This window comes from Coffea arabica, chromosome 11e (genome assembly GCF_036785885.1).
Source record: "Coffea arabica cultivar ET-39 chromosome 11e, Coffea Arabica ET-39 HiFi, whole genome shotgun sequence".
In the NCBI taxonomy this organism is placed as follows: Eukaryota; Viridiplantae; Streptophyta; class Magnoliopsida; order Gentianales; family Rubiaceae; genus Coffea; species Coffea arabica.
Genome location: NC_092331.1, coordinates 38,376,262 through 38,448,350, shown reverse-complemented (window position 1 = coordinate 38,448,350; position 72,089 = coordinate 38,376,262). Strand labels below are relative to the sequence as shown.

The 72,089-nt window shown below is 38.2% G+C and overlaps 1 protein-coding gene and 2 long non-coding RNA genes across 3 annotated transcripts; all 3 read left to right on the top strand.

The window, feature by feature from the left end:
- The first annotated feature begins 42,614 nt into the window (after positions 1-42,614).
- LOC140021649 (uncharacterized) lies at positions 42,615-49,766 on the top strand. The gene is made up of 2 exons (XR_011825552.1): positions 42,615-43,318; positions 43,421-49,766. It is a non-coding gene; the product is annotated as an uncharacterized lncRNA (long non-coding RNA).
- An 8,451-nt stretch (positions 49,767-58,217) lies between these two features.
- LOC140021796 (uncharacterized) lies at positions 58,218-62,468 on the top strand. The gene is made up of 2 exons (XR_011825778.1): positions 58,218-58,921; positions 59,024-62,468. It is a non-coding gene; the product is annotated as an uncharacterized lncRNA (long non-coding RNA).
- Positions 62,469-66,677: 4,209 nt separating this feature from the next.
- On the top strand, positions 66,678-67,103 carry LOC140021277 (uncharacterized). The gene has a single exon (XM_072072041.1). It carries the CDS (start codon positions 66,678-66,680, stop codon positions 67,101-67,103), a length of 426 nt encoding a protein of 141 aa, XP_071928142.1.
- The last annotated feature ends 4,986 nt before the right edge of the window (positions 67,104-72,089 follow it).

Sequence of the window (72,089 nt, the reverse complement as noted above, 5' to 3'; positions counted from 1 at the left end):
AGTCCTGGCGAGAGTTGGGCAGGCGTCCAGCCGATACCCTTGGGTTCGCCCTTGGGAGAAGTGGGAGCGTCACAAGAAATGGATTGGGCATAATAGAAATTTGATTCTAAGGAATCTAGAGTGACGTGTTAGGGTGTCATTGTGTAAGATTAAACTTACCTAAATTGTAAACTGTGTTTATCCTTATAGGTTATAGACGGGGCCAGTGGAAAGGGTAGAGGTGAGCTGTCTCGAAGGCACTTTCGAGTCATCGATTACGAGGAGAGGCCAAGATGACCGATCCGGCGTTGGAATGTGGCGACCCCACTTCCCCCTAAGGCGAACCAAAGGGTTGGCGGGCCGTCTGCCCAGCTCTCGCCAGGACTCACGCAAGCATTCAAACCCAAAACCTTCCGACGATTAACCTAAGCTATTACAAAAAGGATTCTTCCGAAACAAAACGATTTCTACCACCACATTAACTTCAGAGATAACAGTATATAACTTAGCCAAACGACGGTTCTTAAATACTCCTAGCGACGCTCGCAATAGATAAGGATATACTATACTAATACAAACGTACAAATTGAGTATTAGAATTAGAGATTACACTATTCCAGCTTCAAGTGGCAATCCAAAATGAAAAGTACAATGCTTAGCTTAGAATTCATTACAGACCGAAAATTACATTCAAATAGTTCAAGTACAACCATAGGAAATATAAGCTGCTCAAATACTTTCAAACTTCCCATCCTATAAGGAAAACAAATAAACATGGGGTGAGCTAAAGCTCAGTGGTGCCCCAAAACATGCAGTCACGTAATTCAAACAGCGAGTAATAACTTAAACAAGTTAAACAATTAAGAAAGCGTGTAACAGCACAAGGTAGGATACAGGGGCTCTCAGGAGCCATTTTCCTCGCTTGATCACCATTTATCGTAGTTGACCCTCCGTCAACTCTCACTACCTATAATCCATGTAGATCCACTCATTTTAATCCTAACCCGTCACCATTCATACCCCTGTCCCAGGCCCGAACGTCGACTAAGGACGCAGTATACTCGAGATATACCCGTAGATAATTGGTCGAGGGATTCACCCAACGACGTTTTTTTTTTTTTGTAGTTCGATTCAAGTGCCGCGGGATTCACCCAACGACGTAACTACTTTTAGATTCAGGGATTCACGAGAAAAATGATTCACGCAAGTCACCACTCGAACGGCTAGTGCGATAAAGTACACACTGCTCACTTCGATGGATCAAAAACTCGTTTTGCAATTTATCACATATCGAGTCAAGAAAGCACTTAATTCAGGTAGGAAAAGAACAGGCAGGGACACTCACCAAGAGTGGAGTTCAGATATCAGGTTGGGATTCGAATTCCGCGTCCTCGCGATATCCTAAAAACCAGATTTTGAAACTATAAGTTTCTATTCAGTTTTTAAACTTATTCGTATAAGAATTTATTTAATATAATATTAGTTTACTTCCTCAAGAGATTTTCAAAAATCTAATTAGATTGAAGCTTGACAAAAGTAGTAAAAGTGTTCCTTATTTTTATCCTTAGAGGTGGGTAACTAGTATCCTTTTCTTAAAATAAGTTGACAAATCTCTAAACAATAATGTTAGAAAGTTCCTTTGAACATTCCCTAAAGTTACGGCTTTTGCAAAAATTATCCTTAAAAACTATTTTTCTTAAAATAGGGTTTCTTGCTGAGCAAGTCTCCCAAGCTTTTCACTAAAATTGGTAAAGCTCGTATTTTGGAACTTTTCCTATAGTTAACTATTCCAAGTGCAAAGCTTAAAGAAAGAAAAAGAATTAAAATAAGACTTAGAGTTTCCAAAAACTATTTAACTTATTTACTATAGCGATCAAGGCTAATTTGAGCTAAAGGAATTTATCGAGTTGGAAAGTTTTAGGCAAAACACTAAATATGGAGTTTTATAGTATAATGCTAGCTGGAAAATATTTTTGATTAATTTTGATCACAACTACTCGAGTTCGCAAGGTCGATATAACTTCCACAGCTCCGATTCCTTTTCGAAGACATATTATGGACCAAAATATGGCAAAAATCACATAGCAAATTACTAGGGCTTCGTCAATCATTAGCCCTAGCTTTAGGCAATTGAAATTCTGAATAAAATAAAATGATCAACCAAGGCTTCATCAATCATTAGCACTTGGTTTCAGCAAACCCATCATAAGCAAGTAAAAATAAAAGTAAAGCCCCAAGACATTCCAGCAATTAACTTCCATCATTCAGTAGTACTTTATAAATTCATTCCAATGGCCAAGGGCTTCATCAATCATTAGCCCTGGACAACATCAATCACTCCCAACCACAATTTAGCCAAGAATTTAAACCACAAGTAAGCTAAAATCTCAGTCCAAATCCAACTTTAGTTTCACAAGGAAATCAGACATTCATACCAGGCAGTCTACTTTGAGGAGTCACGAATAGCAGTATACTTGGCGGAAAAATATAAAATTTCTACAGAACAAAGGCCCATGAGTCTATTTTCATACGCCACTGACGGCACCTCAATCGGATTTTCCTACACCAAGATATATGCATTTTCCCTACACTGGTCAGAAGTTCCGAAAATCTGGAAGCTCTTGATCACATGTGGAAAAGCTCCTTTTTCTCTTTTTAAAACCACAAGGCTTTTAGTCTAACCATCCATACGACTCTAGTAGAATTTTAGCACCACATTTTCTAGACAATTTCAACCATTATAAATTCAAAGAAAGTTTCACAATCAAGCTGGAATTTTTAACTCAAACTTTGGCGATCACAAGGAAAATTTCCAGCAGTTGTATATCCATGTTTTTGGTTAAATCTTTCAAAATATCAAATGACTCATTGCCAAATAGCTTTCACAGATTACATGTACATTTTGTCATGCATTTCGAGATCCTAACATCCCAAGGAAAAAAATTCCAGGAACCACTTAAAAAATTCCAAGTTCAAGTTCACAGCGTTTCACAAAGAAATTCCAGCAATAACAATGGTTCTAAACAGAATTTTCTTTGGTTAAAACAGAATTTTTTTTTTTTTTGGGTACTCTATTAGGACATGCAAACACGTAGTTAGCTAGTAAAGGTTTCCAAATTCAAACTACAATTACACACATCTAACACAAATCCAGAAATTATATCAGCTAGTCTCGAATGATCATTCATGAACCAATTTTTCTGCTTTCATTTTATTTTCTTGATTAGCCGAACTACTTGACCCTATGCAAGCTTTAATTAACATGTTGTTAACTAGTTAATCGTATAAATCAACTCATATCATCACCATAAGACAGATTGAGAATTAAATATCAAATTTAAGGTCTCGGAAATTTTCAGCTCATAAGAATTTCCAATTCATCAAACCAGAATTTCTTAGGTTCCTTAATTCATCAATCAACTTCATAGAATTAACATGCAGGGTCCTAGACATCATAAACATTAAGTTCCACTCGGCTAATTACACTTGAGTGCTCAGGTTATCACAAGAAAACAGAATTTCAGTTGCACTTCCAAACCATTCTCTCGGCAGAATCATTCTCAACAAAACAGAATTTTCTAAGCTCCTTAGTTCATCATCCGATATTTTCTTCAGTTAAAGCCTTTTATTTTGCCCTTAATTCTCACATGCACAATTGCTGAGTTAATTAGCTAACATCCAGACCAGAAAATCAGCTCGGCAGCAGCAAAACACATTCATAATTCCAGAATTTGGTGAGACTACACTCGGATGAGTTTGCATGTGAAAAGTCCTATTTCATTTTTATTTCCAAGGTAGTCCAGGCTAATTAAATTCATGCATGACCCTAATCATAATAATCATCCAAGATTCGATTAGTTAATCACCAAAGCATGCTCAAATCATTTCCGGAAAACACATTAGAGCTGCAATTCCAACTCAGCTATTCGGCAGGGACATTTAACCAAAACAGAAAATTTTCTAATAACTTGATTTCATCAACCGATTGTACCACAATACATGCATGCTTCAAGATAGCTCAAACTACCTCTGATTAGTCCTAAAATGATCCAGAATTTTACCTCACCGCAAGCTAATCTTTCACACGAAAATCTGGAAATTTTTTCTTCCTCTCGGCTCTCATGCACGCGGCAGTGATTGTGGTTGTGGTTGTCGGTGGAGCTGGTGGTGTCGCAGCCGTGAAGTTGGGTCCAATGGAGGTGCAGAATGTGTGGAGCTTGCTCTCGGTTTCTCTCTGCCTTCTGTAACGGCCCCACTTCCCCCTAAGGCGAACCAGAGGGTTCAGCGGACCGCCTGCCCAGCTCTCGCCGGGACTCAGTCGATCACTTCAAGCAACCATCGGAAAACAATAAGAATAACATAAAACGGTCCAACTTAAATCAAACTTATATACATAGCCGTCCCAAAAAGCAATACAACTTATGTACAAAGGTTCTCCATTCTCCATACAACCAGCCCACCAAACATTGGGGCGAGAACCATAACAAAAGAAAATCAAGAGCTAGACCCAGCTAGTCTATACAGGCTCTCGTCCTTGCACGGCTTCCCCTGCTAAGGAAAACAAAAGAAACTAAAGGAATGAGTTGGAAAGCTCAGTGAGGTTCCGTACATGTAGGCAACAAGAGAATCAATGCATTCAATACATATATACAACAATTCAAGATACAAGTACCAATAAAGCGATAAACACATTCATTAAAAGGATACGGGCTCACAAGGAGCCATTCGTTCATTCGTTCATTCATTCATTCTCCTTTCATTCCCCTACCTTCAATCATTTTAAAATGCATTTTGTATAAATAAAACCCCTCGTTCATTCATTCGTTCATTCATTTCATTCACCCCGTCCCTGGCTTTTGGCCAGGCTCCACCAACCTACAAGGTAATACTCGAGTATACCGAAACGTTCACCCAAGTCCCTAATCGCCCGACCGAGTCCGCTTCTGGCTCGAGACGACCGGTAACAAGGGGCAATGGCCAGTTCAGCCCAAAAGGCTTATATTCATGCACAATTAACATTTCAATCGCTCAATCATTAAAATTTCACAATCATTTAGGCTAAGTGCGATAAAGTACACACTCGCCTCGAAAACTCGTTGAGCAATCATTGAAAGCATTTATCAATCATTCAATCACATAATCAATCAATAATAACAAGCCAATAAATCAAGAAGCTATAACAAACAAGGAACACTCACCAATAACGCCCACTTCTCAATCACCAATGAAACCTAAAATTAAATAAGATCACATTACAACTCATCGAGCATGATTTAGATGAAAGCAAGAAATACCCGCCTACTTGCGAGTAAACGTATAAAAGACTTTCAAAGTATAAAGAGGCATGTGGATCCGTGGACAAGAATAACCCTAAAGCGACCCAAACCAAAAAGGGTTATAAAATTTGTCACGGAAACACTTAACTCAAAACAATTCAAATTTTCCAGGAAATAAGCTAAGGCAATATTCTTTCGGAATTGTTTGTATGGCTCAATAGCATATATATTCAAGTGGTCAATAAATGACCGAAGCCAATAAAAATCATGTGAAAAGGAGGACACAATACTTTAACTTCCACACTTAAAACCTTGCTTAGAACAATGCACTTATGGACGATAAAACCCGAACTCATACCTCTATAGGTTGGAAAGGCTTAAGGAACATTTGAAGTTTGAAACGGAAGAGGTATCATGTTTTCAAAAGATAAAACGGTTACATTATTTGCCAAAGAACAATATACGAGTTCGAATAGAAACTTAGCCTTCGAGCCCTTAATCAAAGACCCGAAGACACTTTCAAGGAAATACGTTCAATTGATACGAAATACATTTCCAAAACCCACTTGAACTTATTCAATTTACAAGAAAAGAAACGGACGGCATGTCCCTTGTGTTTACCTATTTTCCAGCCATTAATGGCTTCATTATCTTTCTTAAATCAGCCCCAACATGGCATATAGAATAATCCCATCCAAAAGCCATCCACTAGGCTTACAAGTCATATAAATACACAATAAATACAAAAAGCAAGCTAGAAACATTTTCGGATAAAAACAGTTTTGGCATCATTTTGCGGTTTTGGCACCATTGGTGCTATGATTATCGGATGAAGGTGTAAAACCCACCGTTTTGAAGCTGAGAGACAGGGCTACAACAATGTAGAAGGTCACTCAGTCCAGTTTTGAGTGAAAACAGGTCAAAAATACAAGATACGTCATCAACAACCTAAAACAGATTCACCAAAATGCATTCTAGCGGAAACATCATAACTCAGGCTCTACAAGTCCAAATCCAGAAATTCCAAAGGCATATGGTAGCTAAGACATCAAGCTACATTTCATCAGAAGACCTCAAAGGCCAAATCGTGCATTTTCATGGTCGAAAATGGAAGACTACACGAAAACAGAAATCTGGGCGCGAAACAGGTTGCGCAAACAGTCAAGGGTATTTCGGTCACTTCACATGCTACAGTGGTCAGATCAGGCTGAAAATTTACAGGAAACTCTTTTATAGCCTTGGCTACAACTTTCATGTTTTGAGAAAAATCTAATTCGGTGAGGATCAGGGTGAAAAGTCACGGCCAAATTCAGTAAACAGGCAACCCTGTTCGCAGCACCCCTTCCTAGACCAGTCTCAGTATTTTCGACTTATCTCACTCTACACAACTCCGATGAACCTGAAATTTTGTAGGCACTTCAAACACATCAATACCTACAACGTTCATGTTTTGAGCCAAGGCCAATTCGGCCTCTAACTATATGCTACAGTGCCAGACAGAATTGAGGGTAATGAAACCCTAAGTTTTCCAAATTTCCTTCCAAACACAAATTTCTTGCAATTAACCATCATTCACACCAACTAGCCTCATTCTATAACATTTCCATTCATCATACTTGGCCACATAGACAAAATCATATGCAAACAGAAAAATCATAATTAAATAGAAAACTTCACCATCATCAACCCAAATCAAGATATAACTCACAAAATAACATATCCAACCCTTACAATTCACAATTTAACCATTAGCAATGCAAGAGAGAACTTTCTTAATCATCTTACCTCACAACCCAAGAAGACTAGCAATTCCAAGCTCCCCTTTAAAATCACTCCACCCAAAAGCTTTAACCTTCCAAGAAGCTCACTTGTACGGAGGGAATTTAAAATCTATTGGTGAAGTTTCAAGATTGAAGGAAAATCAAAGATGAAGATTGAAGAGTTTTTCTCTCTTTGCTCTCAAAGCTCACGGCTGAACAAGAAGAGAAATGAGATATTTTGGTGCTCAAAAGTGATAAGAAGGAAGAAAAAACGCTGGTCAAACCAGCTGTCCTGTCACAATCCGGCCGGTTTCTGGCCGGATTCCCGGCCGGATTCCTGGCCGGATTTGAGGCAGAGACGAAACACATTTTTTTTTAAAACTTCTCCACAATCCGGCCAACAATCCGGCCAAGAACTGGCAGGATTTCCGGCCGGATTCGGTCCTTCAGCATTTTCGCAAAATTTTCCCTCTTTTCCAAGTTTGATTGCCACGCTCAATTGTACTTCTAACACGTGCACATACATACATATCTCATACATAATTGCACATAACAACAAGGCCTTCCCGTTTTTGAAACGATTAGTGAACAATACTTCAATTAAACAAGCAACGGGAATAAACCAAAACTCTTAGAAAGTATGAAAGGTTTAGGGTTCTCACACCTTCACTCCAGCTTACGGCCAGAACCAAACAGAAAGAAGATTGCAGTTCGCGTTCTTCTTTGTCGATGATAGCGAGACGGAGAGGGAATGTGTTTGTGGAGAGGAAATGAGATTGTGGCTTGAGATATGAAAGGGAGAGAAAGGTGTATGGTGCCGGTTTAGGAGAAGAGGTTGAGTGTTAGCAAAGATTGTGTACTGCAGTGGTGAAGATGCCGGTTGGTCAGCTAGGGTGGTGGTGTGTTGAAGTGGTGAAGGATGGGGTTGGCCGGCTGGGGTGGTGGCTGATCATGCTGTCCGAGGAGTTGTTTGGCTGTGCATGGAATGGTTGTGGTGTAGTGGAGGGTAGTTTAGTCTTTTCACTTCTCCTCCTATTATTCACTTAAGTCCTTAGTTCTAACTTAGCTCCAAAAATTATCCCCAAGTGTGATTTGAACGCCTAATGATTCGCTAATCTTGCAAGGCTTTGGTTATCGAAATTTTATGTCCTAAATATGGTTAGAGTACTTGTATTGATTTTATCTAGAATTTACCGGTTGCATAAACATATAGAGATATCTAGCTACACTTAACCTTATTCGAAATTAGAATTAGCCATATAACAAAATTAAGGAATTATTTTCAAGGAGTAAACTTAATATAACTCAAGAATTATTAACTTAGTGTAGCAAAGCTAAGTGCTTTAATAGTTAGCACCGTTATATTATTTTGCACACGAAAATTATTTTTATTTACTTGTTTAAAACAAATGAAATAGTGTGGTAGATTGGAATAAGAACTACGAATGAAATATGCACTAGTATATAAAAGCGAGTGAAAGTAATACTAGAAAAGATTTAAAGAATACGAATGCTAAATAAAAGTGAAATTGAAGTATGCATTGGTATTTCTGTAAAATTCAAGGTTCTCACATGGAATACCACTAATCGGACTAAACGATGTAGTTGTTGCCAGAATTACTTCTATATTGATCATGTGGTTTTGGCAGTACTAGAGGAGAGGAGGAGGTTTAGGCTTGGCCATGTTAGGGACCAAACTAAGATGGTGAGGATGCAGGCCGACAGGATTCGGGAGTTCCAGGAGGACATATTGATGGAGCAGGAGAGGACGAATGCTCTTAGAGAGCAGTTACAAGTAATTAATGACCGCCTCACTAGGGTGGTCTGAGAGGTTAGAAATCGATCTGGGAGTATCATTGATGAGTGTGAAGCGCTAATCCAGGGAGTGATTGGCACTAATGCACCTGTGGAGGTTCAGGGCGATGGAGCCCCTAGAGAGGGAGATGCATCTAGTTCTACCCACGAGAAAGAGTTCGTTAGCTCGGTTGGGAACTAGTTAGAGTTCCTATGAGCCATATTTTGATCCCATGTGTGGGGTAGTTAGGAAAGCTCCTAGTTGGATGTTTTCATACTTTTGGGTATAGTTTTGTTATATTGTCCTTTTGTTATGACCCCGCTACTTTTTTAATGGGATCTGATTGTTACTGTGTGACATGTATGATAAAGTCATGTTAAATATACTTGACCTTTTTGCTTGTTTATACTCTTACTTTTACTCATGTATTTATGAAATTTTAACTTTTACATTTGCATTCCGACCCTAGACTTGTTAAAAATCGATGGAAGGTAGACGTAGTGGACGAGACCGTAGGCGCGGACCTAGGCAACTCTTAAATGAAGAGGGTAATCGATCCTAACGCCCAAGTAGTTACAACTATCCAACGTATGACTGATCTTTTACCCCAAATAGTGGATCGTCAGGGCCCAAACCCTATTAACCAATCCGAAAACCCTGGGAACCATGTGGAGGGTGAGGATAGAGCTCTCGAACAATTTCAAAAATTCTCCTCACCGAAATTTCTTAAAGGACATGATCCTGATGTGGCCGAGAGGTAGTTGGAGAAAATGATTAATATTTTTGCAGCTTTGCATTAAACTGAGGAGAGATAGGTGACCTTTGCTGTCTTCCAGTTGGAAGGAGCAGCTCGTACTTGGTGGAATATGATATGAATGAAATGAAAAAGAGAACAAACTCAAAGAATTTAGGTAAACTTCATGAGGGAGTTTAATGCAAAGTATTTTTCGTCTTTGATTCAAGAGAAAAGAGAAGATGAGTTTATTAGATTTTGTTAAGGAGTTCAAACTGTAGTTGAGTATGAAACTCAATTTACTAGGCTATCTAAGTTTGTTCCTGAACTAATCGTGACTGAGCAAAGGCGATTTATTCAAGGGTTGAATGTTGAGATTCTAAAGGATTTAGAGGTAACCTAAATCAATACATTTAGTGATGTTGTGGAGAAAGCACAACGGATTGAAAGTGCACGGCTACAAGTTAGAATCTTTCAAGCAAAGAAACAGGGTATGCCTGGTAGTAGTTCAGGATAAGGGGATAAGAATGCACCTCCTAAATTTGGAAAGGGGATTGGTGGAATAAGACTTCTGGGGACGCCAAGAGGAGCCCCGTCACGAGAAAGTCAAGCCGGGAGAGAACAACAGAGAAGTGCCTCACAAGGAGGCTCGACATCAGGTCCCGTTTCCTGTGGATATTGTGGGAAGCCAAATCACACATAGAAAAATTATTGGAGGAAAGAAAGAAAATGCTTGCGCTGTAAAAGTGCCAAGTATTAGATTGCCAATTGTCTAGTTTCTCCTCGAGAAGAGGGTAGAACCCAATAGTCAACCAAAACAAACCCTGGATAGTCAAAAATGGAAGGAATAGACCAAAGGTACCGACTCGGGTGTATGCGCTAGAGCAACATGATTCATCTGAGATTGTAGAAGGTACTATCCCTGTATTCCACCGTTTAGCTAAGATTTTAATAGATTCTAGTGCTATCCATTCCTTTGTCAACCCCAATTTTATGTGTGGAATTGATGTGAGGCATCCTAGATTGTCATATGATCTAGAAGTTAGTACTCCTACGGGTGACCAACGTTTGATCACTAGTATGATTTATAAAAATTGCGAAATTTAGATCAAAGAGAGAAAATTATTGAGGGATTTAATAAGTTTAGCCATTAAGGGATACGATGTTATATTGGATATAGATTGGTTAGCTAAATATGATACTCAACTGGATTGTAAGAGAAAAGTGGTAAAATTTAGCATACCTGGGGAGACAACCTTAAGGCTAGATGTAAGGAATAGATTAACCTCATCTACACTCATTTCGGGTATTCGGGTTAGGAAATTACTGAGTAAAGGAGCGCAAGATTTCCTAACTTTTCTAATAAATACTCCGACTAATAAGTTGAAAGTAGAAGATGTACCGGTGGTGAAGGAATATCCGAATGTGTTCCCTGATGAGTTAGTGACTTTACCTCCGAAAAGAGAGATAGAATTTAAGATTGACTTGTTATCGGGGACATCACATATCTCTAAAACTCCATATCGGATAACACCTACTGAACTTAAGGAATTGAAGTTACAGTTGCAAGATTTATTGGAGCGAGAGTTTATTCGAAAAAGCGGATCTCCATAGGGAGTTTCGGTACTCTTTGTTAAGAAGAAAGACGAAAGTTTAAACTTGTGTATAGACTACCGAGAGTTGAATGATGTGACAATTAAGAATAAATATCCTCTGCCGCATATTGATAAATTGTTTGACCATTTGCAAGGGGCAGTGGTATTTTCGAAGTTAGACCTCCGACAGGGGTACTATCAACTGCGAATTAGGAAGGATGATGTACCAAAAACTACATTTAATTCTAGATATGGACATTTTGAGTTTGCAGTCATTTCTTTTGGATTAACTAATGTCCCTGTCGCATTTATGGATTTGATGCATCGGATTTTAAAACCTTACTTGGATCGATTGGTAATCATGTTTATCGATGACATCCTTGTCTACTCGAAAACTCGAGAGGAGCATGAGCAGCACTTGAGGATTGTATTTCAGATTTTAAGGGAACATAAGTTATATGCTAAGTTTAGCAAATGTGAGTTTTGGTTGGAGAAAATCTCTTTTCTAAGGCATGTAATTTCAAAAGATGGTATCACCATAGATTCGGCGAAAGTAGAAGCAGTAACTGAATGGAAGCGGCCAGAAAATCTCACTGAAATTCGTAACTTCCTAGGATTGGCAGGGTATTATCGTCGATTTATCAAGGATTTCTCAAAACTTGTCAGTCCTTTAACCGATTTGACGAAGAAGCATGGCAATTTTGTGTGGGATACTAGATGTGAAACTAATTTTTAAGAGTTCTAGCTCTACCTAAAGGAAATGACAGTTTCACTGTATATACTGATGTCTCGAGTCAAGGATTGGGGTGCGTATTAATGCAAAATAAGAATGTGATTGCCTTTGCCACTAGGAAGTTAAAACCTCATAAGTAAAATTATCCGACCCATGACTTGGAATGAGCAACTGTTGTATTTGTCCTGAAAAAGTGGAGACATTATTTGTATAGGATAACTTTTGAGGTTTTTACGGACCATAAGAGCCTTAAGTACTTATTTTCTCAAAAGGAGTTGAATATGAGACAGCATCGATGGATGAAATTTTTAGAAGATTATGACTACACGATTAACTACCATCCTGAAAAGGCTAATGTCGTGGCGGATGCTTTAAGTCGAAAGGCTCAAGTGGCTGGATTAATGATTAAGAAATGGAATATGTCAGAAAAAGTTAGTGAGTGAAATCCTCGTCTTGAACACCAGAAGGTGATCTTTGAAAATATTATGGTGAAATCCACTCTACTAGATCGAATGAAAGAGGCTCAGCAAAAAGATTCAGTGGTACAAAAGTGGATGAAAAAGATACAAAAAGAGAAATTGTCTGATTTCATTTTGAGTCTCGAAAGAATTTTGAGATATCAGAACCGAATAGTGGTGCCGAATGATGAAATGTTGAAAAAGAAAATTTTGGAGGAAACTCATCAGTCCAAGTATATGTTCCATTTGGATAGTAGTAAGATGTATCAGGATTTAAGGGAGTTATATTGGTGGGATAACATGAAGGATAAAATTACTCAATATGTTCAAACTTGTCTCGTCTGTCAACAAGTTAAAGTCGAACATCAAAAACCCTCTGGTTTGTTACAACCCCTCGAGATACTCGAATGGAAGTGGAAAAACATCAAGATGGACTTTGTCTCAGGTTTATCGCGAACTCAGAGAGGCCATGATGCCGTTTGGGTAATCATCGACTGGTTAACCAAATCGACCCATTTCTTGCCAGTAAATATGAAATATTCCATGAAAAAGTTGGCTCAACTGTATATGGATGAAATTGTGAGATTGCATGGAATCCCAGTGAGTATAGTCTCAGACAAGGATCCCCGATTCGTGTCTCGATTTTGACAAAAGTTGCAAGAAACCTTAGGGACCAAACTAAATCTTAGTACTACATACCACCCCCAGACAGATGGATAATCGGAAAGAACTATTCAAACCCTCGAGAATATGTTAAGGACGTGTATCTTGGATTTTGGAGGTAGTTGGGGCCAACACATGACATTGATGGAGTTTGCCTATAATAACAGCTACCATTCATCTATTCAAATGGCACCATAAGAAACTCTTTATCAAAAAAAGTGCCGATCATTGGTTTACTGGGATGAAGTGGAGAAAAAGAAGATTTTAAATCCAACAACCGTGTCATTGATGGAGAATGCACACGAAAAGGTCAAACTAATACGCCAAAGACTTCAAACAGTTCAAAGTCGGCAAAAGAGTTACGCGGACAATCGAAAAAAGGATTTGGAGTTCGAAGTATCACGATAGGTAAAGGAAAGAACTTTCAACCAAGATTTGTGGGACCCTTCAAAATTCTCCAATGAGTTGAAAAAGTGGCATGCCGACTCGAACTACTATCGAGTTTATCCAGAATTCATGACATCTTCCATATTTCGATACTAAAGAAGTACCATCCTGATCCGACTTACATCTTACAATCAAAAGAAATTGAAATGGATGAGTCTCTAACTTATGAGGAGAAACCCATGCAGTTGCTCGACTGAAAGGTTGAGGAATTGAGAAACAAGCAAATTCCCTTGGTGAAAATCTTGTGGAGAAATCATGGAGTAGAAGAGGCAACCTGGGAAGTGGAGAAAGAGATATAAAAGAAATACCCTGAGCTGTGTCGCGCCCCATTTTTTTAAAAAAATAAATAAATGGTTTAAAAGTGAATTTTTCGATTTAAAAAATAAATTTTTGATTTAAAAAGTAAATGGGCTTAAATGGGACTTGTAATGCGACGATTTGGGCCCAAATTTATAGTTTAAAAAGGGTTTTTGAAATAAAATCGGAGTCGCCACTTGGTATAGATTTAAGGTGTACCAAGTCACCTAAAAAATGAATTTTTCAAAGGAAAAGGTAGAAAAACCCTTTTTAAACGACTCCTCGTCTACGTAAATCAAAGAAAAAGGTTCGGGAGTCACATTTGAAGAAAGGGAAGGCAAGGATAAAAATTCGAGGCACCCTTTCGACCTAACCAAAGTTAGTTGCGTGATTTAGTCAAAGATTTTCCTAATTTACCCTTAAGATTTATCACATTTGGATGTATCTACATGAATGCAAACCCTAAACCTAGGAGGGTATCCGGGGGTTGAAATGTATCTACAAAGCTTATTTGGTACCAATCACATTAATTGTGACGCCCAATGAAGACTCTTCGAAGAAGTCATGAATAGTGCAAAAATATGAGACTCTAAGAAAAGAAAAAGAAATAAAATAATCATACAAATGTACATGTCTTAAAGGAGTGCATCATGTCGGGTACGGGGGACTAATGTTCGTGACTCAATTTTCCCTTTTAATAGAGAGAATACGAGCGTGCTAAGGCTAGAAAGTCAAACTCGTCCATATCTCATATCCAAGGGGTTTTCCTATCTAATCAAGCAAATGATCTAACCCAATTCTAATGCTTAGATGAAATGCAAGTCTAATGTCATGTTTCATACAAAGGGGTAAGTAATATACATATAAGGGAAAATATGGGGACGGGATATACGTATAAGGAGGGATGTCATGCAAAAAATGATAAAAGACCCTAAAAAGTGAAAAATATGCATGAGATGAAGTGGTTTTATCACACAACCATGATCTAACGCTCGAAGGGCTCCTAAGGGTCTAGCGTTGGATTAGCCCATGCCTACAAATTCTCACTAGCGTTGGACTAGTGAAAAATCGGAACAAAGAGCCACAACTAGCATTGGACTAGTGGGGATTCGAGAAATGGACCACGACTAGCGTTGGACTAGTGTGGTGATGTCACACATTGATTATAACTAAACGAATGATATAAAACATAATAAAGCAAGTACACACATAATATCACATAAACACATAACACATAATTATAATATCTAGATGCAAGGCCCTAAGAAAGCGGATAACACATAGCACATAGACATGCAAAACACACATAAGGCAAATAAAGCCCTAACTATTACATTCGGGAGGGAAGCCTACTACAATCTAAGAGGGGAAACGGAATAAAATAAACAAAATAATAACCTAGCTATTACAACTTCGGCATTCAAGTGCCTTTCAAATGATCGAAATTGAAAATAACTATACAAAATTAAAACAAATAAAGTGGAGAAACAAATAAATCAATAAAATAAAAATATTCAAAAGGCATGCAATTAAGCACATAAATCACATAGACACATAGGGTCAAATAAAGTGAAAATAAGAGATAGAGTGTACCTCCTTTGCAATGGTAATCAAATGAAGGAAAAATAGCTTCAAAACAATAAAAGGGTCAAGGCACCAATTAAATAGTAAAGTATAAACAAAATCACCAAGTCCATCCCAATTGCGACTTAAATGAAATCAAATAATGTATAATTTCCAAGAAGAGTAAATTATTGATCATATTTCAAAAATAGAAAACTACCAAGGACCCAATTGCAAACATTAACCCATCATTCAAGTCCAATTAAAATATTTTGAGAACTTCAAAGATCCAAGAGTAACAATAAGGTCAAGTAATGGTTCAAAACGCAATTACTCAAGGACCTAATTGCAAGAAATTGGAACATAATTGGGCTTTTTAGCATTGCTAGAAGCCAAGAGGAGTAAAGTGAAATTTTCAGAAGTTGTTTTGCATGCAAAATCCATGCAATCACGTAGAAGGCTTTCTGCAAATGAGACAAACAAAACTGCTGCATTCTTCGTTTCACTTGCCAACACCAGATTCAGATTCAATCACATACCTTAACCAAAGTTTTCTTGATCTAACATCCAAAACCTTAAACTAAACAACAAGACATAAATTTGACATCCAAACAAGCAAAGACATAGGAGGAAATCATGCAAACGTTGAAAATACTTCATGCAAGACTACGGACGAAGTGGCTGCAACCAAAAAAAAACTTGCTGCAATTTCCGTCTCCAAATGCAGATTTCTTAATCACAACTTGGATTAGATATTTTTCAAAACCAACCCTACAACTTTAGGCTAAGCAAACTACATAATCACCACCATCGAAACAAGCAGAAAACTTAGAAAGAGATCATGCAAAAATTCTGGAAAAATATACAAGAATGGTTCGGCAATTTGGTTGTTCATTTTTCAGCAATGTATTGGAACATGATTCAAATGTTTTAAGGACACAAACATGCAAAGTCAAACCAATCTTCCACTGCCCCCTTCCCACACAAGACTGACTAACAAAATTAGAAGAGGCTAAAGCCTGGTGAATGGTCACGGAAAAGGCAGACAATAAAGTAGGTGTGGCAACCTTTGCTCTGCTGCAATTTTCTGTTGCAAGTTCGTAGCTCCAACTTACGCGAATGAATGCAGAAATGCAACAGAAACACAAGGAGGGAAACTCGTGGCAAAGATGCACACCACATACCAACCCAAGCAAAAACTTTAACAAACAAAGGAAGGAAGCAAGGTCCGTCCACGCTGCTGCAACAAGCCGAGGGCTTTGAATTCGTTGCAGCAGCTTTGAATCACTTAACTCCAACCAAACAAAACGCAGATTTCACGAACAAATTCCAACAAAACTTTATTTTCTAACACTGGGAATGGACATTTCCTTAGACACAACAAATCATCAAAATGGCATGGGTTCCATGTTTCTGTCTGAATCACTATCGCTACTCTATGAAACAAAGTAGAACCGAAAGGTTATTTGGAACAGACCCATGTAAACACTGTTCATTTTTTTGCAGCAATGTACCAAAACATCATGCCCGTTCTTTGCTTTTAGGAAGAGCAAATAAATTCTAGATAAGACCACCAGCGAAGAACCATCAGACAACCAGAATAAAAATGAAAACAGAAAAGAAAGGAAGCATCTTTATAAGCAAAACGTGAGGGAACCACTACAAACTATCCATACCGTCCACAAGGGAACCAAGTAATGGAGTATGAATCAGCAAGAACTCATTTTCGACTCCTCAGTGGCATGATAAACGAAAGCCAAAGATCTGGACACATTTGTAACCTAACTAAGGGAAAAAGAGTTTACCCTTGCGTTGCGATTCTGACCCTGATGTAAGGTATCCTCCAACAGAGAAATGGAATAGGAAAAAGCTTCGTTTGAACAGCTCCAGAAGATAATGAAACCTTCGATCTACCTTCTCCCTTGCCTCATGATTTTCCCTTTCGTTCTCAGTTTCCCAGAACCCCAGCTTCTGTTTCTCTCTCACTCTCCGTCACCTTTCTCTCGGTTTCTCTCCCTTTTCTCTTAGCCCCCTCACCAGATCCTTTCCTTTTCTTTTTTTTCCAGATTTCCAGCCGTCTCTCCGATGCTCCCCTGCTGTCCTCTCTTTTCCAAGAAAACCCCCCCGTAGCCTTCTGTGTTTTTTCTCTACCCACAGCCGCCAATGAGCCTCTCTCCCAAAACCCCCGCCGCTGTACCTTACCCTTCTTTTCAGTCATTTTTTTTCTCTCTTGAACCCTTAGACCTCTCTTGAAGCTCTCTCCATCTCTCGGCTCTCTCTCACTCCAATCTTAGCCACCCTAGCTCCCCCCTCTTTTTTCCTCTCTCGGCCCTCAACCCCTTTTTCAGCCCCGTTCTTGACCTCTTTTTTTCATCCGCCCCCTTTTTCATTTTTCAGCCCCGGCCCCCCTTGTTTATTTCCTTTTTCTTTTTTTCTAGTTTTTTTTTTCTTTCGAAAATCCCTATCCTACAAGTGTCTAGACACCTCACCATCTAGATAATATGTTGTCTAAGACAAAAAGGGACACTTGTCCCTATTGCATATTCTCCATTTGTCTAGCATGCAAACTTCCACCTATTTCACACATTATTTTGTATTTTTGTATTTTCATTTTTCCCTTTTTTTTGAAATTTAGTATGAAGACAAAAATAAATAAATAATAAAATAAAATAAAATGAACTAGAACAAAATAAAATAAAATAAAATAAACCCTAGAATTGAAACAAATAAAGCAAAATTAAATTAATTAAACCAATAAAGTTAAAAAATCAAAAATTTGGTGTCTACAGTTTGCCACTCTTTGTCTGAGTTTTGGAAAAACTTGAGACAAACAAGTAGAAACCAAATACTTACCTGTGTTATTCGGCTGCGAACGACTCGAACGACTGACGCTTTTGAAATGAGGACTGACCTCTTTAACAAAACTTTAAAATGGGACTGACCCAGACGAGAATTTTAAAACGGGACTGACCCGTACAAAAATTTAAACCATGGGACTGACCCGAACAAAATTTAAAGTCATGGGACTGACTCGAACGAGGAATTTAATCATGGGACTGACCCGAACGAAAATTTAAACATGGGACTGACCCGAACAAGAAATTTAAATCATGGGACTGACCCGAACAAAAATTTAAATGGGACTGACCCGAACAGAAAATTTACAAGGGGACTGACCCCGACATGAAATTAAATCGGGACTGACCCGAAGGGGACTGACCCCAACATGAAATTTAAATCGGGACTCACTCATATTTAGTGTCGATGTAAATGAAATGCTCACTAGTGGGACTGACCCATGTTTAGTGGCAATGAAAATGAAATGCTCACTAATGGGACTGACCCATGCTTAGCGGCAATAAAGAAATGCTGGTATGTATGAAGAAACTGTATAAGATTTGCTTGAAAAATTATCCAAAAATTTGCCCCAGTGTGATGCATTGATCAGTGGGATTAAACCCGAGCCTGCCTTAGTTCATGGTACAAAATCCAAGCCCAACGTGACGTTTGTGATGTTGGTGGCACAAAATCCAGGCCCAACGTGATGTTTGTGAAGTGAAATGAAGTGTTAGTGGGACTGACCCACGTCTAACGAAGATAGACTAAAAACAACACACACGTTACTGAGATAAACTCGATGCTAACGGTGGTTGAATAAAAACGCACACGTTAGTGAGATTGACTCGATACTAACGGTGGTTGAATAAAGAAGCACACGTTAGTGAGATAGACTCGATGCTAACAGTGGTAGAATAAAGAAGCACACGTTAGTGAGATAGACTCGATGCTAATGGTGGTTGAATAAAAAAGTACACGTTAGTGAGATAGACTCGATGCTAACGGTAGTAGAATAAAAATGCACACGTTAATGAGGTAGACTCAATACTAATGGTGGTTGAATAAAAATGCACACGTTAGTAAGATAGACTCGATGCTAACGGTGGTAGAATAAAAAAAGCACACGTTAGTGAGATAGACTCGATGCTAACGGTGGTTGAATAAAAAAGTACACGTTAGTGAGATAGACTCGATGCTAATGGTGGTTGAATAAAAAAGCACATGTTAGTGAGATAAACTCGATGCTAACGGTAGTAGAATAAAAACGCACACGTTAGTGAGATAGACTCGATGCTAACGGTGGTTGAATAAAAAAGTACACGTTAGTGAGATAGACTCGATGCTAACGGTGGTTGAATAAAAAAGCACACGTTAGTGAGATAGACTCGATGCTAACGGTAGTAGAATAAAAATGCACACGTTAGTGAGATAGACTCGATGCTAACGGTGGTTGAATAAAACGCACACATTAGTGAGATAGACTCGATGCTAACGGTGGAGAAATCAGTGAATTAAATGTGGTTGTCAAGAATGGGGAATGGAAGGGTGCGCGGCGGGCGCTGAGATTTCATCAACAAGAAATTGAAATTTGTCAAGGAACAAGAAATTAAATTCAAGTTTGATTTTTTGAGAATCTTTTCAAAAATAATTTGCCCCAGTTTCCACCAATTATTGTGCAACCGATCAATTGATTTGCATTACGGCATGGTTGCTCCTCCTTGAGGCCTTGATTCGTAAGATTCTGACTTACGCTTCTTTGTCGATTTCAGCCATGGATACCTGCACAGGGGGCTTGCCAAAGTACAACATGCACTTTATTTTAAAATATTGCAACTACTACTCATGGAAAGAGCAGTGTGATTGATTTGAAAGTATATTACTTGACTCTTGTGCGAAATCCTCAAATGTAATCATATTTGAACAAAGAGAAATCACACTTTCTAAAACTTAGAAAGTAATCATATATACAATGTGAAGAAATTTAAACGTTGAGTTTGAACTCATGCAGAAATTTCATGATGAATCTCTCAGAGTAACACCAAATTCAAGAAGATTTCTTCCTCACTTTTAGCATCGGTGCTTAGGGTAACGCGTCACCACTTCTTGTTGGCTCATCTTTCAGGACCAATCAAGTGGGCGTTATTTCTGATTTGGAAGTGGCTAAAGGAAATTGGAGGTCAAGATTTGTCTTATTTTTGTGTCCATTCGATATCACATCTCAGTGAAAGCAAATAGTTTGTCACCCTTATTTCTTAAGAAAACTTAGTCAACACATGGGCTTTGTATGCTTGCAACAGAGGGGTAGAAATGATACCAAAACATGCGGAAACAGGTTATAACCTTATGACCAGGAGCGTAACCCTTGCTCTGAACTATCATGAGGGATAAGTCAGCGATGGACTTTATGAGCTTATAATGCGGCTGGAAAACGATAGTTAAAGAAAAAATTTTCCAGGGTATTGCACCGAAGATCGCATTTTTTTCAAAACTGCTCTAATTTTGTACTCAAAGACCTCGGACTTTGTTTGCATTTTCCTCATCATTCACCAGGGACTTCAGCGTCGAATTTTTTTGCATTTTTCTTGCATTTACTTTTCTTGCTTTGCTTTTTGCTTCTTTTTCTTTTCCTTGACCTGGTGGGTTTTCACATGGTGAGTAGTGTCAACCCCATACCCAAGCAATTCAGAAATACAGCTAAAATTTTTTGGCATCAGAAATTTTCTTGACAAGGCCATTGCAAAGAACAAAAGTCAGGACTTTCAGCTTTTGTAATGGGGTCTGGTGGGGTGTTTAGAAAAGTTAAGGCTTGAAGGCAGATATCAAAAGTGGTTTAAGTAATCTGAGATCGCATTGTTGCGCCAACCCTATTTTAGGGTTAAATCAAAATTTGCCCCAGTTCATTCTCCATTGAGGCTTTTTCTTTCATTTTCCTCTTTTCCTTTCTTCTCTTTTCTGGCCTTCGGTCGTTTCATTCACCGAGGTTTTCTTTTCTTTCATTTTCTTTTCTTTCGGCCTTCCTTCAAAAATTAAATTTGCCCCAATTTGGGGTTTTTCTTTCTCCTTCTTTTTCAAAACTCAATTTACCCCAATGTGGGGTTCACGGTTCTCAGGGTTTGCCAAACGAAATAGTTTATTCTGAAGGTTCAAAAGGGATAACTAGAGATAAAATGTTTGATTGGAAAGGAAGATGGCCTGACTTTCGTTCCATTCCTCACATTGACCCTGAAAGGAAACTTTCATTAATGCGAAATTTCTTGCATGTATCTGAATTAATTGATTGAGGAAGACTCTCGTTCATCCATATCTATGAAACATAAGTGATCCGTCGGACAAAACTCTTCCTTTTTCTCTTTTCTTTTCTTTTTCTTTTCAAAATTGAAACCCAGGTAGAATCAAATTTCCCCAATTTGCGGTTTCCTCTTCTTCTTTTTTCCTTTGCAAAATTCCCCAATGTGGGGTGCGATCATAAGTGCATTCGAAAAGAACCACCTATTTTGGCTCAAATGAGGATGCAATGGATAAGCAGTGTTTAGGTTGTAGAAACGATGGCCAAAATATCATTCTTACGCCTCATGACAACCAAGTAAACGAATTGCTCGTTGAGAATCCATTCCCTTTTGATATTTGAAAATTTTCCAATGTAGGGTAATTATCATTAAGGCTCTTATTTGAAATGAAATTATTCTTTTAAAGGCTCAAATGGGAGAGCAAATGATAAAATCTGTATAGATAGAGAAATGAACGCTTGAAGTGTCATTCCCAAATTTTCAAAATAAACAAGAATAATGTACATTTTTGCTTTCACTTAGATGCGAATTGAACCGGATTAGACACAGTGGACACTTTTAAACAAAGATTGCCCCAATTTGCAATTTATCATTGACTGATTTATTGGGGGGCTAAAGAAGTGGGCAAAATAAGAATTGTACAGTGAAGGGACAAAAAAAGGTATTGCATTGGATTTTTCGAGACAGACCAATTAGTTTGAGTGACCTCTTTTAATCTCGAACACTCTTATTGTATAGCTCAGATCACCAATCTAGTGTGAATTTTCAGGCAAGAGGTTGAAAAAATCTCAATTTGAGCTTATTTCTTAAAATTCATCATGAAATCTCTTAATGAGCTCAATAAAGAATGAAATGTACACGAGTATATACAAAACAAAAGCTTCATTATTGCCAATGTTTGAAAAATTTTAAAGCAATACATATGAGAAAAATTCTAAAGAACTCCTGTACACATGTATACACACTTTTCTCTCATAATAGCCCCCTTTTTTGAGCAATGAAATCACTTAAATGTTTTACACGAGCGCTCTCAGATGAATTTTCAAATTTACATTGTAGGGCCTGCCCAAAAATCAAGTAATACTTGTAATTTTCAGGATCTATTAGACAAAATTGCTGCTAAATATAGAAAGAATATTTTTACCTCATTGAAATCTCTTTTATAAATGCAGGGGAGGGGGAAAAATAAAAAGAAAAATACCCCGAGTTAGTAAGCAAGACTATAAAATCGGTATGCATGTCCTATGGGGGAGCCCTTTTTGTGCCAATGGTAGGCCTAGAATGAGGATGCAATCCTCTAAGGTAGGCATCATACAATACCAGATGAATCCGATCAACTAAGGGAGTGAAAAATAATTTAAAATTTTGACCAATTGGAGTGGGAAGGGGACACTTGTCCCAAAAATGAGGACAAAGTCCGAACACATAAAATGATGTGTGAAAAAAAATCTATGCTTAAAAGGATTACATGTCTCAACTAGTTTATTCAATGAACCTTAAACTTAAACCCTAAAAAGGAATAAGAGGGTCAAGAGGATAGGATGAAATTGATGATTTATTCAAAATTGACTAGATTACCTTAAAAAGGGTAAAATGGTCAAATGTATTGAATGAAATTTGATTATTTATTCAAAATTGAATGGATAACCCTGGAAATGAATTAAACTAATCAAATGAATTGAATGAAATCAATTGATCAAACAGATCGAGTGAAATGATGATTTATTCAAAATCGACCGAATTGTCCTAAAAATAGGTAAACTGGTCAAATGGATCGGACGAAATTGATGATTTATTCAAAATCGATAAGATTGCCCTAAGAACTAATCAAATGAATTGAATGAAATTGGTGATCTATTCAAAATCGACTAGATTGCCCTAAAATGGGTAAACTAGCCAAATGAATTCAAAATCGACTAGGTTGCCCTAAAAATGAACAAATTGATAAAATGGACTGGATGAAATTGATGGATAAAATGGTCCAATGGATTGAATGGAATTGATAGCTTATTTAAAAAATCAGTCTATCCATTGGTAGTTTCAAAAATTTATTGCGATGCATTAGTCTATGAGCCTTCTAACATCAAATTTTGTCCTCAATTTATTTATCGTCTCAACAGTGAGGAAATATTGGTGAATTTCTTCAAATTAATGTCCTTTACGCAAGGAATTTTCACCAATTTGATAAAATGGCCAAAAGGTGATTATTAGACGCTCATATTCCAAAGATCGCTCTATGAAAATGATCGGATCCTACCTTACCTTGTGCACTACCCCTTTGGATGGTACAAGAAATATAACCGTGCAAGTCTCATTGGATTAAGTATCCGAGACACAAGGTGGTTTATTCCTAACGTGGTATCCCCTAAATGGCATTCCCTTTCTATGGTTTATGCGTGATGCCAGTTTATTAAAGCAGTAAAATATGCAATTTGAAATGAAACATGACCTAAGGGACCCTTTATTTGCCAGGGTAGGCATAAAATGATATGGCATTATTAATTCATGAACGAAATATACCAAAATTTCTTAAACGTGCAATAGCCTATCTACAAGGGTAGGTTCTAAAAGAAGATCATGCCAGACCTTTTGTCTCTTAATGTTTGTGAATGCAAAAGGCAAGGAACAAGGAAAGTTAGCTCAACACATAACACATTGTGGCAATCAAATAATAATAATAAAATATAGAAAGAAGAAATAAGGTGAGAGGGTTGGAATCCCTCCCCTCGTGCATAGTGTCCCTAGTTCAGGATAAGGTCGACTCTATCCTAGACAATTCTAATATGGATGCATGAGGTTTGGCTCACTAATGCATCTAGACTCGATAAGGTTTCGGCTCCCAAGTCTTCAGACCTAAAGGCGAAGGGTCATCACTCCCAGGGCCTTTGATCGGTGGCTCGAGTGATCCCTTAGGTAGCGCTATGGGCGTAGAGCACACCATCCGCCTACCCAAGGCAATCGATCCTAATCCTACAAGGAGGTGTGGGAAACGCCTACGAAAAAGAAAAAAAATAGGGTAAATAAGACTATGCATGCACGTATGAGGTGCTTTCTTATTGAGGGGAGGGATTGTACCATTAGATGCGGTCGAAGGTTCTAGGGTAACTACCCCCCATCCCAAAATGCAATCGCGAAACAAGTAGAAGTAAACAAATAAATGAACCATCCATTCATCACATACATAGTGTGCGAAGAGCGATTATGCGCGTGATAAATGCAAAATCCCTAAAAAGAGAAAAAGGGCAAAAGGAAAAGAAGAATGCAACCCTAAACATCCAAATGCGATATATGAGAAGGTTAAAAGAAGAAAAAGATTGACTAAATCAAATTTGCTCGGACTCTCTAAGTCCCCAGTGGAGTCGCCAGCTATCACGCCCCATTTTTTTAAAAAAATAAATAAATGGTTTAAAAGTGAATTTTTCGATTTAAAAAATGAATTTTTGATTTAAAAAGTAAATGGGCCTAAATGGGACTTGTAATGCGACGATTTGGGCCCAAATTTATAGTTTAAAAAGGGTTTTTGAAATAAAATCGGAGTCGCCACTAGGTATAGAGTGAAGGTGTACCAAGTCACCTAAAAAATGAATTTTTCAAAGGAAAAGGTAGAAAAATCCTTTTTAAACGACTCCTCGTCTACGTAAATCAAAGAAAAAGGTTCGGGAGTCACATTTGAAGAAAGGGAAGCAAGGATAAAAATCCGAGGCACCCTTTCGACCTAGCCAAGGCTAGTTGCGTGATTTAGTCAAAGATTTTCCTAATTTACCCTTAAGATTTATCACATTTGGATGTATCTACATGAATGCAAACCCTAAACCTAGGAGGGTATCCGGGGGTTGAAATGTATCTTCAAAGCTTATTTGGTACCAATCACATTAATTGTGACGCCCAATGAAGACTCTTCGAAGAAGTCACGAATAGTGCAAAAATATGAAACTCTAAGAAAAGAAAAAGAAATAAAATAATCATACAAATGTACATGTCTTAAAGGAGTGCATTATGTCGGGTACGGGGGACTAATGTTCGTGACTCAATTTTCCCTTTTAATAGAGGGAATACGAGCGTGCTAAGGATAGAAAGCCAAATTCGTCCATATCCCATATCCAAGGGATTTTCCTATCTAATCAAGCAAATGATCTAACCCAATTCTAATGCTTAGATGAAATGCAAGTCTAATGTCATGTTTCATACAAAGGGGTAAGTAATATACATATAAGGGAAAATATGGGGATGGGATATACGTATAAGGAGGGATGTCATGCAAAAAATGATAAAAGACCCTAAAAAGTGAAAAATATGCATGAGATGAAGTGGTTTTATCACACAACCATGATCTAACGCTCGAAGGGCTCCTAAGGGTCTAGCGTTGGACTAGCCCATGTCTACAAATTCTCACTAGCGTTGGACTAATGGAAAATCGGAACAAAGAGCCACAACTAGCATTGGACTAGTGTGGATTCGAGAAATGGACCACGACTAGCGTTGGACTAGTGTGGTGATGTCACACATTGATTATAACTAAACGAATGATATAAAACATAATAAAGCAAGTACACACATAATATCACATAAACACATAACACATAATTATAATATCTAGATGCAAGGCCCTAAGAAAGCGGATAACACATAGCACATAGACATGCAAAACACACATAAGGCAAATAAAGCAAATAAAGCCCTAACTATTACATTCGGGGGGGAAGCCTACTACAATCTAAGAGGGGAAACGGAATAAAATAAACAAAATAATAACCTAGCTGTTACAACTTTGGCATTCAAGTGCCTTTCAAATGATCGAAATTGAAAATAACTATACAAAATTAAAACAAATAAAGTGGAGAAACAAATAAATAAATAAAATGAAAACATTCAAAAGGCATGCAATTAAGCACATAAATCACATAGACACATAGGGTCAAATAAAGTGAAAATAAGAGATAGAGTGTACCTCCTTTGCAATGGTAATCAAATGAAGGAAAAATAGCTTCAAAACAATAAAAGGGTCAAGGCACCAATTAAATAGCAAAGTATAAACAAAATCACCAAGTCCCTCCCAATTGTGACTTAAATGAAATCAAATAATGCATAATTTCCAAGAAGAGTAAATTATTGATCATATTTCAAAAATAGAAAACTACCAAGGACCCAATTGCAAACATTAACCCATCATTCAAGTCCAATTAAAATATTTTGAGAACTTCAAAGATCCAAGAGTAACAATAAGGTCAAGTAATGGTTCAAAACGCAATTACTCTAGGACCTAATTGCAAGAAATTGGAACATAATTGGGCTTTTTAGCATTGCTAGAAGCCAAGAGGAGTAAAGTGAAATTTTCAGAAGTTGTTTTGCATGCAAAATCCATGCAATCACGTAGAAGGCTTTCTACAAATGAGACAAACAAAACTGCTGCATTCTTCGTTTCACTTGCCAACACCAGATTTAGATTCAATCACATACCTTAACCAAAGTTTTCTTGATCTAACATCCAAAACCTTAAACTAAACAACAAGACATAAATTTGACATCCAAACAAGCAAAGACATAGGAGGAAATCATGCAAACGTTGAAAATACTTCATGCAAGACTACGGACGAAGTGGCTGCAACCAAAAAAAAACTTGCTGCAATTTCCGTCTCCAAATGCAGATTTCTTAATCACAACTTGGATTAGATATTTTTCAAAACCAACCCTACAACTTTAGGCTAAGCAAACTACATAATCACCACCATCGAAACAAGCAGAAAACTTAGAAAGAGATCATGCAAAAATTCTGGAAAAATATACAAGAATGGTTCGGTAATTTGGTTGTTCATTTTTCAGCAAAGTATTGGAACATGATTCAAATGTTTTAAGGACTCAAACATGCAAACTCAAACCAATCTTCCACTGCCCCCTTCCCACACAAGACTGACTAACAAAATTAGAAGAGGCTAAAGCCTGGTGAATGATCACGGAAAAGGCAGACAACAAAGTAGGTGCGGCAACCTTTGCTCTGCTGCAATTTTCTGTTGCAAGTTCACAGCTCCAACTTACGCGAATGAATGCAGAAATGCAACAGAAACACAAGGAGGGAAACGCGTGGCAAAGATGCACACCACATACCAACCCAAGCAAAAACTATAACAAACAAAGGAAGAAAGCAAGGTCCGTCCACGCTGCTGCAACAAGCCGAGGGCTTTGAATTCGTTGTAGCAGCTTTGAATCACTTAACTCCAACCAAACAAAACGCATATTTCACGAACAAATTCCAACAAAACTTTATTTTCTAACACTGGGAATGGACATTTCCTTAGACACAACAAATCATCAAAATGGCATGGGTTCCATGTTTCTGTCTGAATCACTATCGCTACTCTATGAAACAAAGTAGAACCGAAAGGTTATTTGGAACAGACCCATGTAAACACTGTTCATTTTTTTGCAGCAATGTACCAAAACATCAAGCCCGTTCTTTGCTTTTAGGAAGAGCAAATAAATTCTAGATAAGACCACCAGCGAAGAACCATCAGACAACCAGAATAAAAATGAAAACAGAAAAGAAAGGAAGCATCTTTATAAGCAAAACGTGAGGGAACCACTACAAACTATCCATACCGTCCACAAGGGAACCAAGTAATGGAGTATGAATCAGCAAGAACTCATTTTCGACTCCTCAGTGGCATGATAAACGAAAGCCAAAGATCTGGACACATTTGTAACCTAACTAAGGGAAAAAGAGTTTACCCTTGCGTTGCGATTCTGACCCTGATGTAAGGTATCCTCCAACAGAGAAATGGAATAGGAAAAAGCTTCGTTTGAACAGCTCCAGAAGATAATGAAACCTTCGATCTACCTTCTCCCTTGCCTCATGATTTTCCCTTTCGTTCTCAGTTTCCCAGAACCCTAGCTTCTGTTTCTCTCTCACTCTCCGTCACCTTTCTCTCGGTTTCTCTCCCTTTTCTCTCAGCCCCCTCACCAGATCCTTTCCTTTTCTTTTTTTCCAGATTTCCAGCCGTCGCTCCGATGCTCCCCTGCCGTCCTCTCCTTTCCAAGAAAACCTCCCACCGCTGTACCTTACCCTTTTTTTCAGTCATTTTTTTTCTCTCTTGAACCCTTAGATCTCTCTTGGAGCTCTCTCCATCTCTCGGCTCTCTCTCACTCCAATCTTAGCCGCCCTAGCTCCCCCCTCTTTTTTCCTCTCTCGGCCCTCAACCCCTTTTTCAGCCTCGTTCTTGACCTCTTTTTTTCATCCGCCCCCTTTTTCATTTTTCAGCCCCGGCCCCCCTTGCTTATTTCCTTTTTCCTTTTTCTAGTTTTTTTTTTGTTTTCTTTCAAAAATCCCTATCTTACAAGTGTCTAGACACCTCACCATCTAGATAATGTATTGTCCAAAACAAAAAGGGACACTTGTCCCTCTTGCATATTCTCCATTTGTCTAGCATGCAAACTTCCACCTATTTCACACATTATTTTGTATTTTTGTATTTTCATTTTTCCCTTTTTTTGAAATTTAGTATGAAGACAAAAATAAATAAATAATAAAATAAAATAAAATGAACTAGAACAAAATAAAATAAAATAAAATAAACCCTAGAATTGAAACAAATAAAGCAAAATTAAATTAATTAAACCAATAAAGTTAAAAAATAAAAAATTTGGTGTCTACAAGCTGTTTGTTAATCAAGGTGAGAAATTTCGAGGACAAAATTCTTTTAAAGGGGAGAAAGTATGAGGACCCGAAAAATTTTCTTATTTTATATTATATTATTTTATGTCTTCGAATACATTTTCTTTACTTTACTTTATTACCTTAATTTCTTAGATATTTTTATAAGTGAGTCAAGTTTTTAAATCATTTTTCCTTGTATAAATTAGTTCATGTTAAGTTCGAAATGCATTGTGAAAGTAGGACCCGCTAATGTGGTAAGTGCGATAAATTTTTGCAAATTAGTAGGAGTTTTGCATAAAGGGATATTATTTTATAAGGTGCTAAGGGATAATTAGAGGTTAGTTAGATAGTTTAGCTTTTGGAAAACAACAAGATGAGGATTAATCTTGGCTAAACACTTGTCTTTAATTAACAAAAAAATTGCCTAAAAATCTTATCACTTTACTCCTCATTTGGCCGAAACTTGGAGAAGAAAAAAAGGGAAGAAAACTTCATCTTCAACCTCAAATTTCTTACTTTAATCTTGAGTTTAACCATTAATCTTGCAAACTACTCCATAAAAGGTGCTATCTAAGGAAGATTAAAGGTTTTAGTGGAGAGATTTTGGAGGAAGAAGCACTCGATTTTCATTTTTCTTGGGGTTCCAAGGTATCTATGGCAAGAAACCCTTTTTACTTCTATTACTTGCATACTAGTGGTTTTAGAGTTGGATTTTGGTAGTTTACATAGAAAATTTCCTGGTTTAAGAGGTGATTAGAAAAATTACAGCTTTTATGGTGAAATTTCAGCTTCTATATGATGCTTGAGCTTGGCCATGATTTGGTAGCTTGGTCATGTGGATTATCTAGCTTTTATATGTTAGTTTGGCTTGTTTAAGAAAAAGTTCTAGCATGTATTTGAAAATTTCAGCTTAGGGTTTCCAAAATTCAGCTTTATTGTGGTTGATATTTGAGCTATGAATTGGCTATTTGGGGATGGTTTTGTACCCTTAATCAAGTGTATTTGATAGCTTATGACTTGTGGTTGTGATTAAGGTTGAATTAAGATGAAATTTGGTGTTGAGTTTGGATGGAAAAGTAAATAAAACAAGGGGAAGCGCTTCTGAAATTTTTACTACCTTTCTTGTGAAATAAGTGATATAAGAGGGATGATTTTGAGTTGGTTTGGACTTAGGTTACATGTGATTTCTTGCATGCACTTTGATGGTAGCGTATAAGCTGAAATTTTGATAAAATCATGTGAAAAGTAAGAGGAAAAGTGATGGTTCCTTCTACTATGCTTTCTAGCTGCATTTGTTTCACTTTAACCTCGAGGTTAGTTGTCTTCTTAGCTATTTTGTTGCCGGAAATTTCAGCCATGAAAATGAGGGACTCTCTGGTTATTCATGCTCTTAGGTCCAAATGTTTTCTTTTCACTCCAAAATCATATCTTCATCTTTGCACTAGTAATTACTCGAACTTTCATTGGTTCACCTAAACTTTCGATTGTAGAATCGTAATATTTTATCTTGGTTGTTCTTAGTATTTGTCGATGATCAAGGACATAATCCGGGGGGAAACTTTTGACATTATTGTTGCTTGAACTGGTGAGTGTACCCACTCGCATGACTTGTTGCTTAATTGATTACTTGTAATTGAAATTTATGACTCAAATGACTGTAATTTTAGTTTATCCTGGATGGGACGAGGGTGTACTGTGACTACCCCACAGCTCCCAATGGCGTACCATAGGGTATAGCGGACCGTCTGCCCAACTCTCACCAGGACTCGCTCACTTAACTTAATCAAAATAAGTTACAACCTCAAGAGTAAATGAAACAACAGTTTCCAAGTTTCGAAAATATATTTACATTCATTTCTATCTCAAACATTCATACAATCCCAAATATGACAAAAGATTTGAGTTTCAGAAACATTCAACCCTAATTCGAGCACTAGCGTGAGCACAATCGTCAAAATACAAAACTAGACAAAGTTAGCTCTGTCATAGATTGATCAAGTAGTCGTTGACACTCCGCCAACTTTCAAGTAAAGTAACCAGTCCAGTAGTGCTCCGCTTAACTCCAATCTCCGTCCATCATTCAAACCCCCTACCAAGCCCGAACTCCAAGATAAACACTAGTGGTAATACTCGAGCATACCAGTTAGTCGAGGAGATAACACTCCACTCGACAACACTAGATACCCAGGGTTTGTTATCTAATCGACCAGACTCTTGCCAGTTCGACTCGATTAACTCGCCACAGGGTTTCTGAAATTCCAGATAGTATTCAAGTCATATACATATATATCAAGTCAATTGCAATCAATGAACAATAATATATCACATTAGGGCAAGTGCGATAAAGTACACCCTTACCCGACCAAACAAATCAAATATTGTCCGATCACATTAGTAAAGCATTTCGATCAAGTATCAAGTTCAATTATGCACTTGGAATCACTCACCAAAGACTTAGTGCTTTTCAAGATCACGCTCAGGTGTAACTTCTCGGATGGAGTCCAAATCTGTGATAAAATATTATTTAACAGTTTGAAATCAACTAGGGTTTGAAACATAGGAGTTTTGCTTAAAGAAAATTAAGTAAATGAAACTCGTTTAAGCGGTATTCATGTTACTTATCAAACTCTAGAAAATTCATGCTTGCTCTTTTAGTTTTGATATAGACGCGATTAAGACTTTTGAATTTGCACTTGGTATGAAAGATTGAGAAAATCGTAGTTATAAGGGCCGCTACTTTCACCTTTTAAAGGGTACGAGTTTTGGCAAAATTTCAACTTATATACCTCTACTAAAGGAAACTTGAATACTATAGACAATCCAAGTTCACTTCAACCTCAAATCGTCGCTCAAGTTTCAAGTTCACTCGCTTATCCTTCGAGCGAAAATTTGGGCAGCATGCCCTTTGTATTTATCCATTTTTCAGCCATTTATGGCTTCATTTTTTTCCCCTCCAATCAGCCCAATTCAAACACACAAGCAAGTATATCATGATAGTCCTTCCACTAGGCTAAATAACATCCAAATATAACTCATTTCTAGCAACTATTCAATCACAACCAATGCTAAAATTTACTTGCCAAAGCTGAAAATTCAACTTTCAACTCTAAAAAGTAACAATCATGCCACTAATTACTTCATAAATTTCATTTCCAAACTCAATAACAACATTTTCTAGTTAAACATCAATAATCAAAGGTGAAAAATAAAAACCCTAGCTGAAATTTTCACTACACCACCAAAAACTAGAAATCATCCATCATATGTCAAGATTAAAAGCTTCTATAGCATATTTAGCTAGATTAAGAAAGATAAAAGGGAGTTCTAGACTTATACCTTACAAAACCTTCTTGAAAGTGAGGAACCAAACAGTTTCTCCCAAAACTTTCACCACACCAAGATGAAGGTTTAATCGGTTTAGTTTTTTCGATTCAACTCAAATAAGGCTTGAATCAAGGCTGGAAATTGAAATTTTCTTCGCTCTTTTCTCTCCTATATGTCTCGGCCACCATGAAGAAAAGAAGAGGAAAGTGAGCCAAATTGGTAGATAAGAAGGAAGAAAGTTAGCTTAGTCAAAGTTCCTTGGATTTCCGACAAGTGTCGCACCAAGATTTAATCTTTTTTTTTTGTTTTCTCCCTTTCTTTAGTCAAGAATTTTGGCTGCTTTAGGGGATACTTTAGGGTTGATTTTGCTGAAATAAAAGCAAAGGAGATTAAGGTAATAAAGTAGTGTTCAAGTGGTGTACTCAATCGGTAGCAAACAGTGCATGTCGGTTCAAGCCTATTTTCCTTAACTCTCTTGTACTTGTGTTTTAACTTGTGATTCACTCACTTATTATTAGCACTTCTAATCACACACTTTCTCCTACCTAATACTCACTTTTATTCACCAAATTTAGTACACACTCCTTACCAATTAATCACACTACCAAAATACGCAAAAACCCTAGTTTACCCTAACTGTAAAACTAAAGGTAAAACTCTCAATTCTATTATTTATTACAACTATTGAGGGAGTAATTTAGTAGTAAAGAAATTATAAATTAACTTATTTAAAAGAAAAGGGAATTTGAAAGAAAATATGAAGAATTTTGCAAGTCCTCACACTCTCTCCCCCTTAAAAGAATTTCGACCTCGAAATTCATACATTTATTCGTAAATAGCTCAGGGTACTTCTCTTGCATGTCTGTTTCTAACTCCCAAGTTGCTTCCTCCACCTCATGGTGTTTCCATAGAACTTTAATCAAGGGAATCTACTTATTTCTCAAGTCTTTCACCTTTCAATCTAGTACTCGAATAGGTTGTTCTCGTAGGTTAAAAACTCGTCAAGTTCAATATCCTCTGGCAGTAAGATATGAGTCGAATCCGGGTGATATTTCTTAAATAACGAAACATGGAAAATATCATGGATTCGCGATAGACTAACGGGTGACTCCAGTCGATAAGCCACATTTCCTATCCATTGAAGTATACCAAAAGGTCCTATGTATTTTGGTTGCAACTTCTTTCCCTTTCCTGCTTTGATCTTTTCTTTTAGTGGAGTAACTCTAAGAAACACCTTATCCCCTACTTCAAACTCCAAATCCTTTCTCCGATGATCGGCATAGCTCTTTTGTCGACTTTGGACCGTTTGAAGTCTCAGACATATCACTTTTACCCTTTCGTAGGTTTTCTCAACCCATGGTATTGTTGCCAGATCTATAATCTTCCTCTCTTCTAATTCATCCCAATGGATCGGTGATCGACATTTTCGTCCATAAAGTACTTCATATGTGGCCATTTGAATAGAAAAGTGATAACTATTGTTATACGCGAACTCAACTAGTGTTAGATATTGGCTCCAACTCCATCCAGAATCTACAATATAGGCTCTTAACATATCCTCAAGAGTTTGAATGGTTCTCTCAGACTGTCCATCGGTTTGAGGATGATAGGCCGTACTATAATTCAATTTAGTTCTTAGAGTCTCTTGCAATTTCTGCCAAAATTGAGATACGAATCTAAGGTCTCTGTCTGATACTATGCTTACTGGTACCTCGTGTAATCTCACAACTTCGTCCATATAGAATTTAGCAAGTTTCTCCAAAGAATATTTCATATTCACTGGTAGGAAATGTGTAGTTTTAGTTAATCGGTCTACTATCACCCAAATCGCATCATGCCCTCTTTGAATTCTTGGCAACCCTGATACAAAATCCATCGTTATGTGCTCCCATTTCCATTCAGGTATTTCTAAAGGCTGTAACAAATCCGACGATTTTTTATGCTCAGCCATCACTTGTTGACATTTAAGACACTTTTGCACAAATTGAGCAATCTCTGCCTTCATATTATTCCACCAATACAGATTTTTGAGATTCTGGTACATTTTGCCACTACCTGCGTGACGGCCCCACCTCCCCCTAAGGCGAACCAGAGGGTTCGGCGGGCCGCCTGCCCAGCTCTCGCCGAGACTCAGTCGTTCACTACAGTCCTCAAATAAATTACAAGAATAAACCTCAAATATTACAATATAAATCTCCAATATACATCAAATTCTCCAATAATTACATGTCAAAAGCGAAGCGGAAACAATTCTCAACTATACATAAAATGATTTCCAAATCTAAATTGTACAAGATATATGCCATCCAGTCACGTGCACAAGTACTACAAGTCCTTGCACAAGTACTACAAGTCCTTCCTTCGCCTTGAGCCCTGTGGAGGGGAATAAAATATTTTTGGGGTGAGTTAGAAGCTCAGCGAGTAACCAGTAAAATCCGAAATCAAATATATTTCACAATGTTGCATTTCGATCATTTCGATGATGTCATGATTCAGAGATCAAATGTACGTTTATTGCTCTCGTGAGCTAGTGAAATCATTGCACTTGAACACCCAACGCTCAAATAGATCATTTAACATTAACATTAACATTAAGAGGGAGCCCCTTCTTGAGCTCCAGATAAACATGAACATGAACCATAAACAAAGTGGGGACGTTGGTGTCCAGCACAAGACTTTCCCAGAACTCATTGAAGCCAAATCATGTCATGAACTCACATGCAAGCACGCATGATATGCAATCGAGTACATAATGCAAGAAACATTTCACAAGTACTTTGGAAATAGTTTAGGGTCACTCACCTCCATGGCTCAGAAATCATCCATCAAATATCATTGCCTTGCTCAAATCCAAGTCTTAAATCACAAACTCAATGCAAACAAGTTCCTTCAAAGTTCGGACAGCACTTCCCCTGAATTTGCTAACTTTTCCATCCATCATGGCTTCATTATTTCCTCATTCCAACCCAAAGGTACACACACACAACAACAAGTTCATCCAATAGCCATTCAGCAAGCTCCAAGTAGTCCTAGCACAAGTCAAGCTAGGGAAAAGTCCGGAAATGAAAGTTAAGCTCAAAACCAGAAAAATAGTTTTGACGTCATTTTGCGGTAATGGTACCAAAGGCGTTACGATTGTCGGATGAAGGTCCAAGATCCACCGTTTCGAAGCTAAAAGACAGGGGTACAACATTGTAGAAGGTCACTCAACCCAGTTTTGAGTGTAACCAGGTCAAAAATACAAGATACTACACCAGAACCGCAAAAACAGATTCACAGAACGCATTCTAGCGAAAACATCATAAATCAGGCTATCCAAGTCCGAATCCAGAAATTCCAAAACCAGCTGAAAGCTAAGAAACAGGGATACATTTCATCAGAAGGCCTCAACAACAAATTCCGAAGCATTCCTAACCAAAACAATCAATTACAGGCGAAATTCTTACATTCGGGTAAAACCAGAACAGCAATAGTAATTTCGACTTTTCTCATTCTACACTACTACGATTGACCTGAAATTTTGCAGGCACCTCTAAAATATTATTCCCTACAACTTTCATGTTTTAAGCCAAGGCCAATTCGACCTCCAACTAGGAGCTATAAATTCGGGCAGAATGTATTCATCATAACCCTAACTTTCCAAAATTTCTTTCAAAACAGAAATTGATTGCAATTAACCACTTTTTCCACCTCATAGAGTCCTTAAACATCATTTCAAATCATCATATATAACCACACAACCATGTTCATATTAAAACAGAAAAATCCCCAAAAATTATAAAACTGCATCAAGTCAACCACAACTCAAGATATAATCCATAAAAGTGCATCTTATACCACCACCAATCATGAATTGAACATCATTAGAGGAAGGAAAGTGGTTCTTCACAACTCACCTTAGCAATACAAGAGATAGAGCAATTAGTCACCTTAGCTTTCCAAACAACTTCACAACCAAGCTCAACTCCACCAAACTAAGAGGTTTTATGGAAGGAATTCAAGATTAAACGGTTAGTTTGTGAGATTGGGCAAGATTGGAGCAAGAAACTTGGAAGCTTTTCTTTCTTTTCTTGTAGGAAGAGGTTCGGCCAAGAAGCTTTGAAATTTGGAGAGTTTTTGGTCAAATTTACTTAAATGGTAAAGTTATGAATAGTAGTCAAACTCAAGACTAAATCTTATGGTGACACTTGTCACCTTTAGGTTTAAAACTTATCTTTTTGTCTCTCCAATACAAATATCTTAACACTTTGTAAAATAATATCACTTAATACAAATTTCCAACAAGTTGTCAAAAATATAATGCATTTACCGCACTTGCGGGTCCCACGTTCAAAATACGCTTTTAATTTCTCAAAAACTAACCGATACTAGAAAAATCATTTTCAAACTATCTTTGCTCATAAACTTTATCTGGGGAATTTTTCTAATAAAGAAAATGTAGAAAAGGCGGGCGATTAAATAAAATAAACACTAGAAAATTAGAAAATTTTCGGGTTCTCACACTCATTCTTTTCGGGGCGTCACAAACTCCCCTCCTTAAAAGAATGTCGTCCTCGACATTCCCTCTTGTACCAATCAAGTCGAGACATCCCGCAAGAATCACTAATATTTCAGACCAAACCCACAGTCCGGCATCCTAAACTTCAAGCCTAGGATACACTACAAAGATCTGAAGCCTAAGCTCTGATACCAACTGTGACGGCCCCACCTCCCCCTAAGGCGAACCAGAGGGTTCGGCGGGCCGCCTGCCCAGCTCTCGCCGGGACTCAGTCGTTCACTACATTCCTCAAACAAATTGCAAGATAAAACTCAAAAACTAACCGATACTAGAAAAATCATCTAAAACCTATATTTACTCAATAAAAATTATCTGGGAAATTTTCTAATAAAGAAAATGTAGAAAAGGCGGGCGATAAATAAAACTCCACTTAAGCTTTCTAATAAATTGTAATACTAGAGGTTTGCTAATCTAGAGTTTGCTAACCATTTCAAACTAATACATAAACTAGGGTTTTCAATCTTAACCGAGATTAGGGTTTCCTCCTTAGCCCTAAAACCCTACTTAACCACACCGAAATAATGAATAACCCTAATATCAACTTACGAACTGATTGGGGCCTCACAACCTGGATGCACCGTGTACCTAGAACGGTGAGATTCCTCCAAAATCTCTTTCTTCAGTTCTTCATCCCTGGGTACAACGACACGATTTCGAAACCTTAAAATCTCATCAGGACCTAGGTTAAAATCAGGTAATTCTCCTTTCTTCACTCTTTCCACCCACTTTTGTACCGTTGGCTCTTTCTTTTGACCCTCTTTAATTCGATCCAACAATGTCAACTTCACCTCAATATTTCCAAAGATAACTTTTTGCAGCTCAAAACGAGGGTTCCATTCACATACATTTTCTAACAGGTTCTACTCTTCCACCATTAAACTTGCCAGTTGAGCCTTCCGACTTAAAGCATCTGCTGCGACATTGGCCTTTCTTGGATGGTAATTAATGGTACAATTATAGTCTTTTAAGAACTCCACCCACCGACGTTGTCTTAGATTTAGCTCCTTCTGAGAAAATAAGTACTTAAGACTTTTATGGTCTATGTGTATCTCAAATGTCACCCCATACAGATAATGCCGCCACTTCTTTAGAGCAAACACAATGGTTGCAAGTTCTAAATCATGCGTTGAATAGTTTTGCTCATGAGATTTTAACTTCCGAGAAGCATAGGCAATTACATTCATATTTTACATTAAAACACACTCTAATCCTTCTCTCGAAGCATCGGTATAAACTATATAGCCATCCTTCTCATTTGGCAAAGCTAACACTGGAGCCATGGTCAATTGCTTCTTAAACTCTTGAAAATCATCTTCACACTTAGCATCCCAAATATATTTTCCTTGTTTCTTTGTCAAATTCGTTAGGGGTTCCGCAATTTTTGAGAAATTCTTTAAAAATCGACGGTAGTACCCCGCTAGACCCAAAAAGCTTCGAACTTCAGTAGGATTCTTCGGCCGTTTCCATTTGGCAACAGTTTTTACTTTAGCCGGATCTACAGTAAGTCCATCTTTTGATATTATATGGCCTAAAAACGTCCCTTTCTCTAGCTAAAATTCACACTTGCTAAACTTAGCAAACAACTGGTGCTCTCTCAGGATTTACAATACTATTCTCAAGTGTTGCTCATGCTCCTCCTTTGTCTTAGAGTACACCAGGATATCATCAATAAATACCATCATGAACCTATCCAAATAAGGTTTAAACACTCGATGCATTAAATTCATAAATGCATCTGGGGCATTGGTTTAACCAAAAGGCATCACTGCAAATTCGAAATGCCCATATCGAGTGTTAAAGGCAGTTTTTGGCACATTCTCCTTCCTAATTCTCAATTGATAATATCCTTGTCGAAGATCTAACTTAGAAAACACCACAACCCCTTGTAGTTGGTCAAATAACTCGTCAATGTAGGGCAAATGATATTTATTCTTAATGGTCACTGCATTCAATCCTCGATAATCAATGCATAACCTCAAACTCTCATCCTTCTTTTTGACAAATAGCACTGGAGCGCTCCAAGGTGACTTGCTCTCATGTATAAATCCCCGTTCTAGCAAGTCTTGTAATTGCAATTTTAATTCCTTAAGTTCTGTGGGCACCATTCGATAAGGGATTTTTGAGATGGGAGTAGTTCCAGGTGCTAGATCAATCCTAAACTCGATTTCTCTCTCGGGTGACAATGACACCAATTCATCGGGGAACACATCTGAATATTCACTTATCACCGGCATATCTTCTAGTTTCACCTTTTCTTTTGGGGTGTTAACTAGGAAAGCTAGATACCCCTATGTCCCATTACTTAGCAATTTTCTAATCCTAATTTCCGAAATAATGGCAGATGAGACTAGAATACCTCTTACGTCTAGTTTTAGAGTTGCCTCACCGGGTATGCAAAACTCGACCACTTTTGTTCGACAATCTACTCAAGTATGATAACGAGCTAACCAATCCATTCCTATAATAACGTCATACCCTTTAATAGCTAGACTTATAAGGTCAACTACCAATTTTCACTCACCAACCCAAATATCGCAGTTTCTATACACCTCGTTGGCAAGTAAAGATTGGTTACCCGTACATGTTTTTACTTCTAAGTCATATGGTAGCCTCTCGATCTTCACATCGATTCCACACATGAAAGTAGGATTGACAAAAGAATGCATAGCACCAGGGTCTATCAAAATTGACAAAAGATTACGTAGCACCAGGGTCTATCAAAATCTTGGCCAAACGATGAAAAACAGGAATCGTACCTTCCACTATCTCTGATGGTTCAGGTATCGCCTGTTGGTCCAAGGCGTACACCTTAACTGGCACCTTTGGCCTAGTCCCTCCTACGGTAGTCAGTTTAGGGTTTGATCGGTCAGCTGGTTGGGCATCTATGAGGACTCATGTTTTTCTTTCTAAAATAGTTATTTTTATGATTATTTATCCTAGTATTAGTTAATTATATTATCGTTATATGAATTCTTTTAAGTTTTGTTTTATTGTTTTATCGCGCGTGAATCAGAAGCTCGCGTACTTCGCGTCAAACAATTAAATGAAGATTTTAGAAACTTATACTAAACTACTAAGAGTGAATAATTATAGTGTTAAAAGAATTACATTGGAGGTTTAGTGCACAAGTGTAACAAACAAGAGAGAAAATGGTGGTATGACACCCGCACGCGACACTATTTGTAGTTGACTTTTGTACAATTTTTGGCCACAAATTCCTCAAGCTTCCAAAGGAAGCTTCACAACACAAAACACTCTCTCTCCTCACTCCATAGTTCGGCCGAAAACAGCAAGGGAAAAGAAGAGAAAAGCTCCACTCCATCTCACTTCATCTTGCTTCCATTTGCTTCACAAATCACCATCCAACTCACATATCACTTAGAGATTAACTTGAGCTTGGAGGAAGGTTTCATCTTGGGGGATTTCTTGGAAGTTTAGTGGTGAAAAATTCTGATTTCTACAAGGGTTAGAGGTAAACCCATCAACTCTTCTAATCTCTCCATTTAATACAAGATTTACGGTTGGATTTGCAAGGGTTTGAACCCTAAGCATGAAACTAGGTAGAGGACTTGAGAAACCCGTTTTATTTTGCTTTAATCTTAGGCTAGCGGACTTGATGAGGCCTTTAGGTAGCTGTCTTGAGGATTAAATGCTTGATTAATGTTGTTTATGTGTTATACGAGATGATCTTGGTTAGAAAGTGAAGGAAGAATCGAAGGAAGAATGGAAGTGCAAGCTGGCCGAATCTGTCCAGTGAATTTCGTGCATGCATTTCAAATTTTTGTTGGTTGTTTGGCTATGGAATTGGTTTATATATGTTGTATATTGTGTATAGAAAGTGTCTACCAAAAATCATTTGATTTGGTTGAGCAAAACTTGAAATTTCGGAATCGGAAGAAATCTGGAAAACGTGTTCGGACTGTCCGAACAGTGTACCTTTGATCGAACATAACTCTTTTGTACAAAATTTGAAATCAAGTGTTGTTTATAGCATTTGAAACTAGACAATTGTAGCTTTCCAACGGTATAAAATTCACCTTCTAGTTTGAACTGAGTGAGCCGTAGTGATTCGGTAAAATTTACTGTCCTGTTCTGATGGTCTGTCCGAGAGGAATGGAGGAGCTACATCTTGTGGCTCTATTTTCTCTCACATGTGGACTGATTTTGAGAACATTTTCTCTGATGAAATGTGGAATTTTGAATCTAGTTTCCAACGCCACCAACCATTCCCAATTTGGACTTGTGTCGAGTGAGATGTGGTCTGATTTTGAAAGTGCAACAAAGCTGGAAATATGGAAATCTTGCTCTTCTTGCTAGCCGAATGGTTAGGTTTGGTTTGGGACGTTTTGTTTAGAAAATTTTGGTGTCAATTACCTACCAATTACGTATTATATGTTCATAGGACCTTGGTTTCAAAAATGAATGGAATTGGGACTGATTTCATGGTGCAAAATGTTTGAAAAGGAAAGAAAAGCAAGAGGACAGATTTGCTTTGAGAATTTCCTAAACTTTGGTAGTTTTGTTAACTACCTTCCCACATGATTTTTTGCGTGAAATTTGATAGAGAAATAGTCCTCATATGGAAGTTTAAGTATACCAAATTTGGTATTATTCTAAGACCATTTCGATACCCAAATGATGTCCCAAAGTTTGCTTTTCAAATCTGAAAAATTTCCTGATCAGTGTTCAAATTCCAGCCGACTTTAGACTACTATATATTGACGCTCAAAACTCCAAATTTAGTTTCGATTGTTGTGTTTGAAACCTTGTTTGGAATTCATATTGTGTTACCAATTTCAAAGGCTAATTCACTTTCTGTGAATTTTGCCGAATTTCCAAATATTGCCGAAAAACATGACTGAAACTGCCTTGCTTGTTCAGATCAGCCACTTTGAGTTGAAAATTGAATGCCTTCCGTTTAAAATCTTGGAAAAGTATTTTCTAGGAACTTTTAGTACTTTGAAACTAGTTTCCAACGGTGTAAAATTTTTTATTTTTGGACTTACCAAACTCAAGATTTGATTTTTCCAAAGATTGTCGTGCAAAGCTGAAATTTCCCGATTTCTTATAAAAATGAGTTTTTGAGAACTCGTTACTCTTTCTTAATATTGATTGATTTTTTTAAACTCGATTTCATGGAGGAAATCAGTTTCCCTTGTATTATTAAACCCTCATTTTTGAATCTCGATTTTCGAGATATTGAGGCCTTTCGAGACATTGTTTTAATTTGAAAACGAACGTACATCCTTCCTTGTTTGGCAAGGAGTTTGTAAGTAATTATGGGTAATAGTCAATTATTATGTTTCCAGGCGCTCAAGAGGATCTTGAATAGAATACCGGAGACGACCATTAAAGAACTTTTGCACTTACTCCCTCATTGTGATTTGGTGAGTGTCAAGTGCATGACTTGTTGCTGTAGACACCAAATTTTTAAGAAATTTTGTTTGCTATTATTTCTATTTTTGATTAATTTCATTTTATTTTTATTTTTATTTTCTAAGTCATTTTATCATTTAATTAAACTTTAATCATTTAATTTTTAATTTCATTTGTTCCGATGTTAGGGTTTTACTTTATTTATTTTATTTTTTTTTTGCACATAAGCCTATTTTTGGAGGATGAGATCTTAGCCCTTCATCTTAGGTTTAGTTCTTCTTTGGGGTGCCTTTAAAATAGAAACAGCCGCAAGAGAGAGTGGGGGGAAGGTTTTTGTCTGGGGGGAGCTACGGCTAAAAAACACAAGAACAGAGGAATAGAAAAGCAATAGGGACGGCGGAGAAAGACAGAAAGAGGAGAGCTGGAGAGGATGTGAAAGATGCAGCTTCGGTGGCAACAAGGAGCTCTATGCTAAGGCCTTTCATGACCTGAACCCGCAGGCCATTTTTGGCAACTAGGAGTCTGTCTAAGCTAGAGAGGGAAGTTGGAAAAACAAAAGAAACAGAGGAAGAATGATCGGGGCTTGTGGCTGAGAAAGGCAGAGTAAAAGGGAGGAAGAGCCAAAGGAAGGCTGAAAAACAAAGGGGGACAATTAGATAGGAGGCTTCGTCGGAGGCTAGAAAAAAAAACAAAAAAGAAAAGAAAGAAGAGAGTCGGACGGACTGAAAAATGGGGGTTGAAGGCAATCGAGAGAATTAGAAACAAGGAGATAAGGAGCGGCGGACTGGGCTTCGGCTAGAAAAAACAGAAACTGAGAGGGAAGAGCTACGACCCAGAAGAGAAACAGGAGGAAGAATCAGGCCACCACCAGTTCGTGTCCGCTGCCGCTGCTGTCCGCCATCGCCATCAACCGCCTGCTCAAGAACCGGAGTCACCACCACCAGAATTCATCGTCCTCGCCTGCGGATCTTTACGAAGCAAGAGCACTGTAAGTCGACCCTTGTTCTTTGAATTTCAGTTCTTTCTCGAGCCTTCAGAGCAGGGTTGCCGTGACTTTGTTCATTGTGATTTTATTGCTGTTTGTTTACAGTTTTAGAAGATACATGCTCTATGTGTCGGATGGTCTGCATTCTTGTGTTTCTGACAAATTTTGGGCTAGTCGCAGCCTTCAATTTGAACAAAAATCAATGATATTTTGATGTTCGTTTGGTGTTCGATGAAATACCCAACTGAATGTTATGCCCGGAAAATGACTTGTCTGCGTTTGTGCATGTGAAGAAACAAATGGACAGCAATTTCAATGTTTTTCAGAACATAATGGTTGATTTCTATGGTAGAAAGAAGAATTTTGATCCTGATATGTCAGCATGCGATACTGTCTCTGTTTTCCGTTTCTGGTTCTGCCTTTTCCCTTTGTATGGATGCGAATTAATGGCCTGAAATTTGTATAAGAGGGAGTTTGTGAGTTGCATCTTGGAGATTTGTCGGAATTGAATTTTCTGGTATTCATTCGTAGACAAAGCAAGATGAAAACAGTCGGATGTTTGAACTTGTTTTGGAGAAGACGATTGCTTGTACAAGTTCTGCGATTTCAGTCCCTCCATTTTCATTTTGTTTGTAATGTAACCCCAGAATTTTGGAACTGCATAGCTTGACCCCAAAATGTTCATAATTCTTTCAATTAGATCCCTAACCCTTAATCTTCCCTCTTGTTCTGATATGACTTAGAAAATTGGAAAGAGTGAACTTGTTTCTTCCTTAATCATCTTTTAATATGCATAAGTAGTCTTTTAGCTTGATTATTTTCTTGTTTTTAGGTCATAATTGTGGCTTAATATTTTTAGTTGATTTGTTTATCTTGTTGGGTTTAGTGGTATGGTTTAGAGTTTGGGTAATAACATTTTTGGGTTTGGCTAATGGGTTGTTGGGTTATTTCGTTGGGTTTTGGTTTGGGCTAGAGAGTCGAGGTCCATCAGTTTTGTGGGCTAAATTTGGGTCCAAGTAATAAAATGGCCCATTCCTTTTGTTTGGAATTTCCGTTGGGCTAGGAGGAGTTTTGGCCCACGAAATGAATAAAATGGCCCAATGGCCTGTTTTGCCAAGAAGCCTGATGACAAAATTTCACTCCAGCCCCTGACTTTCGAGTGCTTTCACTATGGCCCCAACAACTTTCAATTTCATTCAATTGGGTCCTTACTTTAATTGCAAATGAGTCCTTGAGCTTTATTTTTCTTTAATAAATAAATATGCATGTAAACGTGCACGTATTGATTCAATTGAAGTTCGAATGAAAGTTCTACCTGAAGATGATTGTCTGCATTTGCATGTGAAGAAATCAGATAACTCAGTCAGTTCGTTCCCTTGTGATTGAGAGAATTTTGATGTATTGCTGTCTTGCATTTTGCCATTCCTTTTGCCTCCATCGTATGAATTCGAATTAAGTTTAAAAGGGGAATTTTTTGCGGGTTTCATTTGTCTGATTGAAGATGCTTGGAATTGAAACTAAATTTCTGATATTGTTGACCGAAAGAAAGCAGCGATGTTGATCTGATGTTGAATTCATTTGGGGAAGATGAATACTTGCTTAAGTTGGAATTTCAGACTCTATTTTCTTTTTGTTTCGTGATTTAGTCCTGAATTTTTTGAGCTTCATAATTTGCCTCCAACACCTGCATAAGTCCTTCATTAGGTCCCTGCTTTGGTTGCATTTGAATCCCTCGAATTTCCCCTATTTTGATATGGCCTAAACCCTTTTGTAATTAAACCAATTTTGCCCTTTTAGACTTTAATTATCCTTTCATTTTTTAAGTAGTCTTTTGGGTGGATTAATTCTTGATTTTAGATCATAATTGTGGCTTGATAATTTTATTTGATTTGCTAATCTTGTTGGGTTTAGTTTTATGAGTTGGGTTTTTGGGTATTAATATTTGGTTGGGTTTGAAAAGTGGGCGTAATTTCTTTTGTTTGGATTTCTGGTTTGGGCTTAAGAGGTGAAGCCCACTCTTTTGGTTGAATTTGCTTTGCTGGAAAGTGAAGGCAAGCCCATCTGTTTCTTTGATTTTTTTTTCATCGGGCTTAAGGGAGCTTTGGCCCAAACAAACAAATAAAATGGCCCCATGGCCTGGTCCATTAAGAAACCAGAGAACGCATTTGCAGATCAGTCCCTGTACTTTTCTTTAATTTCACTGTGGCCCTGGATATTTTCAACTACTTTCAATTCGGTCCTTACTTTAATTGCAAATAAGTCCTTGAACTTTATTTTTCTTTAATTTTGGCCCCAAAATTTTGTCAATCTTTGCAATCAAGTCCTTTCTTCTCTTGACTTCTTAAATGTGGTTTGTTGACATGATTTAATTGATTCAAAGTCATGTTTATTTTTATCCTTTGTGATTATTTATCAAATAAATTGGTGCCTTGACCCTTTTTATTGTTTTGAAGCTAATATCTCATTTACTCGATTTCCATGGCAAGGAAGGTAACTTCTATATTCTTGAGTTATTTTTCCTACGTGCTCCTACGTGTTATGTGAATATACATGTCTACTTTGCTTTCCTAGCCTTTCTTTAATTTCTTTTATTTATGTCATTTACTTTTGCTTTTTATTTAAGTTATTCTTTATGGGGTATGTGTACACCTCTTGGCTTGTAATAGATAGGGCTTGGAGGAGCATTCGATGAAGACCTGTTGAAGACATGTGCCTAGCTAGCAAATGTAATAGTTAGGGCCTTAATTGCTTTGTGTGACTTGCATGCTTAAGTGCTACGTGTTAACTTGCTTTATTAGGCCCTTGCATCTAGTCGAGCATGCTAAATGTTATGTGCTATGTGTTTATAAGTGTTTGGCATGTCTACTCGCTTTCCATAGCCTGAATGAATGTGATGGGTGAATGTACGTTTCCACTAGTCCAACGCTAGTCGGAATTCATAGAATGGGCTAGTCCAACGCTAGACCCTTAGAGATTTCCCCTCGTTAGTACATGTTTGCATGTCATGCATTCTTTTTAGTTTTATCATTTTGCATGCCCCTCGAAACCCTTTTCCCTCCATTTTAGGATTTTTGCATTTTATGCTAGTTATAGGGTTCATTTGCTTGAAAGTCCCCTTAAATATGGGATATAGACGAGTGTGGCTTTTTCTAAAGCCTTAGCACGCTTGTATCCTCTCTATAAAAGGGCAAATTGAGTCACGATTTAGGTCTCCCCGTACCCAATATGCATGAATTCCCGAGCCTCATGCATTCTCAATCCACTCTATCATCACACTTTCACTTTTGTCTCATTTGCACACAAGCACCTTTTTATCCCTTCACTTGCACACAAACACTTGTAAATACATTTGCACACCTCCACTTACATCCTATTATTTTTATTATTTTTCTCACTTCACATATTCTCACATTGCATACATGCATTCCATTCATTTGCATCCCACTCGCATTATTCGTGACTTCTTCAAAGGATCGTTATTGGGCTTCACAATTAATGTGATTGGCACCACTCAACCTTTGAAGAGAAATTTCCCCCAATACCCCTAGGTCTAGGGTTTGCATCCATGTAGTGCATCCAAATGTAATAAATTCTTTGGTTAAAACAAGAAAATCTTTGATTAAATCACGCAACTAGCCTTGGCTAGGTCGAAGGGGTGCCTTGGATTTTATCCTTGCCTTCCCCTTCGTCAAATGTGACTCCCGAACCTTTTTCGTTGGTTTTCGTGGACTAGGAGTCGTTTAAAAGGGGTTTCTTACTACTTTTTCCTATTTTTCTTTTAAAATTCATTTTTAGGTGACTTGGTACACATTAACCCATTACCAAGTGGCGACTCCGATTTTGATTTCAAAAACCCTTTTTAAACTACATTTTGGGTCAAATCGTCGCATTCTCAAACCCCCATTTAGACCCATTTTTCTTTTAAATCAAAATTCATTTTCCAACCACAAATTGAATAAAAAAAAAACATTTTTTCAAACCATTTATTTATTTATTTATTCAAAAAAATGGGGCGCGACAGTTGGCGACTCCACTGGGGAATTCCTAAGTGGGTCCGAGCATTTGATTTGGCTATTCTTTTCCCTTTTCTACCCTTTTTATGCATAGCATTTGGATATTAGGGTTGCATTTTCCATTTTAGGACTTTTTGCCTCGCGTGCGTATCATGCTATTCCCTCACTCACGTATGTACGATTGGTTGTTTGGATGTATGTTGTACTTGTTTTATCTCGCGTTTTGCATTGCATTTGGGGGGGTGTGTGTCACCTTTAGAGTCTCGCGTTGGTTCTCAACCCTTTCCCTCAAATAGGGAACACTTCATACGTGCACGTTTATTTACTGTTATCCCATTTTATTTTATTTTATTTTCGTGGGCTCTTTCCCACACCGCCTTGTAGGATTAGGAATGGTTTCTCTAGGTATGTGGATGGTGTGCTCTGCGCCCATAGCAGTACCTAGGGGACCGCTCGAGCCACCGACCAAGCGTCTTGGGATTGATGACCCATTCCCTTAGGTCTGAAGGCTTGGGGACCTTTTTAAACCTTATCGAGTCTAGTCGCATTAGTGAGCCCCAACCTCATGCATCCATGTTAGAGTTTTCCTAGGTTAGAGTCAGCCTCACCCTTTTAAGCACATTAGGCACGAGGGAAGGGGTTCCACCCCTTTTACTTGCTTTTATTGTATTTCTTTTCTTAATTGCTCCCAATGTGTTATGTGTACTATCAATTGCACTAACCATTTCTTTGTTTTCTTGGCCTGCATTCATGTGCCATAGCAATAAGAGGGCTCTTTGGCACTCTTTTAGTGACTTACCCACTAGATAACTCACATGTTTAAATTTCAGTCATTACACTTAATTTTCAATAAGTACATTTCATTTTAGACCTTTTCCCCCCGATGCATTATTTATGTCCTTTAGGCCATATTTGTCACATGTTTACATCGCTTTAATAAATGGCATCATGCATAAACTCTAGAAGGGAATGCCATTTAGGGGATCCCACGTTAGGAATAAACCACCTTATGTCTCGGATACTTAATCCAAGGAGACTTGCACGTTTACATTTTGTACCATCCGAAGGGGTAGTGCACGAGATAAGGTAGGATCCGATCATTTTCGAGAGCGATCTTTGGAATATGAGCGTCTAATAATCACCTTTTGGCCATTTTATCAAATTGGTAAAAATCCCTTGCAAAAAGGACATTAACTTGAAGAAATTCACAAATAATTCCTCGCTATTGAGATGATGAATGAACTGAGGCCAAAATTTGATTTTAGAAGGCTCATAGACTAATGCATCAAGCCATTCAGTCCATTGGATCATTTGATTCATCAATTTCATCCAGTCCATTTTATCAATTTGTTCAATTTTAGGGCAATTTAATCGATTTTGAATTCATTTGAATAGTTTACCCATTCTTAGGTCAAATCTAGTCAAATTTGAATAAATCATCCGATCCATTGGACCGATTTGCCTAGTTTTAGGGCAATTTGGTCGGTTTTAAATAAATCATCATTTCGCTCGATCTGTTTGATCATTTGACTTCATTCAATTCATTTGATTGGTTTAATTCATTTTTTGGGTTATCCATTCAATTTTGAATAAATAATCAAATTTCATTCAATGCATTTGACCATTTTACCCTTTTTTTTAAGGTGATTCGGTCAATTTTTGAATAAATCATCAATTTCATCCAACCCAGTCAACTAATTAGGGTTTTAATTTCAAATTAAGAAACCTAGTTGTTTTAAGAAAATCACCCATTGCATTTGGATGAACTAGGGTTTTGATCTGTGTTAGGAGATTTCAGATTCCTTCAATCACAAGCTCGTCAAAGTTAAATTAATTTGTATAAATTCTTGTGCCAATCAAAACCAATCATTCATTCGGAGTTGTCCTCATTTTGTTGGAGAGCTCCCGCCGTTCAATTGGTCCAAAATTTCCAAATCACTTTCTAATCAAATGCCAATAAGTTGATCGGATTCATCAGGTATGGTATAGTGCCTACCCTAGAGGATTGCATTTTCATGCTAGACCTACCCTTGGCATAAAAAGGGTTCCTCCATAGGACATGCATACCGACTTTTTATTCTTACTCACTGACTCTGGGTATTTTTCCTTTTGTTTTTCCCCTCCCCCTGCATTCATAAAAGTAAGTTCAATAAGGTGAAAAATATCTTTTCATATCTGATAACAATTTTAATCTGATAAGATTTGAAAATTACAAGTATTACTTGATTCTCAGGCAGGCCTTACAATGTGAATTCGAAAATTCATTTGAAAGCGCTCGCGCAAAACACCTGAGGGATTTCATTGCTCAAAGAAAAAGGGGCTATTAAGAGGGAAAAGTGTGTATACATGTGTAAAGGAGTTCCTTAGACTGTTTTTCATATGTATTACTTTTTAAAATTTTTCAAACATTGGCAATAATGAAGCTTTTGTTCAGACAATTATTTGTGTACATTTCATTCTTTATTGAGCTCATTAAGAGATTTCATGATGAATTTTGAGAAATAAGACCGAATTGAGAGTTTTTTTCAACCTCCAGCCTGAAAATTCGCAAGTGTATGCATTTTAGAATTCTTGTGTACACTAGATTGGTGATCCGAGCCACACAATAAGAGTGGAAAGGTCACTCAGAAGGCCCATGAGATACCTTTCTCCTTCACTTAACCCCAAAATAAAATCAGTCACATTGATTGATAAATTACAAATTGGGGCAACTTTTGCTTGAAAATGTCCACTGTGTCTAATTGTATTCAATTCACATCTAAGTGAAAGCAAAAAAGTGCATTATTCTTGTTTGTTTTGAAAATTTGGAATGATACTTTGAGCATTCGTTTCTCTACCTATACACATTTTATCATTTGCTCTCTCATTTGAGCCTATAAAAGAATAATTTCGTTTCAAATAAGTGCCTTGGTGATCACTACCATACATTGGGAAAATTTTCAAAAGGGAATGGATTCTCAACGAGCAATTCGTTTACTTGGTTGTCATGAGGCGTAAGAATGATACTTTGGCCATCGTTTCTACAACCTAAACACTGATCATCCCTTGCATCCTCATTTGAGCTAAAAATTGGTGGTTCTTTTCGAGTGCACATATGATCGCACCCCACATTGGGGAAGGAGATTGGGGAATTTTGAAAAAGAAAAAAGAAAAGGGGAAAAGCAAAAATGCTAGAAAAGGAGGGAACCGCAAATTGGGGAAATTTGATTCCACTTGGGTTCCAATTTTGAAAAAAGAAAGAAAAGGAAGAGTTTTGTCCGCGTGGATCGCCTATGTTTCACAAATATGGATGAACATGGGTCTTCCTCAATCAGTTAATTCAGATACATGCCAAAAATTTTCCATTAATGAAAGTTTCCTTTCAGAATTATTGTAAGGAACGGAAAAAAGGTCAGGCCCTCTTCTTTTCCGATCAAGCATCTATCCCTAATTATCCCTTTTGAGCCTTCAGAATGAAATACTTCGTTTGGCAACCCCTGAGAATCGCAAACCCCACACTGGGGCAAGTTTGAGTTGGAAAAGGAAAATTTCAAGAAGTGGAAAAAGTGAAAAGCCACAAAATCAAAAGACAAAGGAAGAAAAGAGAACCTCAGTTCAAAAATAAATTGGGAGAAATTTTGTGAAAGTTTCAAAGAAGGGCAAAAGGCCGAAAAGTCAAAAGAAGAAAGAAAATGAAAGTGAAAAGCCTCAATTGAGCATAAACTGGGGCAAATTCTGATTTAACCCTAAAATAGGGTTGGCCCAACAATGCGATCTCAGATTACTTAAACCACTTTTGAAATCTGCTTTCAAACCTTAACTTTTCTAAGCACCCCACCTGACCCCATTACAAAAGTCGAAAGTCCTGACTTCTGTTCTTTGCAATGGCCCTGTCAAGAAAATTTCTGATGCCGTAAAATTTTAGCTGTATTTCTGAATTGGTTGGGTATGGGGTTGACGCTACTCACTAAGAGAAAACCCACCAGGTCGAGGAGAAGAAAAGGAAAGCAAGAAAAGAAACTGCAAAAAAAAAAAAATCGACTATGAAATCCCTGGTGAATGATGAGAAAAATGCAAACAAAATCTGAGATCTTTGAGTTCAAAATGAGGGCAATTTTGAGAAAAATGCGATTTTCGGTGCAATGTCATTGAAAATTATTTCTTTAGCTATCGTTTTCAAGCCAAATTACAAGCTAATAAAGTCCATCGTTGACTTATTCCTTCATGACAACCCAAAGTGAGGATTATGCTCATAAGATATCCATCGATCACTCATGATCATAAGGGTGCAACCAGTTTTCGCATGTTTAGTTATCGCTTCCATCCATATTGTTGCAAGCCTATAAAGCTCATATGTGGACTACGTTTTCTTAAGAAATAAGGATGATAAACTCTTTGCTTTCACTAAGATGTGGTATAAAAAGGATTACATACAATTTGGGCACAAAATAAGACAAATCTTGACCTTCCATTTCCTTTAGCCATTTCCAAATCAGAAATAACACCCCACTCGATTAGCCCTGAAAAATGAGTCAACAAGAAGTGGTGAGCCGCTACTCTGGGCACCGATGCTAAAAGTGAGGATGAAAATTTGGTGTTATTCTGAGAGATTCATCATGAAATTTCTGCATGAACTCAACGTTCAAATTTCTTCACGTTGTATATGATTACTTTCTAAGTTTTGGAAAGTGCGATTTCTCTTGGTTCAAATAAATGGGGAACCATCTGAACAAATTTTTTGCAATCAAATGGGCCCATACTGGGGCGAAATTCTTATTTGCAAGATTTCGCAAAATAAGCCCACACTGGGGCAAATTTTTTTTTATAGCTCGTTTGAGGATTTCATCAAAGAGTCAAGCAAGACTTTCAAATCAATCACGCTACTCTTTCCATGAGTAGTAGTTGTATTAATTTTTAAAATAATTTAGGTGCGTGTTTTACTTTGGCAAACCCCCTGTGCAGGTATCCATGGCTGAAATCAACGAAGAAGCGTAAATCAAAATCTTATGAATCAAGGCCTCAAGGAGAAGCAACCATGCCGCGATGCCAATCAATTGATCGGTGGCACAATAATTGGTGGAAACTGGGGCAAATCATTTTTGAAAAAGATTTTCTCGAAAAATCAGAAAAATTCAAAAGTCAAAAAATAAAAAATCAAGTTCAAATTCTTGTTTCTTGGAAAATCAAATCTAATTTCTTGTTTTTTGACAAATCAAATTCAATTTCTTGACCAATTGGATGGCAGAACTGAGTTCTATCCCGCTGGCCGCTTATATCACGTTGGGGCTGGGTTTTATCCCGCCAACCTCGGCAGAACTGGGTTCTATCCCGCTGGCCGCTTAAATCACGTTGGAGCTGGGTTTTATCCCGGCCGCTTAAATCACGTTGGAGCTGGGTTTTATCCCGCCAACCTCGGCAGAACTGGGTTCTATCCCGCTGGCCGCTTAAATCACGTTGGAGCTGGGTTTTATCCAGCCAACCTCGGCAGAACTGGGTTCCATCCCGCTGGCCGCTTATATTACGTTGGAGTTGGGTTTTATCCCGCCAACCTCGGCAGAACTGGGTTATATCCCGCTGGCCGCTTATATCACGTTGGGCCTGGACTTGGTGCCGCCAACATCGCAAAGATCACGTTGGGCCTGGATTTTGTGCCGCCAACTCCACAAAGATCACGTTGGGCCTGGACTTGGTGCCGCCAACTCCACAAAGATCACGTTGGGCCTGGACTTGGTGCCACCAACATCACTTTATCACGTTGGGCCTGGATTTTGTGCCGCCAACTTCACAAAAATCACGTTGGACCTGGATTTTGTGCCGCCAACTCCACAAAGATCACGTTGGGCCTGGATTTTGTACCGCCAACTTCACAAAGATCACGTTGGGCTTGGTTTTCGTGCCACCAACTTCAAAAAAGTCACGTTGGGCCTGGATTTTGTGCCGCCAACTTCACAAAAGTCATGTTGGGATTGTTTTTCATTTCAACCACCGTTAGCATCGAGTCTATCTCACTAACGTGTGCGTTTTCATTCAACCACCGTTAGCATCGAGTCTATCTCACTAACGTGTGCGTTTTCATTCCACTACCGTTAGCATCGAGTCTATCTCACTAACGTGTGCGTTTTCATTCAACCACCGTTAGCATTGAGTCTATCTCACTAACGTGTGCGTTTTCATTCAACCACCGTTAGCATCGAGTTTATCTCACTAACGTGTGCGTTCGTATCCTACCACCGAGCAAGTCTTAGATTTAGCTCCTTCTGAGAAAATAAGTACTTAAGACTTTTATGGTCTATGTGTATCTCAAATGTCACCCCATACAGATAATGCCGCCACTTCTTTAGAGCAAACACAATGGTTGCAAGTTCTAAATCATGCGTTGAATAGTTTTGCTCATGAGATTTTAACTTCCGAGAAGCATAGGCAATTACATTCATATTTTACATTAAAACACACTCTAATCCTTCTCTCGAAGCATCGGTATAAACTATATAGCCATCCTTCTCATTTGGCAAAGCTAACACTGGAGCCATGGTCAATTGCTTCTTAAACTCTTGAAAATCATCTTCACACTTAGCATCCCAAATATATTTTCCTTGTTTCTTTGTCAAATTCGTTAGGGGTTCCGCAATTTTTGAGAAATTCTTTAAAAATCGACGGTAGTACCCCGCTAGACCCAAAAAGCTTCGAACTTCAGTAGGATTCTTCGGCCGTTTCCATTTGGCAACAGTTTTTACTTTAGCCGGATCTACAGTAAGTCCATCTTTTGATATTATATGGCCTAAAAACGTCCCTTTCTCTAGCTAAAATTCACACTTGCTAAACTTAGCAAACAACTGATGCTCTCTCAGGATTTACAATACTATTCTCAAGTGTTGCTCATGCTCCTCCTTTGTCTTAGAGTACACCAGGATATCATCAATAAATACCATCATGAACCTATCCAAATAAGGTTTAAACACTCGATGCATTAAATTCATAAATGCATCTGGGGCATTGGTTTAACCAAAAGGCATCACTGCAAATTCGAAATGCCCATATCGAGTGTTAAAGGCAGTTTTTGGCACATTCTCCTTCCTAATTCTCAATTGATAATATCCTTGTCGAAGATCTAACTTAGAAAACACCACAACCCCTTGTAGTTGGTCAAATAACTCGTCAATGTAGGGCAAATGATATTTATTCTTAATGGTCACTGCATTCAATCCTCGATAATCAATGCATAACCTCAAACTCTCATCCTTCTTTTTGACAAATAGCACTGGAGCGCTCCAAGGTGACTTGCTCTCATGTATAAATCCCCGTTCTAGCAAGTCTTGTAATTGCAATTTTAATTCCTTAAGTTCTGTGGGCACCATTCGATAAGGGATTTTTGAGATGGGAGTAGTTCCAGGTGCTAGATCAATCCTAAACTCGATTTCTCTCTCGGGTGACAATGACACCAATTCATCGGGGAACACATCTGAATATTCACTTATCACCGGCATATCTTCTAGTTTCACCTTTTCTTTTGGGGTGTTAACTAGGAAAGCTAGATACCCCTATGTCCCATTACTTAGCAATTTTCTAATCCTAATTTCCGAAATAATGGCAGATGAGACTAGAATACCCCTTACGTCTAGTTTTAGAGTTGCCTCACCGGGTATGCAAAACTCGACCACTTTTGTTCGACAATCTACTCAAGTATGATAACGAGCTAACCAATCCATTCCTATAATAACGTCATACCCTTTAATAGCTAGACTTATAAGGTCAACTACCAATTTTCACTCACCAACCCAAATATCGCAGTTTCTATACACCTCGTTGGCAAGTAAAGATTGGTTACCCGTACATGTTTTTACTTCTAAGTCATATGGTAGCCTCTCGATCTTCACATCGATTCCACACATGAAAGTAGGATTGACAAAAGAATGCATAGCACCAGGGTCTATCAAAATTGACAAAAGATTACGTAGCACCAGGGTCTATCAAAATCTTGGCCAAACGATGAAAAACAGGAATCGTACCTTCCACTATCTCTGATGGTTCAGGTATCGCCTGTTGGTCCAAGGCGTACACCTTAACTGGCACCTTTGGCCTAGTCCCTCCTACGGTAGTCAGTTTAGGGTTTGATCGGTCAGCTGGTTGGGCATCTATGAGGACTCATGTTTTTCTTTCTAAAATAGTTATTTTTATGATTATTTATCCTAGTATTAGTTAATTATATTATCGTTATATGAATTCTTTTAAGTTTTGTTTTATTGTTTTATCGCGCGTGAATCAGAAGCTCGCGTACTTCGCATCAAACAATTAAATGAAGATTTTAGAAACTTATACTAAACTACTAAGAGTGAATAATTATAGTGTTAAAAGAATTACATTGGAGGTTTAGTGCACAAGTGTAACAAACAAGAGAGAAAATGGTGGTATGACACCCGCACGCGACACTATTTGTAGTTGACTTTTGTACAATTTTTGGCCACAAATTCCTCAAGCTTCCAAAGGAAGCTTCACAACACAAAACACTCTCTCTCCTCACTCCATAGTTCGGCCGAAAACAGCAAGGGAAAAGAAGAGAAAAGCTCCACTCCATCTCACTTCATCTTGCTTCCATTTGCTTCACAAATCACCATCCAACTCACATATCACTTGGAGATTAACTTGAGCTTGGAGGAAGGTTTCATCTTGGGGGATTTCTTGGAAGTTTAGTGGTGAAAAATTCTGATTTCTACAAGGGTTAGAGGTAAACCCATCAACTCTTCTAATCTCTCCATTTAATACAAGATTTACGGTTGGATTTGCAAGGGTTTGAACCCTAAGCATGAAACTAGGTAGAGGACTTGAGAAACCCGTTTTATTTTGCTTTAATCTTAGGCTAGCGGACTTGATGAGGCCTTTAGGTAGCTGTCTTGAGGATTAAATGCTTGATTAATGTTGTTTATGTGTTATACGAGATGATCTTGGTTAGAAAGTGAAGGAAGAATCGAAGGAAGAATGGAAGTGCAAGCTGGCCGAATCTGTCCAGTGAATTTCGTGCATGCATTTCAAATTTTTGTTGGTTGTTTGGCTATGGAATTGGTTTATATATGTTGTATATTGTGTATAGAAAGTGTCTACCAAAAATCATTTGATTTGGTTGAGCAAAACTTGAAATTTCGGAATCGGAAGAAATCTGGAAAACGTGTTCGGACTGTCCGAACAGTGTACCTTTGATCGAACATAACTCTTTTGTACAAAATTTGAAATCAAGTGTTGTTTATAGCATTTGAAACTAGACAATTGTAGCTTTCCAACGGTATAAAATTCACCTTCTAGTTTGAACTGAGTGAGCCGTAGTGATTCGGTAAAATTTACTGTCCTGTTCTGATGGTCTGTCCGAGAGGAATGGAGGAGCTACATCTTGTGGCTCTATTTTCTCTCACATGTGGACTGATTTTGAGAACATTTTCTCTGATGAAATGTGGAATTTTGAATCTAGTTTCCAACGCCACCAACCATTCCCAATTTGGACTTGTGTCGAGTGAGATGTGGTCTGATTTTGAAAGTGCAACAAAGCTGGAAATATGGAAATCTTGCTCTTCTTGCTAGCCGAATGGTTAGGTTTGGTTTGGGACGTTTTGTTTAGAAAATTTTGGTGTCAATTACCTACCAATTACGTATTATATGTTCATAGGACCTTGGTTTCAAAAATGAATGGAATTGGGACTGATTTCATGGTGCAAAATGTTTGAAAAGGAAAGAAAAGCAAGAGGACAGATTTGCTTTGAGAATTTCCTAAACTTTGGTAGTTTTGTTAACTACCTTCCCACATGATTTTTTGCGTGAAATTTGATAGAGAAATAGTCCTCATATGGAAGTTTAAGTATACCAAATTTGGTATTATTCTAAGACCATTTCGATACCCAAATGATGTCCCAAAGTTTGCTTTTCAAATCTGAAAAATTTCCTGATCAGTGTTCAAATTCCAGCCGACTTTAGACTACTATATATTGACGCTCAAAACTCCAAATTTAGTTTCGATTGTTGTGTTTGAAACCTTGTTTGGAATTCATATTGTGTTACCAATTTCAAAGGCTAATTCACTTTCTGTGAATTTTGCCGAATTTCCAAATATTGCCGAAAAACATGACTGAAACTGCCTTGCTTGTTCAGATCAGCCACTTTGAGTTGAAAATTGAATGCCTTCCGTTTAAAATCTTGGAAAAGTATTTTCTAGGAACTTTTAGTACTTTGAAACTAGTTTCCAACGGTGTAAAATTTTTTATTTTTGGACTTACCAAACTCAAGATTTGATTTTTCCAAAGATTGTCGTGCAAAGCTGAAATTTCCCGATTTCTTATAAAAATGAGTTTTTGAGAACTCGTTACTCTTTCTTAATATTGATTGATTTTTTTAAACTCGATTTCATGGAGGAAATCAGTTTCCCTTGTATTATTAAACCCTCATTTTTGAATCTCGATTTTCGAGATATTGAGGCCTTTCGAGACATTGTTTTAATTTGAAAACGAACGTACATCCTTCCTTGTTTGGCAAGGAGTTTGTAAGTAATTATGGGTAATAGTCAATTATTATGTTTCCAGGCGCTCAAGAGGATCTTGAATAGAATACCGGAGACGACCATTAAAGAACTTTTGCACTTACTCCCTCATTGTGATTTGGTGAGTGTCAAGTGCATGACTTGTTGCTGTAGACACCAAATTTTTAAGAAATTTTGTTTGCTATTATTTCTATTTTTGATTAATTTCATTTTATTTTTATTTTTATTTTCTAAGTCATTTTATCATTTAATTAAACTTTAATCATTTAATTTTTAATTTCATTTGTTCCGATGTTAGGGTTTTACTTTATTTATTTTATTTTTTTTTTGCACATAAGCCTATTTTTGGAGGATGAGATCTTAGCCCTTCATCTTAGGTTTAGTTCTTCTTTGGGGTGCCTTTAAAATAGAAACAGCCGCAAGAGAGAGTGGGGGGAAGGTTTTTGTCTGGGGGGAGCTACGGCTAAAAAACACAAGAACAGAGGAATAGAAAAGCAATAGGGACGGCGGAGAAAGACAGAAAGAGGAGAGCTGGAGAGGATGTGAAAGATGCAGCTTCGGTGGCAACAAGGAGCTCTATGCTAAGGCCTTTCATGACCTGAACCCGCAGGCCATTTTTGGCAACTAGGAGTCTGTCTAAGCTAGAGAGGGAAGTTGGAAAAACAAAAGAAACAGAGGAAGAATGATCGGGGCTTGTGGCTGAGAAAGGCAGAGTAAAAGGGAGGAAGAGCCAAAGGAAGGCTGAAAAACAAAGGGGGACAATTAGATAGGAGGCTTCGTCGGAGGCTAGAAAAAAAAACAAAAAAGAAAAGAAAGAAGAGAGTCGGACGGACTGAAAAATGGGGGTTGAAGGCAATCGAGAGAATTAGAAACAAGGAGATAAGGAGCGGCGGATTGGGCTTCGGCTAGAAAAAACAGAAACTGAGAGGGAAGAGCTACGACCCAGAAGAGAAACAGGAGGAAGAATCAGGCCACCACCAGTTCGTGTCCGCTGCCGCTGCTGTCCGCCATCGCCATCAACCGCCTGCTCAAGAACCGGAGTCACCACCACCAGAATTCATCGTCCTCGCCTGCGGATCTTTACGAAGCAAGAGCACTGTAAGTCGACCCTTGTTCTTTGAATTTCAGTTCTTTCTCGAGCCTTCAGAGCAGGGTTGCCGTGACTTTGTTCATTGTGATTTTATTGCTGTTTGTTTACAGTTTTAGAAGATACATGCTCTATGTGTCGGATGGTCTGCATTCTTGTGTTTCTGACAAATTTTGGGCTAGTCGCAGCCTTCAATTTGAACAAAAATCAATGATATTTTGATGTTCGTTTGGTGTTCGATGAAATACCCAACTGAATGTTATGCCCGGAAAATGACTTGTCTGCGTTTGTGCATGTGAAGAAACAAATGGACAGCAATTTCAATGTTTTTCAGAACATAATGGTTGATTTCTATGGTAGAAAGAAGAATTTTGATCCTGATATGTCAGCATGCGATACTGTCTCTGTTTTCCGTTTCTGGTTCTGCCTTTTCCCTTTGTATGGATGCGAATTAATGGCCTGAAATTTGTATAAGAGGGAGTTTGTGAGTTGCATCTTGGAGATTTGTCGGAATTGAATTTTCTGGTATTCATTCGTAGACAAAGCAAGATGAAAACAGTCGGATGTTTGAACTTGTTTTGGAGAAGACGATTGCTTGTACAAGTTCTGCGATTTCAGTCCCTCCATTTTCATTTTGTTTGTAATGTAACCCCAGAATTTTGGAACTGCATAGCTTGACCCCAAAATGTTCATAATTCTTTCAATTAGATCCCTAACCCTTAATCTTCCCTCTTGTTCTGATATGACTTAGAAAATTGGAAAGAGTGAACTTGTTTCTTCCTTAATCATCTTTTAATATGCATAAGTAGTCTTTTAGCTTGATTATTTTCTTGTTTTTAGGTCATAATTGTGGCTTAATATTTTTAGTTGATTTGTTTATCTTGTTGGGTTTAGTGGTATGGTTTAGAGTTTGGGTAATAACATTTTTGGGTTTGGCTAATGGGTTGTTGGGTTATTTCGTTGGGTTTTGGTTTGGGCTAGAGAGTCGAGGTCCATCAGTTTTGTGGGCTAAATTTGGGTCCAAGTAATAAAATGGCCCATTCCTTTTGTTTGGAATTTCCGTTGGGCTAGGAGGAGTTTTGGCCCACGAAATGAATAAAATGGCCCAATGGCCTGTTTTGCCAAGAAGCCTGATGACAAAATTTCACTCCAGCCCCTGACTTTCGAGTGCTTTCACTATGGCCCCAACAACTTTCAATTTCATTCAATTGGGTCCTTACTTTAATTGCAAATGAGTCCTTGAGCTTTATTTTTCTTTAATAAATAAATATGCATGTAAACGTGCACGTATTGATTCAATTGAAGTTCGAATGAAAGTTCTACCTGAAGATGATTGTCTGCATTTGCATGTGAAGAAATCAGATAACTCAGTCAGTTCGTTCCCTTGTGATTGAGAGAATTTTGATGTATTGCTGTCTTGCATTTTGCCATTCCTTTTGCCTCCATCGTATGAATTCGAATTAAGTTTAAAAGGGGAATTTTTTGCGGGTTTCATTTGTCTGATTGAAGATGCTTGGAATTGAAACTAAATTTCTGATATTGTTGACCGAAAGAAAGCAGCGATGTTGATCTGATGTTGAATTCATTTGGGGAAGATGAATACTTGCTTAAGTTGGAATTTCAGACTCTATTTTCTTTTTGTTTCGTGATTTAGTCCTGAATTTTTTGAGCTTCATAATTTGCCTCCAACACCTGCATAAGTCCTTCATTAGGTCCCTGCTTTGGTTGCATTTGAATCCCTCGAATTTCCCCTATTTTGATATGGCCTAAACCCTTTTGTAATTAAACCAATTTTGCCCTTTTAGACTTTAATTATCCTTTCATTTTTTAAGTAGTCTTTTGGGTGGATTAATTCTTGATTTTAGATCATAATTGTGGCTTGATAATTTTATTTGATTTGCTAATCTTGTTGGGTTTAGTTTTATGAGTTGGGTTTTTGGGTATTAATATTTGGTTGGGTTTGAAAAGTGGGCGTAATTTCTTTTGTTTGGATTTCTGGTTTGGGCTTAAGAGGTGAAGCCCACTCTTTTGGTTGAATTTGCTTTGCTGGAAAGTGAAGGCAAGCCCATCTGTTTCTTTGATTTTTTTTTCATCGGGCTTAAGGGAGCTTTGGCCCAAACAAACAAATAAAATGGCCCCATGGCCTGGTCCATTAAGAAACCAGAGAACGTATTTGCAGATCAGTCCCTGTACTTTTCTTTAATTTCACTGTGGCCCTGGATATTTTCAACTACTTTCAATTCGGTCCTTACTTTAATTGCAAATAAGTCCTTGAACTTTATTTTTCTTTAATTTTGGCCCCAAAATTTTGTCAATCTTTGCAATCAAGTCCTTTCTTCTCTTGACTTCTTAAATGTGGTTTGTTGACATGATTTAATTGATTCAAAGTCATGTTTATTTTTATCCTTTGTGATTATTTATCAAATAAATTGGTGCCTTGACCCTTTTTATTGTTTTGAAGCTAATATCTCATTTACTCGATTTCCATGGCAAGGGAGGTAACTTCTATATTCTTGAGTTATTTTTCCTACGTGCTCCTACGTGTTATGTGAATATACATGTCTACTTTGCTTTCCTAGCCTTTCTTTAATTTCTTTTATTTATGTCATTTACTTTTGCTTTTTATTTAAGTTATTCTTTATGGGGTATGTGTACACCTCTTGGCTTGTAATAGATAGGGCTTGGAGGAGCATTCGATGAAGACCTGTTGAAGACATGTGCCTAGCTAGCAAATGTAATAGTTAGGGCCTTAATTGCTTTGTGTGACTTGCATGCTTAAGTGCTACGTGTTAACTTGCTTTATTAGGCCCTTGCATCTAGTCGAGCATGCTAAATGTTATGTGCTATGTGTTTATAAGTGTTTGGCATGTCTACTCGCTTTCCATAGCCTGAATGAATGTGATGGGTGAATGTACGTTTCCACTAGTCCAACGCTAGTCGGAATTCATAGAATGGGCTAGTCCAACGCTAGACCCTTAGAGATTTCCCCTCGTTAGTACATGTTTGCATGTCATGCATTCTTTTTAGTTTTATCATTTTGCATGCCCCTCGAAACCCTTTTCCCTCCATTTTAGGATTTTTGCATTTTATGCTAGTTATAGGGTTCATTTGCTTGAAAGTCCCCTTAAATATGGGATATAGACGAGTGTGGCTTTTTCTAAAGCCTTAGCACGCTTGTATCCTCTCTATAAAAGGGCAAATTGAGTCACGATTTAGGTCTCCCCGTACCCAATATGCATGAATTCCCGAGGCTCATGCATTCTCAATCCACTCTATCATCACACTTTCACTTTTGTCTCATTTGCACACAAGCACCTTTTTATCCCTTCACTTGCACACAAACACTTGTAAATACATTTGCACACCTCCACTTACATCCTATTATTTTTATTATTTTTCTCACTTCACATATTCTCACATTGCATACATGCATTCCATTCATTTGCATCCCACTCGCATTATTCGTGACTTCTTCAAAGGATCGTTATTGGGCTTCACAATTAATGTGATTGGCACCACTCAACCTTTGAAGAGAAATTTCCCCCAATACCCCTAGGTCTAGGGTTTGCATCCATGTAGTGCATCCAAATGTAATAAATTCTTTGGTTAAAACAAGAAAATCTTTGATTAAATCACGCAACTAGCCTTGGTTAGGTCGAAGGGGTGCCTTGGATTTTATCCTTGCCTTCCCCTTCGTCAAATGTGACTCCCGAACCTTTTTCGTTGGTTTTCGTGGACTAGGAGTCGTTTAAAAGGGGTTTCTTACTACTTTTTCCTATTTTTCTTTTAAAATTCATTTTTAGGTGACTTGGTACACCTTAACCCATTACCAAGTGGCGACTCCGATTTTGATTTCAAAAACCCTTTTTAAACTACATTTTGGGTCAAATCGTCGCATTCTCAAACCCCCATTTAGACCCATTTTTCTTTTAAATCAAAATTCATTTTCCAACCACAAATTGAATAAAAAAAAAAACATTTTTTCAAACCATTTATTTATTTATTTATTCAAAAAAATGGGGCGCGACAGTTGCAATTATGTGAATTGCTTCTTATGGATTGAATGATTGATAATTGTTGAGGCGAGTGTGTATGTTATCGCACTCGTTCTCTTTCAACTGATTATATAACTAAATTGCTCATGACTGAATTGTAATTGATTGACTGGATGTCGTTTGGAGTGAATCTCCTCGACCTACAACTGAACTGGGGGACGCCCAAATCTCAATTGGCCGACCTTGCGACTCGAGCCAGCAAGGGCTTGGTTGAGAAGTTCGGTGAACCATGAGATAACTGTAAGCTTGATCCATTAAGAGATCTTGCTTGGCCTACTCGAGTAGTAGTACCTTTTTTAGAAGTGCAGGCCCGGGGCGGTTGAAATGGTGGACGGAACTGTGAAGAAAATGGAGTTCTACGGACTTAATGCCGACCCGGTTGATGGAATGTCATCGCGGGGAGGTATTTGATCGAGTCTTGGCATAGCAAGTGGAACCTAGCTCCTGAGAGCTCCTGTATCCTCATTGAATGTGTTTAATTGAAAATTGTGAATTGCTTGAATATTACAGTTTCATTTCTCGCTTAAATGCTATTGCTACTTGAACTATGTGTTTGCATGTTTTCTTGGCCTCATTGAGCATTAGCTCATACTATTAGATTTGTTTTCCTTAGCAGGGACGGTGATAGCATCATGGTACGTGGGCACGCCAACAATGGCTCGAGTGAACGAGGGGTTGAGGATCACATAAAAGCTTCAAGCGGACCCATTACTAGGGCTCGCGCAAAGAAACTTCGTGAGCAACTCAATGTACTTATTCAGGCCATACACAAGTCCTTTGAAGGATTCATACACTCAAGTGAAGGTGGCCGCGGTCCGGTAATGAGCATTGAAGCTACACCTGAGGATTAAGGTTTTTGCCAAACCCTAGCTTCCGTTTTAGCATCACAGTTAGTTATTTCCACATTAGTTGATTAGATTGAATAATTGGCTAAGTGCATGTTGCACGTAGAATCGCCAAGGGTAGGATTGCTATTTTGTTCATTATTATTTGCTAGAGTGGGCTGCCTAGGAAGGAAAGCCCACGTGAGGCCCAACCCATCGAGGGTTGAGTCCGTAGCTTCCGTTTCCGTTGTCGCCCCTTATTAGGGCCCATATCCACTGCACCCTTAGTCCTTTTTCTTACTAGATTAGGTTTTCACTTGTAGCCTATATAAGGCACCATATTACGTCAATGAAGGGTAGACACTTTTATCATAAAAATACTTGAGAGAATTTTCTCTATAGCTTTCGAGCAACCCTTGAACAACTTAGAGTTATACTCTAGTGTTCTTGTTCGGCTTATCAATTCAAGAATCGCACTTGAATTGTGGCGCCTTCTACACTTGCCTGAGGTTCGCTAATTCGTTTGATTACAGGTTGAAATAATATCAACAAATTCGTAGTCACGGGGATTAGAGGGGTCGTAGGGTTTCCGCTGCTACCGTCTTGTTCGTCGATCACAAATCCAACAAGCGATCTTGGGTCATGAATCTCCTTCTCCAACGAGATTCGTATCAGCTGGCATCAGAGCTAGCTTGTTAGTAACATCGTTTTATCCCTTTGTTTGTGTCTTAATTCGCGTTTTGAGTTTCCGTCTAGTTCGTTAAAATCCTGTCTGCAAGCTGCCGTGTTGTTACAATTCTGGTCAGCATGTTTTGGAATCTGTCTCTGGTGTCGTTATAACTTATGGAATTTCTGGAGTCAATTGTGTTGTGTCTGGTTTAGTTGTGTGTCGAATCCATCGTTGTCCATAAAAAAAAAAAAAAATTCCAGTCGCTAGCTTTTCTTTACCTTGGCTGTCCGCAAGTTTTTTTCCATCCCTGTCCACGTTGTTTTCTTTCGGTCACTAGTTGGCTCTAGTTTCTGTCCAGCTTCTGGTTTAATGCGTGTGGGGCCTTGTGTTGTTTGAATCGTGTACAAACAACCCAAAAAAAAAAGGAGAGGTCAGTAGCTTTTTTTTTTTGTTTTCCCTTGCTTGTTCCGTAGCTGTCCGCAATTTCCAGGTTGTGTGCATCGTGTCTTGCGTTAGTTCCAGATTTGTGTCACCACGTTTTGTGCCTAGCAATTATTTATTGTTGTCCAGGCTCTTTTTCTTTGCTGGTTATTGTGTCCTGCCCAGAAAACAGAAGGAAAAAGAAAAAAAAAAGGAAAGAGAGTAACATACCTTATTGTGTCGTTGCTGGGATATACCTTGTGGGGACTGCCGAACTTATTTGCTTTGAACCTTGAGCTTTTGTGTGTGCCTTGCTAATCTTGGATACCAAAGCATAAGTTGGGAAGTTCTTGAGCATCTTGATCTAAACTCTTGAAGCTCTTGGTTCCACCAACTCTGATTTGGCAATTCTTGAATTACAAAGCCACGGGATTCTTGAAACTTGAAGGGACTTTCGATCTTGTTTGCAAATCTGGAACTTGATCTGAAGCTTCAAATACCTGGAACTGAACCTGAGTTCTTGGAACGCAACTTAGTGAGCCACAAAAAGAAAGAAAGAAACAAAAAAAAAAGGAAGATAGTATCGGCTCTAGTAGTTTCCTAATTGGAAACCAATTCCCAACCTTGCCACTATTACCAATTCCAATTCTCCTTGGAATAGCGGCTACCAAGAAACATTGGCCAGACTCCCAACCATTCTCAAAGCCTTCAACCGACATCACCAGCTCACCTCACACCGCAATTCAGTTCCCAAATTGTGAGCCAACCGATCTACAAACCAATTCCCTAAACAAGATCAACCGCCCACTAGCTCTTGTTCCCCACTTCGGTTACCACACTTGTGAACCGTTATCAATTACCATCAAGGAATACCACCTCCCTACTCCCTAAGCATTCCAAACAGCACCAATACCCCATAAAACCCCCAATCCGAACCCAAGGCAGTAGCAAGACCAGATTCCAGCACGCCAACGTCCATAGTGTCTCATCTAGGTTTCGTAAAATTCAGCTTTGAGTCGTTCATTGAGTCGTTCATTTTCTCCGTTCGACTAACACACATTTGGTAACCTTGGTTGGTAAGCTGACCGAGGAATCCAACACAAGCGAAAGAACCAACTTCCTTGTCGGTTAGGACCGTTGAGCATCGCTCGTAATTTTTTGTAGCTTTTGTGTCCAGTCTTTTTCTAATTTTTACTCTTGAATATATTCTACTACTCCATTCTTAGTGTCCTAATTTTGTTTTCCAAGAAAATTTCCACTCTTACGAACCTCAAATTCTAGCGTGAACTTGATTTTTACGCTGACTGTGAGCACTTGAGGAATTCTAATTTCTTCAAGGTTTTGCGAGAGGCTGTGAGGAAATTTTGGTGAGCTTATTAGAGTGATCTGAGTGACCATATACGAGTGTGAAAGTATACACTTAGGGAGTGAAGAAAAAAAAAAGAAGCAAAAGAAAACGTTACTTTTTTCCCCTATTTCCTTTTTCTTTGCTATTAACCCTTGCATGTACACTCGAGACTCCATGTCTATTGGAAACGAAGCAGTATCCCGTCCCATGAACTTTGAACAGATGATGGAGCAGATGGAGAGGCATTTTCAATGCATGTTAGAACCCATTCAAGATGAGTTGCTGCAACTCCGAGCGTCTGGGACACCAAAAACCTCTAAGTCCACGCGAAGGCGAAGGGACATGGAGGAGTCCAATGGTTCCAATAATGATGATGATGATGAGGAACCTTGAATTCGACCAAGGCAAAAGAACCAGGCTGGACATACCAATGTGTTCAAGGGAATCAAAATGAACATCCCTGAATTCAAAGGACGGTCCGACCCCGAGACCTCTCTCGAATGGTTATCCAAGATCGAAATGGTCTTTTCTTGCCAAAACTACACTGAGGAGCAAAAGGTGCAGTTGGCAACCATGGAATTCACTGAGTACGCGGTGGTTTGGTGGGACCAAATCAAGAAGTCTAGAAGGAGAAGTGGGCTACCTGAGCTCATTCCATGGCCCGAGCTTCGAGCCATGATGCGCACCCGCTTTGTACCTGGACATTATACTAGGGATTTGTACAATCGATTACAAACCCTAGTCCAGGGCAACCGGAGTGTGGATGAGTACCATAAGGAGATGGAGGTCCTGATGCTTAGAGCGGATGTCCAAGAGGATCCCGAAGCCACCATGGCGAGATTCCTGAATGGGTTGAGACCCGAAATTGCTGAATGAGTAGAACTTCAACATTATATAGAGTTGCATGAGTTTGTTGACAAGGCCATTAAGGTCGAGCAAAGGCTCAAGAGGAGGGGTAATACTCGAACGACTTTCGGCAATACCGCCTACTCTACCAACCGGCCATTCCAACCACGGAATGACTCTCGGCCTTCGCCAAATGCTCCTACACCAAAGCCGAGATTCGAGGGAGGTAAGGTGGGTAATCCGAATGTGGGAAAACCATCCTCTTCGATTCCAAAGTTTGAGGAGCCTAGGGCCCAAACTAGAGCTCGTGATACTCGATACTTCAAATGCCAAGGTAGAGACCATATTGCTAGCCAATGTCCCAATCAAAGGACTATAATTATGATGCAAAATGGTGAGATCGTGAGTGAGGACGAAGCTGAGTACGAAGGCATGCCACCCCTTGAAGGAGGTAGTGATGGTAAGTCACCAAATGAAGAGGAATTTAGTGCACCCGAGGGTCACTTTGGGACCGCCTTGGTTGCAAGGAGGGCATTAACTGCACGTGTTAAGGAGGACGAGCTTCAACGGGAGAACATCTTCTACACTAGGTGCTTCATCAACCAAGCACTTTGTAGTGTAATTATCGATAGTGGGAGCTGCACAAATGTAGCTAGTTCACTCATGGTGGACAACTTGAAACTGCCTACGAGGGATCACCCGCGACCTTACAAACTCCAATGGCTCAACAATTCTGGGGAGGTTCGAGTAACCAAACAGGTTCTTTTATCCTTCCAAATTCATTAATATTCTGATGAAGTATTATGTGATGTAGTTCCTATGCAAGCTAGTCACATTATACTAGGTAGGCCGTGGCAGTTTGATAGGCAGGTAACTTTTGATAGTGTGACTAACAAGTATAGCTTCTTGTACAATAGCAAGAAAGTCACCTTAGCTCCCCATTCCCCCAAACAAGTGCATGACGACCAATTGAAATTGCAACAAGAGTTTGAGAAGTATAGTGCAAAAAGGAAAGAAAATGAGAGAGCCGAGACAAAAAAAGAGAGGAAAAAGGCTATAGATAGCTCGGCAAGTGAGGTAAAAATCGAGGGAAAGCAAATGCTCCCGATAAAAGCCAAGAAAGTGAGGAAGTTAATGAGAGATGAGCAGCCGCTTCTTATGCTTGTTAGCAAGGAAGTAGCTCTGAATGTGCACGAACTTGATACTGACATACCTCTCGAGGTTAAATCTCTTTTACAGGAGTATGCTGACGTCTTCCTCGAGGACGTGCCAAGTGGATTGCCACCACTTAGGGGCATTGACCATCAAATTGATTTCATCCCTGGAGCATCATTGCCAAATCGTCCAGCTTACAAGAGCAACCCAGAGGAGACTAAGGAGTTGCAAAGGCAAGTGGATGAGTTGCTTGGCAAAGGATGGGCACGTGAGAGTTTAAGTCCGTGTGCTGTTCCAGTCATTCTGGTGCCCAAGAAAGATGGTACGTGGAGAATGTGCACCGATTGTAGAGCCATAAACGCCATTACGGTAAAGTATCGCCATCCTATACCTCGCTTAGATGATATGCTTGATGAGTTACATGAGGCTGTGTTCTTTACCAAAATTGATCTCAAAAGTGGGTACCATCAAATTAGGATTAAGGAGGGGGATGAATGGAAAATTGCCTTCAAAACTAAGTATGGATTGTATGAGTGGTTAGTGATGCCTTTTGGGCTAACTAATGTGTGGCGACCCCACTTCCCCCTAAGGCGAACCAAAGGGTTGGCGGGCCGTTTGCCCAGCTCTCGCCAGGACTCACGCAAGCAAGCTAACCTAAAATCTTCCGACGATTGACTTAAGCCATTACAATAAGGATTCTTCCAAAATAAGTCGATTTATAACACCACATTAACTTCAGAAATAACAGCATAAAACTTAGCCAATCGACAGTTCTTAAATACCTCCAGCGACGCTCGCAAAAGATAAGGATATACTATACCAATACAAACATACAAATTGAGTATTAGAATTAGAGATTACACTTTTCCAGCTTCAAGTGGCAATCCAAAATGAAAAGTACAATGCTTAGCTTAGAATCCGTTACAAACCGAAAATTACAATCAAAATGTTCAAGTACAACCATAAGAAATATAAGCTGCTCAGACACTTTCAAACTTCACGTCCTGTAAGGAAAACAAATAAACATGGGGTGAGCTAAAGCTCAGTGGTGCCCCAAAACATGCAATCACGTAATTCAAACAGCGAGTAATAAATTAAACAAGTTAAACAACTAAGAAAGCGTATAACAACACAAGGTAGGATACAGGGGCTCTCAGGAGCCATTTTCCTCGCTTGAGCACCGTTTATCGTAGTTGACCCTCCGTCAACTCTCACTACTTACAGTCCATGTAGATCCACTTATTTTAATCCTAACCCGTCACCATTCATACCCCGGTCCCGGGCCCGAACGTCGACTAAAGACGCAGTATACTCGAGATATACCCGTAATAAAATTTGTCGAGGGATTCACCCAACGACGTTATTGTAGTTCGATTCAAGTGCCGAGGGATTCACCCAACGACGTAACTACTTTTAGATTCAAGGATTATTGTAGTTAGATTCAAGTGCCGAGGGATTCACCCAACGACGTAACTACTTTTAGATTAAAGGATTTATGAGAAAAATGATTCACGCAAGTCACCACTTGAACGGCTAGTGCGATAAAGTACACACTGCTCACTTCGATGGATCAAAAACTCATTTTGCAACTTATCACATATCGAGTCAAGAAAGCACTTAATTCAAGTAGAAAAAAGAACAGGCAGGGACACTCACCAAGAGTGAAGTTCAAATATCAGGTTGGGAATCAAATTCCGCGTCCTCGCGATATCCTAAAAACCAAATTTTGAAACCATAAGTTTCTATTCAGTTTTTGAACTTATTCGTATAAGAATTTATTTAATATAATACTAGTTCACTTTCTCAAGAAATTCGAGAATCTATTTAGATTGAATGCTTGACAAAAGAAATAGTAAAAGTGTTCCTTATAGTTTTCCTTAGAAAAGGGTAACTAGTATTATGTACTAGGAACAATTCGACAAACCTCTTAAAAACAAAGTTAGAAGGTTACTTTGAACATTTCTCCAAAGTTACGGTTTTTGCAAAAATTATCCTTGAAACTATTTTTCCTAAAATAGGGTTTCTTGCCGAGTAAGTTTCCCAAGTTTTCCGCTAAAATTAGTGAGACTTGTATTTTGGAACTTTCTTATAGTTAACTATCCAAGTGCAAAACTTAGGGAAAGAAAAGAATTAAAATAGGACTTGGAGTTTCCAAAAGTTATAGAACTTATTTACGGTAGCTAGCGAGGCTAGGTTGAGCTAACGGAAATTGTCGAGTTGGAAATTTTTAAGCAAAACACTAGGTATAGAGTTTTATAAAATAATGCTAGCTAGAAAATATTTTTGGTTAATTTTGAACGCAGCTACTCGAGTTCACAAGGTCGATACGATTATTTCCCCGCTCCGATATCATTTCGAAATCACAATATGGGTCAAAGTATGGCAGAAATCACATAGCAAACTTACTAGGGCTTCGTCAATCATTAGCCCTAGCTTTCAACAATTGCATTTCTGAATAAAATAAAATAGTCAACCAAGGCTTCATCAATCATTAGCACTTGGTTTCAGCAAACCCAACATAAGCAAATCAAATAAAAGTGAAGTCCCAAGACATTCTAGCAATTTAACTTCCATCATCCAGTAATACTTTATAAAATCGTTTAAATGGCCAAGGGCTTCATCAATCATTAGCCCCTAGCACCCAACCAGAAATTTTCGTAACTACCAAACTAACACTTCAAAGGATTAAATTTACTAATAGGTATTTAGAACCAAGGACCAAATTTGCAGCAGCCTCATACTCAAATCTTTGATCCAGAGCCAAGAAGTACCATCCACAATATCACGTTGTCACTCCAAAACTCAAATGCATGACCATCTCAAGGTATTATAAAGCGAATTCAGTAGTAATACAATTTTTTCCACAGTTCCAAAATATATAAAGAAATCCATACGTACTTCTTTATCAAGCATGACTAAGGCTGAAAAATTTCCAGCTTATATCCATAACTTCACTTCACTAATTCCAAATCGAATTCACAAGATATCAAATGATTCGTTACCAAACAGTTTTCACAGGCTACGTGTACATTTTATCATGCATTTCAGGTTCCTAACATCCCAAAAACAATTCAAGAATTTTTCTAGCAAGCCACGGATGAATCTTGTATGAAGGAATTTTCTGTTTTCCCTTTATTTACTCAGGTGAAGTAGGCTATTAAACTCTCACTTTCTCATGCCATTGCTTAGCCAAACCATGCACAATTACCGTTCAGTAGTTGAAGTTAAACCACCGTTAAAAACTTCAAAATTTCCAGGTTTCAAGTTCATGGTAGTTCACAAGGAAATTCTAGCGATAGCAATGGTCCCAAAACAGAATTTTATTTGGTTAAAAACAGAATTTGGTACTCTATTAGGACTAGAAAACACGTAGCGAGCTAGTAGAGGTTTCCAAATCAAATCCAAGTTCATACTACAATTGTACTCATCTAATCACAAATCCAGAATTTATATCAACTAAGCTCGGATGATAGTTCATGAAACAATTTTTCTGCCTTCATTTTATTTTCTTGGTTAACCAAGTTACAAGACCTCATGCAAACTTTAATTAACACATTGTTAACTAGTTAGTCATACAGGTCAACTCAAAACATCACTGTAAACCAGATTGCGCAATTAAAATCAAGTTCAAGGTCTCGGAAATTTTTCAGGTCATACGAATCCCAATTTACTAAACCAGAATTTTCCAAGTTCCTAATCTCATTGTACAATCGTGTAACTCAACATGCAGGCTTTTAAGCATTTCATCTTCACTAGAATAATTAGGATTATAATCACAGCTTGTCAAAATTAGACAATTTAAGTACCTCCTTTCATGATCATTCACGGCAGAATCATGCTCAACAAAACAAAATTTCTAGG

Excerpts from the sequence above, each read along its gene's own strand:
- LOC140021277 (XM_072072041.1), top strand. The coding sequence starts at position 66,678 with ATGAACATCCCTGAATTCAAAGGACGGTCCGACCCCGAGACCTCTCTC.